This window comes from Orbicella franksi, chromosome 11 (genome assembly GCF_964199315.1).
Source record: "Orbicella franksi chromosome 11, jaOrbFran1.1, whole genome shotgun sequence".
Taxonomy (NCBI): domain Eukaryota; kingdom Metazoa; phylum Cnidaria; class Anthozoa; order Scleractinia; family Merulinidae; genus Orbicella; species Orbicella franksi.
The window spans coordinates 804810-870000 of record NC_138155.1 but is presented as its reverse complement, the minus strand read 5'-3'; the positions used below and the strand labels follow the sequence as shown (position 1 = coordinate 870000).

The 65191-nt window shown below is 45.4% G+C and overlaps 2 protein-coding genes across 2 annotated transcripts; one reads left to right on the top strand and one right to left on the bottom strand.

The window, feature by feature from the left end:
• Window positions 1-10090: 10090 nt before the first annotated feature.
• Window positions 10091-44612, top strand: LOC145503385 (uncharacterized). Its single transcript, XM_081482843.1, has 2 exons — window positions 10091-11066; window positions 44608-44612. Exons 1-2 carry the CDS (start codon window positions 10091-10093, stop codon window positions 44610-44612), a joined length of 981 nt encoding a protein of 326 aa, XP_081338969.1.
• Window positions 44613-53851: 9239 nt separating this feature from the next.
• On the bottom strand, window positions 53852-55540 carry LOC145503384 (uncharacterized). The gene has a single exon (XM_081482842.1). It carries the CDS (start codon window positions 55538-55540, stop codon window positions 53852-53854), a length of 1689 nt encoding a protein of 562 aa, XP_081338968.1.
• Window positions 55541-65191: the final 9651 nt, after the last annotated feature.

Genomic DNA, 65191 nt, shown 5'->3' with positions numbered 1-65191 from the left:
TTTCAGGGCTGAAAGAGTAGTCGAGACCGCGTTTCGCGCATCTTGATTTTGAGCCACTTTGGCTCGATTTGCCAAAACTTAGTGGATATTTTCTAGTCCTGGGGACTCTAAACTAGCCCCTGATGGCCTTAGTTTTCAGTGAAATGGACACAGCTTAAACAAGCGCACGCTCATTGTCGAGCTTCTAGGCTAAATATAGCCCCACTTCATTTTAGGACTAAAAGACTAGCCGAGACCGCCTTACGCGCATCGTGATTTTGAGCAACTTTGGCTTGATTTGCCGCAACTTGGGGGATATTTTCCAGTCCTGGGGCCTCTAAACTAACTCCTGATGGCCTTAGTTTCAGTGCAATGGAGACAGGTAAAAGAAGCGCACGCTCGTTGTCGAGCTTCTACGCCAAAACATAGCCCCGCTTTTTTTTGAGTTAAAAGGGTACCCAAGACCGCCTTACGCGCATCGTGATTTGAAGCAACTTTGGCTGAATTTGCTGGAACTTGGGGGATATTTTGCAGTCCCGGGGACTCTAAACTAACTCCTGATGGCCTTAGTTTTCAGTGAAATGGACACAGGTAAAAGGAGCGCACGCTCGGTGTCGCGCTTCTAGGCCGAAACATAGCCCAGCTTTATTTTAAGTCAAAAGAGTAGCCCAGACCGCCTTACGCGCATGGTGATTTTGAGCGACTTGGGCTCGAGTTGCCGGAACTCGGGGGATATTTTCCAGTCCCGGGACGCTAAACTAACTCCTGATGGCCTTAGTTTTCAGTCAAATTGACACAGGTAAAAGGAGCGTACGCTCGGTGACGAGCTTCTAGGCCGAAATATAGGCCCACTTTATTTTAAGACTGAAAGAGTAGCCGAGAATGCCCTACGCGCAACGTGATTTTGAACAACTGTGGCTCGAATTGCCAAAACTTGGGGAATATTTTCCAGTCCCGGGAACTCTAAAATAACTCCTGATTGCCTTAGTTTTTAGTGAAATGGACACAGGTAAAAGGAGCGGACGCTCGGTGTGGAGCTTCTAGGCCGAAATATAGCCCCACTTCACTTTAAGATTGAAAGAGTAGCCGAGACTGCCTTACGCGCATGGTGATTTTTAGCAACTCTTGGTCGTTTTGCTGAAACTTGAGGGATATTTTCCAGTCTTGGGGAATCTAGACTAACTCCTGACGGGTTTAGTTTTCAGTGAAATGGACACAGATAAAAGGAGCGCACTCTCGGTGTCGAGCTTCTAGACCGAACTATAGCCCCACTTCATTTTAAGACTGAAAGGGTAGCTGAGGCCGCCTTACCCGCATCGTGATTTTGAGCAACTATTGCTCGATTTGCAGGAACTTGGGGGATATTTTCTAGTCCCGGGGTCTCTAAACTAACTCCCGATGGCCTTAGTTTTCAGTAAAATGGACACAAGTAAAAGGAGCGCACGCTTGGTGTCGAGCTTCTAGGCAAAAATATAGCCCCACTTTATTTTAAGACTAAAAGACTAGACGAAACTGCTTTACGTGTATCGTGATTTTGAATAACTTTGGCTTGATTTGCCGGAACTTGGGGGATATATATATACTAACTCTTGATGGCCTTGGTTTGCAGTGAAATGGACACAGCAAAACTTTTTGAATGCTATCTTTCAAGCTAAAAGACTAGACGAAACTGCGTTACGTCCATCGTGATATTAAGGAACTTTGCCTCGATTTGCCGGAATTTTGGGATATTTTTTAGTCTTGGGAACTCTAAACTAACTCCTGATTGCGTTGGTTTGCAGTGAAATTGAAACAGCAAAACTTTTTGAACGCTCACTTTCGAGCTTCTGGGCCGAAATATAGCCCCACTTCACTTTAAGACTGAGAGTAGCCGAGATCGCCTTACGCACATCGTGAATTTCAGCAACTTCGGCTCGATTTCCGGGAACTTGGGGGATATTTTGCAGTCGCGGGGACTCTAAACAGACTCCTGATGGCCTTGGTTTACAGTTAAATGGACACAGGAAAACTTGTTGAACGCTCACTTTCGAGCTGCTGGGCCGAAATATAACCCCACTTCACTTTAAGACTGAAAGAGTAGGCGAGACCGCCTTACGCGCATCGTGATTTTTACCTACTTCGGCTCGGTTTCCCGGAACTTGGGGGATGTTTTCCAGTCCTGGGGACTTTAATCTAACTCCTGAAGGCCTTGGTTTCCAGTGCAATGGACACAGGAAAACGTTTTGAACGCTCACTTTGGAGCTTGTGGGCCGAAAGAGAGCCCCACTTCACTTTAAGACTGAAAGAGTAGCCGAGACCACCGAACGCGCATCGTGATTTTGACCCGCTTCGCCTTGATATCCCGAAACTTGGGAGATATTATCCAGTCCGGGGGATTGTAAACTTACTTCTGATGGCTTTGGTTTGCAGTGAAATTGAAACAGCAAGACTTTCTAAACACTTGCTGTAGAGCTTCCGGGCCGAAATATAGCCCCAATTCACTTTAAGACTGATAGAGTAGCCGAGAGCGCCTTACGCGCATTGCGATTGTGACCAACTTCGGCTCGATTTCCCTGAACTTGGGGGATATTTTCCAGTCCCGGGAAATCCAAACTAACTCTTAATGGCCACGGTTTGCAGAGAAATGGAGACAGGTAAAACGATCGCTCGCTCGGTTTCCAGCTTCTAGGTCGGAATATAGCCCCACTTCATTTTAAGACTGAAAGAGTAGGCGAGACCGCCTTGCGGGCATCGTGATTTTAAGCAAGTTTGGCTACATTTCCTTGAACTTGGGGGCTATTTTCCAGGACCGGGGACTCTAAAGTAACTCCTGTTGGCCTTGGTTTGCAGAGAAATGCACACAGGTAAAACGATCGCACGCTCAGTTTCAAGCTTCTAGGCCGAAATATAGCCACACTTCATTTTAAGACTAAAAGAGTAGCCCAAACCGCCTTGCGAGGTTCGTGATATTGACTCTTTTCGGCTCGATTCCCCGGAATTTGAGGGATATTTTCCAGTCCCGGGGACTGTAAACTAGCTCCTGATGGCCTTGGTTTGCAGCGAAATGGACACAACAAAACTTTTTGAACGCTCACTTTCGAGCTTCTGTGCCAAAATATAGCCCCATCTCACCTTAAGACTGAAAGAGTAGCCGAGACCGCCTTGCGCGCATTGTGATTTTGACCAACTTCGCCTCGATTTCTTAGACCTCAGGGGATATTTTCCAGCCCCGGTTACTGTAACCTAACTCCTGATGGCGTTGGCTTGTAGTGAAATGGACACAGCAAAACTTTTTGAACGCTCACTTTCGAGATTCTGGGCCGAAATATAGCCCCACTTCACTTTAAGACTAAAAGACTAGCCGAGACCGCCTTAAGCGCATCGTGAGTCTGACCAATTTCGCCTGGATTTCCAGGAACTTGGGGGATATTTTCCAGTCCCGAGGTCTCTAAAATAACTCCTCTTGGCCTTGGTTTGCAGTGAAATGGACACAGCAAAACTTTTTACGTGGTCAATTTCGAGCGTCTGGGCCGATATAGGCCCACTTTACTTTAAGACTGAGAGAGTAGTCGAGACCGCCTGACGTGCATCGTGATTTTGACCAACTTCGGCTCGATTTCCCGGAACTTGGGGGATATTTTCCAGTCTTGGTGACTGTAAACTAACTCCTCTTGGCCTTGGTTTGTAGTGAAATGGACACAGTAAAACTTTTTAAACGGTCACTTTCAAGGTTTTGGGCCGAAATATAGCCCCAGTTTACTTTAAGAATGAGAGAGTAGCCGAGACCGCCTACCGCGCATCGTGATTTTGACCCACTTCGGCTTGATATCCCGAAACTTGGGAAATATTATCTAGTCCCGGGGACTGTAAACTAACTCCTGATGGCCTTGGTTTGCAGTGAAATGGACACAGAAAAACTTTTTAAACACTCACTTTCGAGCTTTCGGGCCGAAATATAGCCCCATTTCACTTTAAGACTGATAGATTAGCCGAGACCGCCTTACGCGCATCGCGATTGTGACCAACTTCGGCTCGATTACCCGGAACTTGGAAGATATTTTCCAGTCCCGGGGACTCTAAACTAACTGCTGATGGCCTTGGTTTGCAATGAAATGTACACAGCAAAACTTTTTGAACGCTCACTTTCGAGCTTCTGGGCCGAAATATAGCCCCACTTTACTTTAACACTTATAGTGTAGCCGTGACCGCCTTGCGCGCATCGTGATATTGACCAACTTCGGCTCGATTTCCCGGAACCTGGGGGATATTTTCCTGCCCGGGGACTCTCAAATCTCTCCTGATGGCCTTGGTTTGCAGTGAAATGGAAACAGCAAAACTTTTAGAACGCTCACTTTCAAGCTTCTGTGCCGAAATATAGCCCCACTTTACTTTAAGACTAAAAGAGTAGCCTAGACCGTCCTAAGCGAATTGTGATTTTGAACAATCTCGGCTCGATTTCCAGGAACTTGGGGGATATTTTCCAGTCACAGGTTCATTAAACTAACTCCTGATTGCCTTGCTTTGAAGTGAAATGGACAGAGCAAAACTTTTTAAACGCTCACTTTCGAGCGTCTGGGCCGAAATTTAGGCCCACTTTCCTTTAAGATTGAGAGAGTACCCGAGACCGCCTTGCGCGAATCGTGATTTTGACCAACTTTGGCTCGATTTCCTGGAACCTGGGGGATATTTTCCTGCCCGGGGACTCTAAAATCTCTGCTGATGGCCTTGGTTTGCAGGGAAATGGACACAGCAAAAATTTTTGAACGTTCACTTTAGAGCTTCTGGGCCGAAATAGAGGCCCACTTCACTTTAAGAGCCAGTGCCCATAAATATGGACCAAACAACGGCACAAGTCGAAAAATCGATTTTGCTCATTTTTTGCTCATAGATTGGCCCTAGCTAGTAAACAAACGGACCATAGTTGGTTTCTGCTAATGCAGCTTTTTTGGGGCGAAATTTGCGAAAAACGATTTCGCGCCCCAATTGAGCTCAAAATCTACTTCCTGTTATGCTAATTTTTCTGAAAATTTGATTGCTTTACGCGTCGCACAGCAGCTACTTGAGAATCTTTCAATGGTCTTTACATTCAGATCAGGTCTTCATGGTATGACTGAGCGAAAAATAAAATAAATCGAGGTTTCTTTTGAGCCCGAAACAAGATCGAACAGAAACGCAAAATACTAGAATGTGTTGCAAACGAATTATAGCACTAAAATATCGCCATATTTTTCTATGGGCTATAACTTTAAATACCATAAAAACACTTTCTACGGGTTAACTGTACGCCCACCTGTTTGAAAATCAAAAAACATCTCTGGGCAAATGGTTTTAAGTCGCCCGCCTTGGCCTGTGCTTCTCATAATTTTTCCCTGAACCGCCGTGAGAATGTAAACAGTTGCGTGACGCGGGCAGTCACCCTGAATATATAATTCGTTTCCAACAAACCGCAGATGGCTATCTTAGAACATTTGGGTGAAAAAAGAAAAACTCAATGGACCACTTTTAACTTTAATATTTTGAAAGTCATCGCTTTGGAAATTTCGTTAATTAAAAACGCCAATTAAAAGCAATTTACTTGGAGTTCGGGTGTTATTGCTATGTTGTTTTAAGCTGTCGTTCTTTCTTTGATCATTTTAATTACAAGAACGAGTTCTAGAAAGAAAATCGTTCTAAGTTCATTTGTTAAGCGTAATGACAAGTTGATATTGTTGGTTTGTAGCCTTACGTGATCTGAAGGAACACTACAGTGATTAAAATTGTATTTGTTGATTTCGACGGATCGATTTTCGGTTAAACCTTTCTATTTGTACCAGCACACTTAGTGCCTTTTCTTCTGCTAAAAAGTCGGAAAAAGTAAAGTAAACAAATCCTAAAAGTTTAAATCATAAATAAGAGGCATCAACAGTGCGAGTGTCTCGGTAAGCTGTTAATTTGAACAATTACTGTGCTGGACAGATTGCTTTCCAGGTTACGCACATACTATACATATAGTTCATGGTGCGCGAATGTTTCTGTTTCAAACAACTGAAATGCTCAATGCTTTTTTTCTTTTTTTCTTCAGTCTTAAAACTTATTGTTAGAGTTAGGCTAAACCCTAAACTGTTTTGGCGGCCAACCTATTTTTGGCTAATTGCTTAATCAAATTATATATATATTTCATTGAAATTCGCTCTTCCGTGACCGACTTCCGCGAACAAAACAAGATGGATGTTCGCTGTTCATTTAAGACTACAATCCTGGTCAAAAGTGTTGGGACAGTTACGGCAGATGACTTCACAGGCAGCCTCTCTTAAGACCAAAACCGCGCAAGCCCGCCTACCCCCCTCCCCCCTGTTAATGTTGATAAAAGTCTTGAAGAAAAAAAAATCCTTGACAATAGCTTCAGAATAGCCACGTTTCAAGAATTGTTCGCCTCCTAGAACAGTATTCTCGAACTAAAGAGACGATAAGATAGATATTCAGGTCTTATTCCGGAACGTTTTTGTGCCGGATTGATTTTGCCGTTTACACAAAAGTGGACGAATCCGAAATAAAAACTCCCCGGTTTGGTCGTGTCTCCGGAGATTTCCGGAGATTTTAATAATAATAATAAAAGCTTTATTTAAAACTGAAAGACCGATCAGCGAAGTCCGGAATTTAAAGTGGGAACTTTGAATCCGAAAACTTTTGAATCCGGAGAGTTTTGTCGTGTAAACGATTTTCTCTCGAATCCGGATATTTTTCCGCCTGTGATCGTTTGAGTTTGCGGTGGAACGAAAATGGCGGATTACATGATCCAGCCGTAGTCGAGTCGTAGGCTTATTGATGGCCATTTGATGGCGGTCGCTGGGTGATTACCTCGTGCTGTTTCAGGTGTAGGTAATCACTTTTATAATGGGTAATGCAATATTCCTCAGAAACCCAACTCATACTTTACTGCGCAGATGACGACGATGGCACGATCGAAAACCTCGACAGTTCTAGATAATAAGTAAAGACCAGAATAAATACCTGGAGGGACCTGACATGATGGACAACAGTACCGTGGTCAGCGAGTTGAAGGAAAACTTCAGACTGTCTCAACCTACCCCTAGCCTTACTTTTGGAGCCATTTTGTTTCTCGTTGTCGAGGCAACAAACTGCTTGTTAACCATTCCATCATGAATGTTCCCGGAGTTATCGTCGTGTGTAAACGGTTAAGAATCTGAATATCCTTTCACTGTAAACCCCTAAGAATCCGAATACTCTGAAATTGATGAATCCGGGAACTTTTACGAGTCCAAAAAAACTCCTTTAGTGTAAACCGACCTAGTCCTAGATCGACCACTGTAATGTTTATTTGTCCACCAGTGTTATGATCTGCAAATTTCAGTTAATTGATCAAACAACCAAAGTAGAAGGGATGGATTTTTTTCCCAGTATCATTGAAACTTAAACGCAATTTTTTCCTCGGCTAATTCAATTCAAGAAATTCCGGGTTTTCCAGCTGAGTTTGGGCATATTGTATAGGTACAAATTTTCTACACAGCTAGAAGAGCTGAGATGCCGTCACGCAGTTAGTAGTTTATAGAATTTATGGTATTTCCACTTGACTTTATTTGTCAGTCAATGATTCAATTGCCATAAACTATAGAGGATTGGTTAAGTGTATCTTTAAAACTGCCACTGTATTGTAAGTTATCAGTGAAATCAATAAAATAAACAAGTGTTAAAATCATTTCACGGAGTACTGTAGTAACGTTCTTTATCGGGGATGTCGTGGGTGTTGCAATGGAAATGAAAATATATATATATGTATATATACTAACTTAAATAAAAAACAAAAACAAAAAAAATTCCATTATTTTATCCACACAACGTTTCAAAAATTGCTTTCATCGGATTGCTGGAAACGAATATTTAATCGAGAGTGGCTATCCGCGTCACACAATTGTTTACATTCCAATGGCGGATTTTGGGCAAAATCTATGAGAAACACAGGCCAAGGCGGGCGACTTGAAACCATTTGCCCAGAGATATTTTTTTATATCTTAACAGGTGGGTGTATATTTAACCCGTAGAAAGTGTTTTTATGGTATTTAAAGTCATAGCCCATAGAAAAATATGGCGATGTTTTTATACAATAATTTTCTTGCGACACATTGTAAAATTTTGCGTGTCAGTTTGATCTCTTTTCGGGCTCAAAACTAGCTTTGATTTATTTTATTTTTCGCTCAGTCATACCATAAAGACCTGAACTGAATATAAAATCCATTGAAAGATTCTCAACTAGCTGTTCTGCGGAGTGCGAAGCAATCAAATACTCGGAAAATTCAGCAAAACCGGAAGTAGATTTTGAGCTCAATTGGGGCGAAATCGTTTTTCGCAAATTTCTCCCCAAAAAAGCTGCATTAGCAGAAACTAACTATGGTGCGTTTCTATTTTTACTAGGACCTATCTATGGACGAAATACAACCGAAATCAATTTTCGACTTGTGCCATTGATAGGCGATTTAGGTCCATTTTTATAGGCATTCACTCTTAAGACTTAAAGATTAGCCGAGACCGCCTTACGCGCATCGTGATCTTCACCAACTTCGGCTCCATTTACCGGAACTTGGGGGATATTTTCCAGTCCCGGGGATTTTAAACTAACTCCTGATAGCCTTGGTTTGCAGTTATATGGACACAGCAAAACTTTTTGAACGCTTACTTTCGAGGTTAAGGGCCGAAATAGAGCCCCACTTCATTTTAACACTGAAAGAGTAGCCGAGACCGCCTTACGCGCATCGTGATTTTGACCAGCTTCGGCTCGATTTCCCGGAACTTGGGGGATATTTTCCAGTCCCAGGGACTCTAAACTTACTCCTGATGGCCCTGGTTGACAGTGAAATGGACACAGCAAAACTTTTCAAACGCTCACTTTCGAGCTTCTGGGCCGAAATACAACCCCACTTCACTTTAAGACTGAAAGAGTAGCCGAGACCGCCTTACGCACATCGTGATTTTGACCAACTTCGGCTCGATTTCCCGGAACTTGGGGGATATTTTCCAATCCCGGGGACTCTAAACTTATTCCTGATGGCGTTGGTTTGCAGTAAAAATGGACACAGCAAAACTTTTTGAACACTCACTTACGAGCTTCTAGGCCGAAATATAACCCCACTTCACTTTAAAACTGAATGAGTAGCCGAGACCGCCTTACGCGTATGGTGATTTTGACCAACTTTGGCTCGATTGCCGGAAACTTGGGGGATATTTTCCAGTCCCGGGGACTTTAAACGAACTCCTGATGGCCTTGACTGAGCAGAGAAGGCTGGAAAATTGCTAAGAAAGCAGGCCGGGCCTACCTACGGCTGCGCATCTCGAATTGTCACACGCAAATCAAGAAGTTCTCTCAACATTTGTCCCAAACAACACTCAAGCTACGAGAGATGATTAACAAGGAATCTTTTGACATTCTCCTCCACACAATCAAACAAAGATCACAGTGGGAAGCACAATGGAGAAGGGAGTGTCACAAGAAGAAACTCCATAACATCTTGCCACGTCCACATGGGCGCGAAATCAACCTCAAGGAGAAGTGGGTCGTGAACATCTCTAATAGACCTCTATCTACAGGTGAGCTTTCAGCATTAAGCCTCAACTTCAATTTTGCCATCACTCCTAAGGTTTTGCCAGTGCCTCAAATTGTTTCCTCAATTGAATCCGGCATAGATCAGCTCCCTGACGCCGAGAAAGACCTTATCAGAGTTTCGGTCACCTCCGCCATCAACAATTGGCGTCCTCCTCAACAAAACAACATTACCAATGAAATGGAAAAAGCTCTCAGAGACCTCGCCAAAGACACGTCGGTCACAATTTTACCAGCCGACAAGGGCCGAGCCGTAGTCGTGATGAATACCAACGATTACACCGACAAAATAAACAACCTTCTAAACGACGACAAAACCTACCACAAGATAACAGACAAAAGAAGAAACCCAACATCGAGCACTGAAAATCCCTCAATAAACTTCTCCTACAAATTAAAGATCAGCCAGCCTCGCATGACAGCAGCAAGAAACAGCTGGAACCGAGGCTCTACTACAAACTTCACAGCACCGATTCCACACCAGCGTCTTTTTATGGCCTTCCTAAAATCCATAAGGAGAACGTCCCTATCAGACCAATTATGAGTGCCATCGGATCTCCCACATATGAACTATCCAAATACCTCGCCAACATCTTGTCGCCACTTCAGAATAATGAATACACAGTTAAAAACAGTACATCTTTCGTCGAAAAGATCCCCACCTTGTCAGTAGATCCCGACGAGATTCTAGTATCTTTTGACGTCGTGTCACTTTTTACTTGCATTCCAACCCACCTAGCAATCGAAGTGGTTAAAGACAGACTGGACTTTGACCAATCACTACCGGAAAGAACCAACTTGTCTATCCAAAATATCATGACACTTCTACAGTTTGTCCTCGACAACAATTTCTTCATATTCCAAGGCAACCATTACCAACAAATGTTCGGTTGTCCGATGGGATCCCCAGTCAGTGCCATCTTGGCCAATCTCGTCATGAAACATGTTGAAGAAAAGGCTCTCTCATCGACCCCTAACCCTCCTAAATGGTGGTTTAGATACGTAGATGACAGCCACATATGTGTTAAAAGAGAGCACGTAGATGAATTCCGCTCACATCTCAATTCCATCAACCCTCACATCAAATTTACAATCGAGATAGAATCAGAAGGTTCCATTGCCTTTCCCGACACAAAAACAACCAGACAAGAAGATGGCTCGATCGCTGTGTCTGTTTACAGGAAAGCTACTAAAACCGACTGTTATCTTGATTTCAAATCACACCACCATCCTCAGCATAAACACTCGGTCGTGCGCACTCTCATGGATCGCGCAAGGAACATTCCTTCCACGGAGGAGGAAGTTTCACGGGAAACTAAACGAGTAATGAAAGCCCTTGCCACTAATAACTACCCTACAAATTCCATTCACAATGGCCGCCAACTGAGTAGACAACAAGAAACGAATGATATCGACCATCGTGGTTTTGTCATCCTCCCCTACGCCAAAGGTTTTCCCGAAAGAGTCGCAAACGTTCTTCGAGGTTTCAATATCAAGGTCGCCCATAAACCTATTCGTACCATCTCGAACATACTCAAAAAACCTAAAGACAAGATCGAGAAAGAGGCTTCCAGAGGCATTGTTTACAAGATCAAATGTAAAGATTGTGACTGTGTTTATGTTGGTCAGTCATCACGCGTGTTAAAAACACGTATGAAAGAACACGCAAAGGCTATAGCAACATTGGACAAAAACTCTTTATCGGCCAAACACCATATGCTCAACGGTCACCAAATAGATTTGGAGAACGTTGAAATTGTCGACAGATCATCAGTATGGAAACAAAGACTAATTCTTGAAGCTTGGCATTCCGTGCGAGACAGGAACGCTATAAACGAACACATAGCGCTACCGAACGTGTACAATGGCATTAAGAATTTTTACACTCATTAAGAATACTCTAGAGACTATTGCTCATTTAGTTTTATCACACATCTATTACATATTCTAGCAGGACGCCGTTTAACATTTGCATTTTCCATCTTTTGCTGAAGAAGGCAACAGTATTGGCCGAAACGTCCGATAACCATATTTTTAGCCAGTGACAACCATTTGATTCCTTTCCTTTTTACAAATTTTTAACTCCCGCTTGCCTTAGTTTTCAGCGAAATTGACACAGGTAAAAGGAGCGCACGTTCGGTGTCCAGCTTCTAAGCCGACATATAGCCCCACTTCATTTTAAGACTAAAGGAGAACCCGAGGCCGCCTTACGCGCATCGTGATTTTCACCAACTTCGGCTCGATTTCCCGGAACTTGGGGGACATTTTCCAGTCCCGGGGAGTGTAAACCAACTCCTGATGGCCTTAGTTTTAAGTGAAATAGACACAACTAAAAGGAGGGCATGCTCGGTGTCGAGCTTCTAGGCCGTAATATACCCCCACTTTATTTTAAGACTGAAAAAGTAGCCGAGACCGCCTTACGCGCATCGTGATTTTGAATAACTTTGGCTCGATTTCAGGGAACTTAGGAGATATTTTCCAGTCTCCGGGTCTCGAAACTAACCCCTGATCGCCTTAGTTTTCAGTGAAATGGGCAAGGTAAAAGGAGCGCAAGTTCGGTGTCGAGGATCTAGGCCGTAATATAGCGCCACTTTATTTTAAGACCGAAAGAGTAGCCGAGAACGCCTGACTCGCATCGTGATTTTGACCAACTTCGCCTCGATTTCCCGGAACTTGGGGGATATTTGCCAGTCCCGGGGACTCTATAGTAACTCCTGATGGCCTTGGTTTGCAGTGAAATGGACACAGCAAAACGTTTTGATCGCTCACTTTCGAGCTTCTGGGCCGAAATATAGCCCTACTTAACTTTAAGACTGAAAGAGTAGATGAGACCACCTAACGCGCATCGTGATTTTGACCAACTTCGTCTCGATTTCGCGGAGCTTGGGGGATATTTTCCAGTTCCGGGGACTCTAAACTAACTCCTGAAGGCTTTGGTTTGCAGTGAAATGGACACAGGATAACTTTTTGAACGCTCTCTTTCGAGCTTCTGGGTCGAAGCATAGCCCTACTTCACTTTAAGACTGAAAGAGTAGCTGAGATTGCCTTACGCGCATCGTGATTTTGGGTTACTTCGGCTCGATTTCCCGGAACTTGGGAAATAATTCCCAGTCCCGGGCACTCTAAACTAATTCCTGATGGCCTTGGTTTTCAGTGAAATGGACACAGCCAAACTTTTTGAACGTTCACTTTCGAGCTCTGGGCCGAAATATAGCCCCACTTCACTTTAAGACTGAAAGAGTAGCCGAGACCGCCTTACGCGCATGGTAAATTTGTCCAACTTCGGCTTGATTTCTCGGGGTTTGGGGGATATTTTCCAGTCCCGGAAGCTCTAAACTAACTCCTGATTGCCTTGGTTTTCAGTGAAATGGACACAGGTAAAAGGAGCGCACGCTAGGTTTCCAGGTTGTAGGCCGAAATGTAGCCCCACTTTATTTTAAGACTGAAAGGGTAGACGAAACCGCCTTAAGCGCATCGAAATTTTTAGCCACTATGGCTCGATCTGCCAAAACTTGGGGGATATTTTCCAGTCCCGGGCACTCTAAGCTAACTCCTGATAACCTTAGTTTTCAGTAAAATGGTCACAGGTAACAGGAGCGCACGCTCCCTGTCGAGCTTCTAGGTCGAAATAAAGCCCCACTTCATTTTAAGACTGAAAGAGTAAACGAAACTGCCGTACGCTTATCGTAATTTTAAGAAACTATGGCTCAATTTGCCGAAACTTGGAGGATAGTTTCCAGTCTCGAGGACTCTAAACTATCTCCTGATGGACTTAGTTCTTAGTGAAAAGGACACAGGCAAAAGGAGCGCACGCTCGGTGTCAAGCTTGTAGAACCGAAATATGGCCCCACTTCATTTTCAGAGTGAAAGAGTAGCCGAGACCGCCTTACTCGCATCTTGATTTTGAGCATCTTTGGCTCGATTTGCCGGAATTCGGGGAATATTTTCCAGTCCCGAGGACTCTATGCTAACTCATGATGAACTTAGTTTTCAGTGATATGTACACAGGCAAAAGGAGCGCACGCTCGCTGTCGAGCTTCTCGGCCGAAATATAGCCCCATTTCATTTTAAGACTGAAAGAGTAGCCGACACCGCCTTACGCGCATCGTGATTTTGAGCAACTTTGGCTCGATCTGCCAGAATTTGGGAAATATTTTCCAGTCCCAAGGACTCTAAACTAAAACCTGCTCGCCTAAGATGTCAGTGAAATGGACACAGGTAAAATCAGCGCACGCCCGGTCTCGAGCTTCTAGGTCGAAATATAGCCACCCTTAATTTTAAGACTGAAAGAGCAGCCGAGACCGCCTTACGCGCATCGTGATTTTGGGCCACTTTTGCTCGATTTCCCGGAAGTTGGCGAATAATTTAAAGTCCCGGGGACGCTAAACTAACTCCCGATGACCTTGGTTTCCAATTTAATGAACACAGCAAAACATTCTGAACGCTCATCTTCGAGCTTCAGGGCCGAAATATAGCCCTACTTAAATTTAAGACTGAAAGAATAGCCGAGAGCCCGTTACGCGCATGGTGATTTGGTGCATGGTGATCAACTTCGGCGCGATTTCCTGGAACTTGGAGAATATTTTCCAGTCCCGGGGACTCTAAACTAACTCCTGACGGCCTTGGTTTCCAGTGAAAGGGACAGAGCAAAACTTTTTGAACGCGCACTTTCGAGCTTCTTGGCCGAACTATAGCCCAACTTCACTTTAATACTGAAAGACCAACCGAGAGCGCCTTACACGCATCGTGACTTTGACCAACTTCGGCTCGATCTGGCGGAACTTGGGAAATATTTTCTAGTCCCAAGGGCTCTAAACTAACTCCTGATGGCCTTGATTTGCAGTGAAATGGACACAGCGAAACTTTTCGAATGCGCACTTTCGAGCCTCTGGGCCGAAATATAGCGCAACTTCACTTTAAGACTGAAAGAGTAGCCGGGACCGCCTTGCGCGCATGGTGATTTTGACCAACTTGGGCTCGATTTCCCGGAACTGGGGGGATATTTTCTACTTCCGCATACTCTAAACTAACGCCTGGTGGCCTTGGTTTGCAGTGAAATGGACACAGCAAAACTTTTTGAACGCTCACTTTCGAGCTTGTGGGCCGAAATACAGCCACACTTCACTTTAAGACTGAAACAGTAGCTGAGACCGCGTTACGCGCATCGTGATTTTGATCAACTTCTGCTCGATTTCAAGGATCTTGGGGAATATTTTCCAGTCCCGGGGACTCTAACCTAACTCCTGATTACCATGGTTTGCAGTGAAATTTACACAGCACAAGTTTTTGAACGCACACTTTCGAGGTTCTGGACCGAAATAGAGCCCCACTTCACTTGAAGACTGAAAGAGTAGCCGAGACCGACCTACGCGCATCCTGATTTTGAGCAACTTCGGCTCGATTTGCCAGAACTTAGGGGATATATTCCAGTTCTGAGGACTCTAAACTAATTCCTGATGGCCTTGGTTTGCACTAAAATGGACACAGCAAAACTTTTTGAACGCTCAATTTCGAGCTTCTGGGCCAAAATATAGCCCCACTTTACTTTAACACTAAAAGGGTAGCCGAGACCGCCTACGCGCATCGTGATTTTGACAAACTTCGGGTTGATTTCCCGGAACTTGGGGGATATTTTCCAGTCCCGGGGACTCTAAACTAACTCCTGCTTGTCTTGGTTTGGAGTGAAATGGAAACAGCAAAACTTTTTGAACGCTGACTTTCCAGCTTCTGGGCCCAAAAGTTTAGCCCCAATTCATTTTAAGATTGAAAGAGTAGCCGAGGCCGCCTTACGCGCATCGTAATTTTGACTAACTTAAGCTCGATTTTCGGAAACTTGGGGGATATTTTCCAGTCCCGGGGACTCTAAACTATCTCCTGATGGCCATGCTTTGCAGTGAAATGGACACAGGAAAACTTTTTTAACGCTCTTGTGCGAGCTTCTGGGCCAAAATATAGCCACACTTCACTTTAAGACTGAAAGAGTAGCCGAGACCGCCTTATGCGAATCGTGATTTTGACAAACTACGCCTCGATTTCCCGGAACTTGGGGGATATTTTCCAGACCCGGGAACTTTAAACTAACTCCTGATTGCCTTGGTTTGCAGTAAAATGGAAACGGCAAAACTTTTTCAACGCTCACTTTAAAGCTTCTGGGCCAACACATAGCCCCACTTCACTTTAAAACCTAAAGAGTACCCGAGACCGTCTTAAGCGCATCGTGATTTTGACCACGTTCGGCTCCATTTCCCGGAACTGGGGGGATATTTTCCAGTCCCGGGAACTCTAACCTAACTCCTGATTGCCTTGGTTGGCCGAGCAATGGACACAGGAAAACTTTTTGAACGCTCACTTTCGAGCTGCTGGGTCGAAATGTAGCCCCACTTCAATTTAAAACTGAAAGAGTAGCCGAGACCGCCTTGCGCGCATCCTGATTTTCACCAATTTCCGCTTGATTTCCCGGAACTTGGGGGATATTTTACAGTCCCGGGGACTCTAACGTATTTCCTCTTGGCCTTGGTTTGCAGTGAAATGGACACAGGAAAACGTTTTGAACGGTCACTTTCGAGCCTTTGGGCCGAAATATAGCCCATTTCATTTTAAGGCTGAAAGAGTAGACGAGACCGCCTTACGCGCATCGTGATTTTGAGCCTCTATGGCTCGATTTCCCGGAGCTTGGGGGATAGTTTCCAGCTTTGGGAGCTCTAAACTAACTCCTGATTGCCTTAGTTTTCAGTGAAATCGACACAGATTAAATTAGCGCACGCTCGGTGCCGAGCTTCTAGGTCGAAATATAGCCCCACTTCATTTTAGGACTGAAAAAAATAGACGAAACGGCCTTACGCGCATCGTGATTTTGAGCAACTTTGGCTCAATTTCCCGGAACTTGGGGGATAGTTTCCAGCTTTGGGAGCTCTAAACTAACTCCTGATTGCCTTAGTTTTCAGTGAAATCGACACAGATTAAATTAGCGCACGCTCGGTGCCGAGCTTCTAGGTCGAAATATAGCCCCACTTCATTTTAAGACTGAAAAAATAGACGAAACGGCCTTACGCGCATCGTGATTTTGAGCAACTTTGGCTCAATTGCCGGAACTTGTGGGATATTTTTCAGTCCCAGGGACTGTAAACTAACTCCCGATCGCCTTGGTTTGCATTGAAATGGACAGAGCAAAACATTTTAAACGCTCACCTTCAAGCTTCTGAGCCGAATATAGCCCCACTTCACTTTAAGCCTGAAAGAGTAGCCGAGACCGTCTTACGCGCATCGTGATTTTGACCAACCTTGGCTTGATTTTCCGGAACTTGGGGGATATTTTCCAGTCCCGGGGACTCTAAACTAACTCCTGATGGCCTTGCTTTGCAGTGAAATGGACACAGCAAAACTTTTTGAACGCTCAGTTTTGACTTTCTGGGCCGAAATATAACCCCACTTCACTTTAAGACTTAAAGAGTGTCCGAGAACGCTTTACGCGCATCGTGATTTTGACCATCTTCGGCTTGATTTCCCGGGGCTTGGGGGATATTTTCTAGTCACAGGGACTATAAACTAAGTCCTGATGACCTTGTTTTGCAGTGAAATTGAAACAGGAAAAGTTTTTGAAAGCAGAGTTTCGAGCTTCTGGGCCGAAATATAGCCCCACTTCACCTGAGGAGTGAAAGATGAGCCGAGTCCGCCTTACGCGCATCGTGATTTTGACCAACGTCGGCTCGATTGGCCGGAAATTAGGGAATATTTTCCAGTTCTGTGGACTCTAAACTAATTCCTGATGGCCTTGGTTTGCAATGAAATGGACACAGCAAAACTTTTTGAACGCTCATCTTCGAGCTTCTGCGCCAAAATATAGCCCCACTTCACTTGAAGACTGAAAGAATAGCCGAGACCGCCTTACAGACATCGTGATTTTGACCAAGTTCAGCTCGATTTCCCGGAACTTGGGGGAGATTTTCCACTCCCTGAGTCTCTATACTAACTCCTGATGGGCTTGGTTTGCAGTGAAATTGACACAGCAAAACTTTTTAAACAGTCAGTTTGGAGCTTCTGGGGTGAAATATTGCCCCATTTCACTTTAAGACTGAAAGAGTAGCCGAGACCGCGTACGTGCGTCGTGATTTTGACCAACTTCGGCTAAATTTACCGGAATTTGGGGGATATTTTCCATTCCCGGGGACTCTAAACTGGCCCCCGACGTCCTTGGTCTGCAGTAAACTGGACACAGCAAGGCTTTTTGAACGCTCATTTTCGAGCTTCTGGGACGAGATATAGCCCAACTTTACTTTAAGACTAAAAGAGTAGCCGAGCCCGCCTTACGCGCATCGTGATTTTGACCAACTTCGGCTGGGTTTCCCGGAACTTGGGGAATATTTTTTAGTCCCGCGGACTCTAAAGTAACTCCTGATGGCCTTGAAATGGACACAGCAAAACTTTTTGAACGTTCACTTTCGAGCTTCTTGGCCCAAATATAGCCCCACTTCACTTAAAGACTGAAAGAGTAAGCGAGAGCGCCTTACGCTCATCGTGATTTTGACCAACTTCGGCTCGATTTCCCGCAACTTGGGGGATATTTTTTTAGTCCCGGGGACTGTAAACTAACTCCTGATGGCCTTGGTTTGCATTGAAAGGGACATAGGAAAACATTTTGAACGCTCACCTTCGAGCTTCCGGGCCCAAATATAGCCCCACTTCACTTTCAGACTTTAAGAGTAGCCGAGACCGCCTTACACGCATCGTGATTTTGACCAGCTTAGGCTCGATTTCCCGGAACTTGGGGGAATATTTTCAAATCCGGCGGACTCTAAACTAACACCTGATTGCCTTGCTTTGCAGTGAATTGGACACAGCATAACTTTTTCAACGCTCACTTTCGACCTTCTTTGCCGAAATATAGCCACACTTCACTTTAAGACTGAAAGGGTAGCCGAGACCGCCTTACGCGCATCGTGATTTTGACCAACTACGGATCAATTTCTAGGAACTTGGGGGGTATTTTCCAGTCCCGAGGACTCTAAACTAACCACTGATCGCCTTGGTTTGTATTGAAATGGACAGAGGAAAACATTTTGAACGCTCACCTTCGAGCTACTAGGCCGAAATATAGCCCCACTCTACTTTAAGATTGAAAGAGTAGCCGAGTCCGTCTTACGCGCATCGTGAGTTTGACAAACTTTGGCTCGATTTCCCGGAACTTAGGGGATATATTCAAGTCTCGGGGACTCTAAACTATCTCCTGATTGTCTTGGTTTGCAGTGAAATGGACACAGCAATTTTTTTTGAACGCTCACTTTGGACCTTGTGGGCCGAAGTAGAGCCTCACTTCACTTTAAGACTGAACGAATAGCCGAGACGGCCTTACGCGTATCTTCATTTTGACAACCTTTGTCCCCATTTTCCCGCACTTACAGGATATTTTCCAGTCCCTGAGACTCTAACCTAACTTCTGCTTGCCTTTGTTTGCAGTGAAATTGACACAGAAAGACCTTTTGAACGGTCACTTTCGAGCTTCTGGGCAGAAATATAGCCCCACTTCACTTTAAGACTGAAAGATTAGCCGAGACCGCCTTACGCACATGGTGATTTTGACCAACTTCGGCTAAATTTCCCGGAATTTGGGGGATATTTTCCACTCCCTGGGTCTCTAAACTAATTCCTGATGGCTTTGGTTTGCAGTGAAATTGACACAGCAAAACCTTTTTAAACACTCACTTTAGAGCTTCTGGGCCGAAATATTGCCCCACTTCACTTTAAGACTGAAAGGGTAGCCGAGACCGCCTTACGGGCATGGTGATTTTAACCAACCTCGGCTCGATTGCCAGGAAGTTGGGGGATATTTTCTACTCCCGGAAACTCTAAATTAACTCCTGATGGCCTTCGTTTGCAGTGAAATAGACAGAGCAAAACTTTTTAAACGCTCACTTTCAAGCTCTTGGGCAGCAATGTAGCCCCACTTCACTTCAAGACTGAAAGAGTAGCCGAGACCGCCTTACGCGCATCGTGATTTTGATCAACTTTGGCTCGATTTTCCGGAAATTGGGGGATATTTTCCAGTGCTGGAAACTCTAAACTAAACCCTGATGTCTTTATTTTTTGCTGAAATGGACACAGGTTAAAGAAGCGCAAGCTAGGTGTCGAGCTTCTAGGCCGAAATATAGCCCCACTTCATTTTAAGACTAAAAGAGTAGCCGAGACCGCCTTACGCGAATGGTGATTTTTGAGCATCTTTGGCTGGATTTGCGGGGACTAGGGGGATATTTTTCAGTCCGGGGACTCTAAACTAACTCCTGATTGCCGTATTATTAAGTGAAAAGGACAGAGGTAAACGAAGCGGACGCTAGGTGTGGAGCTTCTAGGCCGAAATATAGCCCCACTTTAATTTAAAACGGTAAGAGTACCATAAACTCTTAGGCACATCGTGATTTTCAGCAACTTTGGTTGATTTCCCGGATTTTGGTTGATATTTTACAGTCCCGGGGACTCTAAACTAACTTCTGATGGCCTTAATTTTTACTAAAATGGACACAGATAAAAGGAGCGCTCGCTCGGTGTCGAGCGTCTAGGCCGAAATATAGCCCCACTTCACTTTAAGACGGAAAGAGTAGCAAAGAACGCGTTCCGCGCATCGTGATTTTCACCAACTTCGGCTCGATTTGCCGCAACTTCGAGGATATTTTCCAGTCCCGGGATTTCTAAACTAACTCCTCATTGTCGTGGTTTGCAGTGAAGTGGACTTAGAAGAACTTTTTAAACGCTTACTTGTGAGTTTCTGGAACAAAATATAGCCCAACTTTACTTTAAGACTGATAGAGTAGCCGAGACCGGCTTACGCGCATGGTGATTTTGACCAAATTTGGCTCGATTTCCCGGAACTTGGGGGATATATTCCAGTCCCGGGGACTCTAAACTAACTCCTGATGGCCTGGGTTTGCAGTGAAATGGACACAGGAAAACTTTTTGAACGCTTCCTTTCGAACTTCTGGGCCGAAACATAGCCCCACTTCACTTTAAGACTTAAAGAGTAGCCGAGACCGCCTTACGCGCATCGTGATTTTGACCATCTTCGGCTTGATTTCGCGGGACTTGGGGGATATTTTCTAGTCCCGGGGATTCTAAAGTAAGTCCAGATGGCCTTGTTTTGCAGTGAAATTGAAACAGCCAAACTTTTTGAAAGCAAAGCTTCGAGCTTCTAGGCCGAAATATAGCCCCACTTCACTTGAAGAGTGAAAGATGAGCCGAGTCCGCCTTACGCGCATCGTGATTTTGACCAACTTCGGCTCGATTTGCCGGAAATTGGGGAATATTTTTCAGTTCTGTGGACTCGAAACTTATTCCTGATGGCCTTGGTTTGCAGTGAAATGGACACAGCAAAACTTTTTGAACGCTTATCTTCGAGCTTCTGGCCTAAAATATAGCCCAACTTCACTTTAAGACTGAAAGAATAGCTGAGACCGCCTTGCGCGCATCGTGATTTTGACCAACTTCGGCTCGATTTCCCGGAATTTGGGGGATAGTTTCCAGTCCCGGAGACTCTAAACTAAATCCTGATCGTCTTGGTTTGCATTGAAATGGACACAGCCAAACTTTTTGAACGGTCACTTTCGAGCTTCTGACCCGAAATATAGCCCACTTTACTTTAAGACTGAAAGAGTAGCCGAAACCGTCTTGCGCGAATCGTGATTTTGAACAACTTCGGGTCGATTTCCCGGAGCTTGGCGGATATATTCGAGTCCCGCGAGCTCTCAATTAACTCCTTATGGCCTTGGTTTTCGGAGAAATGGACAGAGCAGAACTTTTTTAACACTCACCTTCTAGCTTGTGGGCTTAAATAGAAGCCCACTTCACTTTAACCCTGAAATACTAGCCGAGACCGCCTTACGCGCGTCGTGATTTTGACCAAGTTCAGCTCGATTTCCCGGAACGTGGGGGATATTTTCCAGTCCGGAGGACACTAAACTAACTCCTGATGGCCTTGGTTTGCAGTGAAATGCACAGAGCATCACTTTTTTAACGATCACTTTGCATCTTCTGGGCCGAAATATAGCCCCACTTCACTTTAAGACTGAAAGAGTAGCGGAGACCGCCTTACAGGCATCGTGATTTTGACCAACTTCAGCTCGATTTCCCGGAACTTGGCGGATATTTTCCAGTCCGGGGGACTTTAAACTAGCTCGTGATGGCCTTTGTTCGCAGTTAAATGCACAAAGCGTAACTTTTTAAACGGTCACTTTCTAGCTTCTGGGCCGAAATATAGCCCCACTTCACTTTAAGACTGAAACAATAGCCGAGATCGCGTTTCGCGCATCGTGATTTTGACCAACTTCGGATCGATATCCCGGAACTTGGGGGATATTTTCCAGTCCCGGGGACTCTAAACTAACTCCTGATCGCCTTGCCTTGCATTGAAACTGACAGAGCAAAACGTTGTGAAGACTCACCTTCGAGCTTCTGGGCCGAAATATAGCCCCACTTCTTTTTAAGAGTAAGAGTAGCCGAGTCTGTCTTACGCAAATCTTGATTTTGACTAACTTCGGCTCGATTTCCCGGAACCTGGGGGATATATTCCAGTCCCGGGAACACTAAACTAACTCCTGATGGCCTTGGTTTCCAGTGAAATGGACACAGCAAATTTTTTTGAACCCTTACTTTGGAGCTTCTGGGCCGAAATAGAACCCCACTTTATTTTAACACTAAAAGAGTAGCCGAGACGGCCTTACGCCCTTATTTATTTTGCCAAACTTTGTCTCGATTTTTCGGCACTTACGGGATATTTTCCAGTCCCTGGGACTCTAAACTAACTCTTGATGGCTTTGCTTCGAAGTGAAATTGACACAGGAAAACTTTTTGAACGCTCACTTTCGAGCTTCTGGGGCGAAATATAGCCCCACTTCACTTTAAGACTTAAAGATTAGCCAAAACTGCCTTACGCCCTGGTGATTTTGACAAACTTCGGCTAAATTTCCCGGAACTTGGGGGATATTTTCCATTCCCGGGGACTCTAAACTGGCCCCCGACGTCCTTGGTCTGCAGTAAAATGGACACAGGAAAACTTTTTGAACGCTCACTTTCGAGCTTCTGGGCCGAAATATAGCTGCACTTTACTTTAAGATTGAAAGAGTAGCCGAGACCGGCTTACGCGCATCGTAATTTTGACCAACTTTGGCTCGATTTCCCGGAACTTGGGGGATATTTTACAGTCCCGCGGACTCTAACGTAACTCTTGATGGCCTTGCTTTGGAGTGAAATGGACACAGCAAAACTTTCTGAACGCTCACTTTCAAGCTTCTGGGCGGAAATATTGCGCCACTTCACTTTAAGAATGAAAGAGTAGCCGAGACCGCCTTACGCTTATCGTGATTGTGACCAACTTTGGCTCGATTTCCCGGGAAATGGGGGATATTTTCCGGTACCGGGGACTCTAAAGTAACTCCTGATTGCCTTGGTTTGCATTGAAATGGAGAGAGCAAAACTTTTTGAACGCTCCACTTCGAGCTTCTGAGCCGAAATGTAGCCCCACTTCACTTTAAGACTGAAAGAGTAGCCGAGACCGTCTTACGCGCATGGTGGTTTTGACCAACTTCGGCTAGATTTCCCGAAACTTCGGGGATATATTCCAGTCCCAAGGACTCTAAAGTAATTCCTGATGGCCTTGGTTTCCAGTGAAATGGACACAGCCAATTTTTTTGAACGCATACTTTCGAAATTCGAAATTTGAGAAATATAGCCCCACTTCACTTTAAAACTGAAAGAGTAGCCGAGACCGCCTTAGGCGCATCGTGATTTTGACCAACTTCGGCTCGAGTTTCCGGAACTTCAGGGATATTTTTCAGTCCCGGGGACTCTAAACTAACTGAGGATGGCCTTGGTTTTCAGTGAAATTCAGAGAGCAAAACTTTTTGAACGCTCACTTTCGAGCTTCTGGACCGAAATATAGCACTACTTCACTTTAAGACTGAAAGAGTAGCCGAGACCGCCTTACGCGCATCGTGATTTTGACCAACTTCGGCTCGAGTTTCGAGAACTTAAGGGATATCTTTCAGTCCCGGGGACTCTAAACTAACTGACGATGGCCTTGGTTTTCAGTGAAATGGACACAGCCAAACTTTTTGAACGCTCACTTTCGAGCTTCTGAGCCGAAATATAGCCCCACTTCACTTTAAGACTGAAAGAGTAGCCGAGACCGCCTTACGCGCTTGGTAAATTTGTCAGACTTCGGCTTGATTTCTCGGGGTTTGGGGGATATTTTCCAGTCCCGGAAGCTCTAAACTAACTCCTGATCGCCTTGGTTTTCAGTGAAATGGACACAGGTAAAAGGAGCGCACGCTAGGTTTCCAGGTTGTAGGCCGAAATCTAGCCCCACTTTATTTTAAGACTGAAAGGGTAGACGAAACCGCCTTAAGCGCATCGAAATTTTTAGCCACTATGGCTCGATCTGCCAAAACTTGGGGGATATTTTCCAGTCCCGGGCACTCTAAGCTAACTCCTGATAACCTTAGTTTTCAGTAAAATGGTCACAGGTAACAGGAGCGCACGCTCCCTGTCGAGCTTCTAGGTCGAAATAAAGCCCCACTTCATTTTAAGACTGAAAGAGTAAACGAAACTGCCGTACGCTTATCGTAATTTTAAGAAACTATGGCTCAATTTGCCGAAACTTGGAGGATAGTTTCCAGTCTCGAGGACTCTAAACTATCTCCTGATGGACTTAGTTCTTAGTGAAAAGGACACAGGCAAAAGGAGCGCACGCCCGGTGTCAAGCTTGTAGAACCAAAATATGGTCCCACTTCATTTTCAGAGTGAAAGAGTAGCCGAGACCGCCTTACTCGCATCTTGATTTTGATCATCTTTTGCTCGATTTGCCGGAATTCGGGGAATATTTTCCAGTCCCGAGGACTCTATGTTAACTCATGATGAACTTAGTTTTCAGTGATATGTACACAGGCAAAAGGAGCGCACGCTCGGTGTCAAGCTTGTAGAACCGGAATATGGCGCCACTTCATTTTCAGAGTGAAAGAGTAGCCGAGACCGCCTTACTCGCATCTTGATTTTGAGCATCTTTGGCTCGATTTGCCGGAATTCGGGGAATATTTTCCAGTCCCGAGGACTCTATGCTAACTCATGATGAACTTAGTTTTCAGTGATATGTACACAGGCAAAAGGAGCGCACGCTCGGTGTCGAGATTCTCGGCCGAAATATAGCCCCACTTCATTTTAAGACTGAAAGAGTAGCCGACACCGCCTTACGCGCATCGTGATTTTGAGCAACTTTGGCTCGATCTGCCAGAATTTGGGGAATATTTTCCAGTCCCAAGGACTAAACTAACACCTGATCGCCTAAGATGTCAGTGAAATGGACACAGGTAAAATTAGCGCACGCCCGGTCTCGAGCTTCTAGGTTGAAATATAGCCCCCCTTAATTTTAAGACTGAAAGAGTAGCCGAGACCGCCTTACGCGCATCGTGATTTTGGGCCACTTTTGCTCGATTTCCCGGAAGTTGGCGAATAATTTAAAGTCCCGGGGACGCTAAACTAACTCCCGATGACCTTGGTTTCCAATTTAATGAACACACCGAAACATTCTGAACGCTCACCTTCGAGCTTCAGGGCCGAAATATAGCCCTACTTAAATTTAAGACTGAAAGAATAGCCGAGGGCCCGTGACGCGCATCGTGATTTTGATCAACTTCGGCGCGATTTCCTGGAACTTGGAGAATATTTTCCAGTCCCGGGGACTCTAAACTAACTCCTGACGGCCTTGGTTTCCAGTGAAAGGGACAGAGCAAAACTTTTTGAACGCGCACTTTCGAGCTTCTTGGCCGAACTATAGCCCAACTTCACTTTAAGAGTGAAAGACTAACCTGGAGCGCCTTACGCGCATCATGACTTTGACCAGCTTCGGCTCGATCTGGCGGAACTTGGGAAATATTTTCTAGTCCCAAGGGCTCTAAACTAACTCCTGATGGCCTTGCTTTGCAGTGAAATGGACACAGCAAAACTTTTCGAATGCGCACTTTCGAGTCTCTGGGCCGAAATATAGCCCAACATCACTTTAAGACTGAAAGAGTAGCCGGACCCGCGTTGCGCGCATCGTGATTTTGACACACTTGGGCTCGATTTCCCGGAACTGGGGGGATATTTTCTACTTCCGCGTACTCTAAACTAACGCCTGATGGCCTTGGTTTGCAGTGAATTGGACACAGGAAAACTTTTTGAACGCTCACTTTCGAGCTTGTGGGCCGAAATACAGCCACACTTCACTTTAAGACTGAAACAGTAGCCGAGACTGCGTTACGCGCATCGTGATTTTGATCAACTTCTGCTCGATTTCCCGGAACTTGGGGAATATTTTCACAGGAACACTTTTTGAACGCTCACTTTCGAGCTGCTGGGTCGAAATATAGCCCCACTTCACTTTAAAACTGAAAGAGTAGCCGAGACCGCCTTGCGCGCATCCTGATTTTCACCAATTTCCGCTTCATTTCCCGGAACTTGGGGGATAATTTACAGTCCCGGGGACTCTAACGTATATCCTCTTGGCCTTGGTTTGCAGTGAAATGGACACAGGAAAACTTTTTGAACGGTCACTTTCGAGCCTTTGGACCGAAATATAGCCCATTTCATTTTAAGGCTGAAAGAGTAGACGAGACCGCCTTACGCGCATCGTGATTTTGAGCTTCTATGGCTCGATTTCCCGGAGCTTGGGGGATAGTTTCCAGCTTTGGGAGCTCTAAACTAACTCCTGATTGCCTTAGTTTTCAGTGAAATCGACACAGATTAAATTAGCGCACGCTCGGTGCCGAGCTTCTAGGTCGAAATATAGCCCCACTTCATTTTAAGACTGAAAAAATAGACGAAACGGCCTTACGCGCATCGTGATTTTGAGCAACTTTGGCTCAATTTGCCGGAACTTGTGGGATATTTTTCAGTCCCAGGGACTGTAAACTAACTCCCGATCGCCTTGGTTTGCATTGAAATGGACAGAGCAAAACATTTTAAACGCTCACCTTCAAGCTTCTGAGCCGAATATAGCCCCACTTCACTTTAAGCCTGAAAGAGTAGCCGAGACCGTCTTACGCGCATCGTGATTTTGACCAACTTTGGCTTGATTTTCCGGAACTTGGGGGATATTTTCCAGTCCCGGGGACTCTAAACTAACTCCTGATGGCCTTGCGTTGCAGTGAAATGGACACAGCAAAACTTTTTGAACGCTCACTTTGGACCTTCTGGGCCGAAATATAACCCCACTTCACTTTAAGACTTAAAGAGTGTCCGAGACCGCTTTACGCGCATCGTGATTTTGACCATCTTCGGCTTGATTTCCCGGGACTTGGGGAATATTTTCTAGTCCCGGGGACGATAAACTAAGTCCTGATGACCTTGTTTTGCAGTGAAATTGAAACAGCAAAAGTTTTTGAAAGCAGAGTTTCGAGCTTCTGGGCTGAAATATAGCCCCACTTCACTTTAAGACTGCAACAATAGGCGGCCCGCGTTTCGCGAATCGTGATTTTGACCAACTTCGGATCGATATCCCGGAACTTGGGGGATATTTTCCAGTCCTGGGGACCCTGAACTAACCCCTGATCACCTTGGTTTGAAGTGAACTTGACAAGGGAAAACTTTTTGAACGCTCACTTTCGAGCTTCTGGGGCGAAATATAGCCCCACTTCACTTTAAGACTGAAAGAGTAGCCGAGACCGCCGTACGCGCGTCGTGATTTTGACCATTTTCGGCTAAATTTCCCGGAACTTGGGGGATATTTTCCATTCCCGGGGACTCTAAGCTGACCCCCGACGTCCTTGGTCTGCAGTAAACTGGACACAGCAAGGCTTTTTGAACGCTCATTTTCGAGCTTCTGTGACGAGATATAGCCCCACTTTACTTTAAGACTAAAAGAGTAGCCGAGCCCGCCTTACGCGCATCGTGAGTTTGACCAACTTCGGCTCGGTTTCCCGGAACTTGGGGAATATTTTTTAGTCCCGCGGACTCTAAAGTAACTCCTGATGGCCTTGAAATGGACACAGCAAAACTTTTTGAACGTTCACTTTCGAGCTTCTTGGCCCAAATATAGCCCCACTTCACTTAAAGACTGAAAGAGTAAGCGAGAGCGCCTTACGCTCATCGTGACTTTGACCAACTTCGGCTCGATTTCCCGCAACTTGGGGGATATTTTTTTAGTCCCGGGGACTGTAAACTAACTCCTGATGGCCTTGGTTTACGTTGAAATGGACATAGGAAAACATTTTGAACGCTCACCTTCGAGCTTCTGGGCCCAAATATAGCCCCACTTCACTTTAAGACTTTAAGAGTAGCCGAGACCGCCTTACGCGCATCGTGATTTTGACCAGCTTAGGCTCGATTTCCCGGAACTTGGGGGATATTTTCAAATCCGGTGGACTCTAAACTAACACCTGGTTACCTTGCTTTGCAGTGAATTGGACACAGCATAACTTTTTCAACGCTCACTTTCGACCTTCTTTGCCGAAATATAGCCACACTTCACTTTAAGACTGAAAGAGTAGCCGAGACCGCCTTAGGCGCATCGTGATTTTGACCAACTTCGGATCGATTTCTAGGAACTTGGGGGGTATTTTCCAGTCCCAAAGGACTCTAAACTAACCCCTTATTGCCTTGGTTTGTATTGAAATGGACAGAGGAAAACATTTTGAACGCTCACCTTCGAGCTTCTGGGCCGAAATATAGCCCCCACTCTACTTTAAGATTGAAAGAGTAACCGAGTCCGTCTTACGCGCATCGTGAGTTTGACAAACTTTGGCTCGATTTCCCGGAACTTAGGGGATATATTCAAGTCTCGGGGACTCTAAACTATCTCCTGATTGCCTTGGTTTGCAGTGAAATGGACACAGCAATTTTTTTTGAACGCTCACTTTGGACCTTGTGGGCCGAAGTAGAGCCTCACTTCACTTTAAGACTGAACGAATAGCCGAGACGGCCTTACGCGTATCTTCATTTTGACGACCTTTGTCCCCATTTTTCCGCACTTACAGGATATTTTCCAGTCCCTGAGACTCTAACCTAACTTCTGCTCGCCTTTGTTTGCAGTGAAATTGACACAGCAAGACCTTTTGAACGGTCACTTTCGAGCTTCTGGGCAGAAATATAGCCCCACTTCACTTTAAGACTGAAAGATTAGCCGAGCCCGCGTTACGCACATGGTGATTTTGACCAACTTCGGCTAAATTTCCCGGAATTTGGGGGATATTTTCCACTCCCTGGGTCTCTAAACTAATTCCTGATGGCTTTGGTTTGCAGTGAAATTGACACAGCAAAACCTTTTTAAACACTCACTTTAGAGCTTCTGGGCCGAAATATTGCCCCACTTCACTTTAAGAATGAAAGAGTAGCCGAGACCGCCTTACGGGCATGGTGATTTTAACCAACCTCGGCTCGATTGCCAGGAAGTTGGGGGATATTTTCTACTCCTGGAAACTCTAAATTAACTCCTGATGGCCTTCGTTTGCAGTGAAATAGACAGAGCAAAACTTTTTAAACGCTCACTTTCAAGCTCTTGGGCAGCAATGTAGCCCCACTTCACTTCAAGACTGAAAGAGTAGCCGAGACCGCCTTACGCGCATCGTGATTTTGATCAACTTCGGCTCGATTTTCCGGAAATTGGGGGATATTTTCCAGTGCCGGAAACTCTAAACTAAACCCTGATGTCTTTATTTTTTGCTGAAATGGACACAGGTTAAAGAAGCGCAAGCTAGGTGTCGAGCTTCTAGGCCGAAATATAGCCCCACTTCATTTTAAGACTAAAAGAGTAGCCGAGACCGCCTTACGCGAATGGTGATTTTTGAGCATCTTTGGCTGGATTTGCGGGGACTAGGGGGATATTTTTCAGTCCGGGGACTCTAAACTAACTCCTGATTGCCGTATTATTAAGTGAAAAGGACAGAGGTAAACGAAGCGGACGCTAGGTGTGGAGCTTCTAGGCCGAAATATAGCCCCACTTTAATTTAAAACGGTAAGAGTACCATAAACTCTTACGCACATCGTGATTTTCAGCAACTTTGGTTGATTTGCCGGATTTTGGTTGATATTTTACAGTCCCGGGGACTCTAAACTAACTTCTGATGGCCTTAATTTTTACTAAAATGGACACAGATAAAAGGAGCGCTCGCTCGGTGTCGAGCGTCTAGGCCGAAATATAGCCCCACTTCACTTTAAGACGGAAAGAGTAGCAAAGAACGCGTTCCGCGCATCGTGATTTTCACCAACTTCGGCTCGATTTGCCGCAACTTCGAGGATATTTTCCAGTCCCGGGATTTCTAAACTAACTCCTCATTGTCGTGGTTTGCAGTGAAGTGGACTTAGAAGAACTTTTTAAACGCTTACTTGTGAGTTTCTGGAACAAAATATAGCCCAACTTTACTTTAAGACTGATAGAGTAGCCGAGACCGGCTTACGCGCATGGTGATTTTGACCAAATTTGGCTCGATTTCCCGGAACTTGGGGGATATATTCCAGTCCCGCGGACTCTAAACTAACTCCTGATGGCCTGGGTTTGCAGTGAAATGGACACAGGAAAACTTTTTGAACGCTTCCTTTCGAACTTCTGGGCCGAAACATAGCCCCACTTCACTTTAAGACTTAAAGAGTAGCCGAGACCGCCTTACGCGCATCGTGATTTTGACCATCTTCGGCTTGATTTCGCGGGACTTGGGGGATATTTTCTAGTCCCGGGGATTCTAAAGTAAGTCCGGATGGGCTTGTTTTGCAGTGAAATTGAAACAGCCAAACTTTTTGAAAGCAAAGCTTCGAGCTTCTAGGCCGAAATATAGCCCCACTTCACTTGAAGAGTGAAAGATGAGCCGAGTCCGCCTTACGCGCATCGTGATTTTGACCAACTTCGGCTCGATTTGCCGGAAATTAGGGGATATTTTCCAGTTCTGTGGACTCTAAACTTATTCCTGATGACCTTGGTTTGCAGTGAAATGGACACAGCAAAACTTTTTGAACGCTTATCTTCGAGCTTCTGGCCTAAAATATAGCCCAACTTCCCTTTGAGACTGAAAGAATAGCTGAGACCGCCTTGCACTCATCGTGATTTTGACCAACTTCGGCTCGATTTCCCGGAATTTGGGGGATAGTTTCCAGTCCCGGAGACTCTAAACTAAATCCTGATCGTCTTGGTTTGCATTGAAATGGACACAGCCAAACTTTTTGAACGGTCACTTTCGAGCTTCTGGCCCGAAATATGGACTGAAAGAGTAGCCGAAACCGTCTTGCGCGAATCGTGATTTTGACCAACTTCGGGTCGATATCCCGGAGCTTGGCGGATATATTCGAGTCCCACGAGCTCTAAATTAACTCCTTATGGCCTTGGTTTTCGGAGAAATGGACAGAGCAGAACTTTTTTAACACTCACCTTCTAGCTTGTGGGCTTAAATAGAAGCCCACTTCACTTTAACCCTGAAATAGTAGCCGAGACCGCCTTACGCGCATCGTGATTTTGACCAAGTTCAGCTCGATTTCCCGGAACTTGGGAAATATTTTCCAGTCCGGGGGACTCTAAACTAACTCCTGATGGCCTTGGTTTGCAGTGAAATGAACAGAGAATCACTTTTTTAACGATCACTTTGCAGCTTCTGGGCCGAAATATAGCCCCACTTCACTTTAAGCCTGACAGAGTAGCAGAGACCGTCTTACAGGCATAGTGATTTTGACCAACTTCAGCTCGATTTCCCGGAACTTGGCGGATATTTTCCAGTCCAGGGGACTTTAAACTAAGTCCTGATGGCCTTTGTTTGCAGTTAAATGCACAAAACGTAACTTTTTAAACGGTCACTTTCGAGCTTCTAGGTCGAAATATAGCCCCACTTCACTTTAAGACTGAAACAATAGCCGAGATGGCGTTTCGCGCATCGTGATTTTGACCAGCCTCGGATCGATATCCCGGAACTTGGGGGATATTTTCCAGTCCCGGGGACTCTAAACTAACTCCTGATCGCCTTGCTTTGTATTGAAACTGACAGAGCAAAACGTTGTGAAGACTCACCTTCGAGCTTCTGGGGCGAAATATAGCCCCACTTCACTTTAAGACTGAAAGATTAGCCAAGACCGCCTTACGCCCTGGTGATTTTGACAAACTTAGGTTAAATTTCCCGGCATTTGGGGGATATTTTCCACTCCCTGGGTCTCTAAACTAACCCCTGATGGCCTTGGTTTGCAGTGAAATTGAGACAGCAAAACTTTTTAAACGGTCAGTTTCGAGCTTCTGGGCCGAAATATTGCCCCACTTCACTTTAAGACTGAAAGAGTAGCCGAGACCGCCGTACGCGCGTCGTGATTTTGACCAACTTTGGCTAAATTTTCCGGAACTTGGGGGATATTTTCCATTCCCGGGGACTCTAAACTGGCCCCCGACGTCCTTGGTCTGCAGTAAAATGGACACAGCAAAACTTTTTGAACGCTCACTTTCGAGCTTCTGGGCCGAAATATAGCTGCACTTTACTTTAAGATTGAAAGAGTAGCCGAGACCGGCTTACGCGCCGGAACTTGGGGGATATTTTACAGTCCCGGGGACTCTAACGTATTTCCTCTTGGCCTTGGTTTGCAGTGAAATGGACACAGGAAAACTTTTTGAACGGTCACTTTCGAGCCTTTGGGCCGAAATATAGCCCATTTCATTTTAAGGCTGAAAGAGTAGACGAGACCGCCTTACGCGCATCGTGATTTTGAGCTTCTATGGCTCGATTTCCCGGAGCTTGGGGGATAGTTTCCAGCTTTGGGAGCTCTAAACTAACTCCTGATTGCCTTAGTTTTCAGTGAAATCGACACAGATTAAATTAGCGCACGCTCGGTGCCGAGCTTCTAGGTCGAAATATAGCCCCACTTCATTTTCAGACTGAAAAAATAGACGAAACGGCCTTACGCGCATCGTGATTTTGAGCAACTTTGGCTCAATTTGCCGGAACTTGTGGGATATTTTTCAGTCCCAGGGACTGTAAACTAACTCCCGATCGGCTTGGTTTGCATTGAAATGGACAGAGCAAAACATTTTAAACGCTCACCTTCAAGCTTCTGAGCCGAATATAGCCCCACTTCTCTTTAAGCCTGAAAGAGTAGCCGAGACCGTCTTACGCGCATCGTGATTTTGACAACCTTTTGCTTGATTTTCCGGAACTTGGGGGATATTTTCCAGTCCCGGGGACTCTAAACTAACTCCTGATGGCCTTGCGTTGCAGTGAAATGGACACAGCAAAACTTTTTGAACGCTTATCTTCGAGCTTCTGGCCTAAAATATAGCCCAACTTCCCTTTAAGACTGAAAGAATAGCTGAGACCGCCTTGCGCGCATCGTGATTTTCACCAACTTCGGCTCCATTTCCCGGAATTTGGGGGATATTTTCCAGTCCCGGAGACTCTTGAAGCCTACTTCACTTTAACCCTGAAATAGTAGCCGAGACCGCCTTACGCGCATCGTGATTTTGACCAAATTTAGCTCGATTTCCCGGAACTTGGGGGATATATTCCAGTCCCGGGAACAGTAAACTAACTCCTGATGGCCTTGGTTTCCAGTGAAATGGACACAGCAAATTTTTTTGAACCCTTACTTTGGAGCTTCTGGGCCGAAATAGAGCCCCACTTTATTTTAACACTAAAAGAGTAGCCCAGACGGCCTTACGCGCTTATTTATTTTGCCAAACTTTGTCTCGATTTTTCGGCACTTACGGGATATTTTCCAGTCCCTGGGACTCTAAACTAACTCTTGATCGTTTGAAGTGAAATTGACCCAGGAAAACTTTTTGAACGCGCACTTTCGAGCCTCTGGGCCGAAATATAGCGCAACTTCACTTTAAGACTGAAAGAGTAGCCGGGACCGCCTTGCACGCATCGTGATTTTGACCAACTTGGGCTCGGTTTCCCGGAACTTGGGGAATATGTTTTTAGTCCCGCGGACTCTAAAGTAACTCCTGATGGCCTTGGTTGGCATTGAAATGGACACAGCAAAACTTTCTGAACGTTCACTTTCGAGCTTCTTGGCCCAAATATAGCCCCACTTGACTTAAAGACTGAAAGAGTAAGCGAGAGCGCCTTACGCGCATCGTCATTTTGACCAACTTCGGCTCGATTTCCCGCAACTTGGGGCATATTTTTTTAGTCCCGGGGACTCTAAACTAACTCCTGATTGCCTTGGTTTGCATTGAAATGGACATAGGAAAACATTTTGAACGCTCACCTTCGAGCTTCTGGGCCCAAATTTAGTCCCACTTCACTTTAAGACTTTAAGAGTAGCCGAGACCGCCTTACGCGCATCGTGATTTTGACCAGCTTAGGCTCGATTTCCCGGAACTTGGGGCATATTTTTTTAGTCCCGGGGACTCTAAACTAACTCCTGATTGCCTTGGTTTGCATTGAAATGGACATCGGAAAACATTTTGAACGCTCACCTTCGAGCTTCTGGGCCCAAATTTAGTCGTACTTCACTTTAAGACTTTAAGAGTAGCCGAGACCGCCTTAGGCGCATCGTGATTTTGACCAACTTCGGCTCGATTTCCCAGAACTTGGGGGATATTTTCAAATCCGGCGGACTCTAAACTGACACCTGATTGCCTTGCTTTGCAGTGAATTGGGCACAGCATAACTTTTTCAACGCTCACTTACGACCTTCTTTGCCGAAATATAGCCACACTTCACTTTAGGACTGAAAGAGTAGCCGAGACCGCCTTACGCGCATCGTGATTTTGACCAACTTCGGATCGATTTCTAGGAACTTGGGGGGTATTTTCCAGTCCCGAGGACTCTGAACTAACCCCTGATCGGCTTGGTTTGTATTGAAATGGAGAGGAAAACATTTTGAACGCTCACCTTCGAGCTTCTGGGCCGAAATATAGCCCCCACTCTACTTTAAGATTGAAAGAGTAGCCGAGTCCGTCTTACGCGCATCGTGAGTTTGACAAACTTTGGCTCGATTTCCCGGAACTTAGGGGATATATTCAAGTCTCGGGGACTCTAAACTATCTCCTGATTGCCTTGGTTTGCAGTGAAATGGACACAGCAATTTTTTTTGAACGCTCACTTTGGACCTTGTGGGCCGAAGTAGAGCCTCACTTCACTTTAAGACTGAACGAATAGCCGAGACGGCCTTACGCGTATCTTCATTTTGACGACCTTTGTCCCCATTTTTCCGCACTTACAGGATATTTTCCAGTCCCTGAGACTCTAACCTAACTTCTGCTCGCCTTTGTTTGCAGTGAAATTGACACAGCAAGACCTTTTGAACGGTCACTTTCGAGCTTCTGGGCAGAAATATAGCCCCACTTCACTTTAAGACTGAAAGATTAGCCGAGACCGCCTTACGCACATGGTGATTTTGACCAACTTCGGCTAAATTTCCCGGAATTTGGGGGATATTTTCCACTCCCTGGGTCTCTAAACTAATTCCTGATGGCTTTGGTTTGCAGTGAAATTGACACAGCAAAACCTTTTTAAACACTCACTTTAGAGCTTCTGGGCCGAAATATTGCCCCACTTCACTTTAAGAATGAAAGAGTAGCCGAGACCGCCTTACGGGCATGGTGATTTTAACCAACCTCGGCTCGATTGCCAGGAAGTTGGGGGATATTTTCTACTCCTGGAAACTCTAAATTAACTCCTGATGGCCTTCGTTTGCAGTGAAATAGACAGAGCAAAACTTTTTAAACGCTCACTTTCAAGCTCTTGGGCAGCAATGTAGCCCCACTTCACTTCAAGACTGAAAGAGTAGCCGAGACCGCCTTACGCGCATCGTGATTTTGATCAACTTCGGCTCGATTTTCCGGAAATTGGGGGATATTTTCCAGTGCCGGAAACTCTAAACTAAACCCTGATGTCTTTATTTTTTGCTGAAATGGACACAGGTTAAAGAAGCGCAAGCTAGGTGTCGAGCTTCTAGGCCGAAATATAGCCCCACTTCATTTTAAGACTAAAAGAGTAGCCGAGACCGCCTTACGCGAATGGTGATTTTTGAGCATCTTTGGCTGGATTTGCGGGGACTAGGGGGATATTTTTCAGTCCGGGGACTCTAAACTAACTCCTGATTGCCGTATTATTAAGTGAAAAGGACAGAGGTAAACGAAGCGGACGCTAGGTGTGGAGCTTCTAGGCCGAAATATAGCCCCACTTTAATTTAAAACGGTAAGAGTACCATAAACTCTTACGCACATCGTGATTTTCAGCAACTTTGGTTGATTTGCCGGATTTTGGTTGATATTTTACAGTCCCGGGGACTCTAAACTAACTTCTGATGGCCTTAATTTTTACTAAAATGGACACAGATAAAAGGAGCGCTGCTCGGTGTCGAGCTTCTAGGCCGAAATATAGCCCCACTTCACTTTAAGACGGAAAGAGTAGCAAAGAACGCGTTCCGCGCATCGTGATTTTCACCAACTTCGGCTCGATTTGCCGCAACTTCGAGGATATTTTCCAGTCCCGGGATTTCTAAACTAACTCCTTATTGTCGTGGTTTGCAGTGAAGTGGACTTAGCAGAACTTTTTAAACGCTCACTTGTGAGTTTCTGGAACAAAATATAGCCCAACTTTACTTTAAGACTGATAGAGTAGCCGAGACCGGCTTACGCGCATGGTGATTTTGACCAAATTTGGCTCGATTTCCCGGAACTTGGGGGATATATTCCAGTCCCGGGGACTCTAAACTAACTCCTGATGGCCTGGGTTTGCAGTGAAATGGACACAGGAAAACTTTTTGAACGCTTCCTTTCGAGCTTCTGGGCCGAAACATAGCCCCACTTCACTTTAAGACTTAAAGAGTAGCCGAGACCGCCTTACGCGCATCGTGATTTTGACCATCTTCGGCTTGATTTCGCGGGACTTGGGGGATATTTTCTAGTCCCGGGGATTCTAAACTAAGTCCGGATGGGCTTGTTTTGCAGTGAAATTGAAACAGCCAAACTTTTTGAAAGCAAAGCTTCGAGCTTCTAGGCCGAAATATAGGCCCAGTTCACTTGAAGAGTGAAAGATGAGCCGAGTCCGCCTCACGCCCATCGTGATTTTGACCAACTTCGGCTCGATTTCCCGGGAAATGGGGGATATTTTCCGGTACCGGGGACTCTAAAGTAACTCCTGATGGCCTTGGCTTCCAGTGAAATTGACACTGCAAAACGTTTTGACGCTCCCCTTCGAGCTTCTGAGCCGAAATATAGCCCCACTTCACTTCAAGACTGAAAGAGTAGCCGAGACCGTCTTACGCGCATCGTGGGTTTGACCAACTTCGGCTAGATTTCCCGAAACTTCGGGGATATATTCCAGTCCCAAGGACTCTAAAGTAATTCCTGATGGCCTTGGTTTGCGGTAAAATGGACACAGCCAATTTTTTTGAACGCATACTTTCGAAATTCTTTGGAGAAATATAGCCCCACTTCACTTTAAAACTGAAAGAGTAGCCGAGACCGCCTTGGGCGCATCGTGATTTTGACCAACTTCGGCTCGAGTTTCCGGAACTTCAGGGATATTTTTCAGTCCCGGGGACTCTAAACTAACTGACGATGGCCTTGGTTTTCAGTTAAATTGAGAGAGCAAGACTTTTTGAACGCTCACTTTCGAGCTTCTGGACCGAAATATAGCCCTACTTCACTTTAAGACTGAAAGAGTAGCCGAGACCTCCTTACGCGCATCGTGATTTTGACCAACTTCGTCTCGATTTCGCGGAACTTGGGGGATATTTTCCAGTTTCGGGGACTCTAAACTAACTCCTGATTGCTTTGGTTTGCAGTGAAATGGACACAGGATAACTTTTTGAAAGCTCACTTTCGAGCTTCTGGGCCGAAGCATAGCCCTACTTCACTTTAAGACTGAAAGAGTAGCTGAGATTGCCTTACGCGCATCGTGATTTTGGGTTACTTCGGCTCGATTTCGCGGAACTTGGGAAATAATTCCCTGTGCCGGGCACTCTAAACTAATTCCTGATGGCCTTGGTTTTCAGTGAAATGGACACAGCCAAACTTTTTGAACGTTCACTTTCGAGCTTCTCGGCCGAAGCATAGCCCCACTTCACTTTAAGACTGAAAGAGTAGCCGAGACCGCCTTACGCGCATGGTAAATTTGTCTAACTTCGGCTTGATTTCTCGGGGTTTGGGGGATATTTTCCAGTCCCGGAAGCTCTAAACTAACTCCTGATTGCCTTGGTTTTCAGTGAAATGGACACAGGTAAAAGGAGCGCACGCTAGGTTTCCAGGTTGTGGCCGAAATCTAGCCCCACTTTATTTTAAGACCGAAAGGGTAGACAAAACCGCCTTAAGCGCATCGAAATTTTTAGCCACTATGGCTCGATCTGCCAAAACTTGGGGGATATTTTCCAGTCCCGGGGACTCTAAGCTAACTCCTGATAACCTTAGTTTTCAGTAAAATGGTCACAGGTAACAGGAGCGCACGCTCCCTGTCGAGCTTCTAGGTCGAAATAAAGCCCCACTTCATTTTAAGACTGAAAGAGTAAACGAAACTGCCGTAGGCTTATCGTAATTTTAAGAAACTATGGCTCAATTTGCCGAAACTTGGAGGATAGTTTCCAGTCTCGAGGACTCTATGCTAACTCATGATGAACTTAGTTTTCAGTGATATGTACACAGGCAAAAGGAGCGCACGCTCGGTGTCGAGATTCTCGGCCGAAATATAGCCCCACTTCATTTTATGACTGAAAGAGTAGCCGACACCGCCTTACGCGCATCGTGATTTTGAGCAACTTTGGCTCCATCCGCCAGATTATGGGGAATATTTTCCAGTCCCAAGGACTCTAAACTAACACTTGATCGCCTAAGATGTCAGTGAAATGGACACAGGTAAAACTAGCGCACGCCCGGTCTCGAGCTTCTAGGTCGAAATATAGCCCCCCTTAATTTTAAGACTGAAAGAGTAGCCGAGACCGCCTTACGCGCATCGTGATTTTGGGCCACTTTTGCTCGATTTCCCGGAAGTTGGCGAATAATTTAAAGTCCCGGGGACGCTAAACTAACTCCCGATGACCTTGGTTTCCAATTTAATGAACACAGCAAAACATTCTGAACGCTCACCTTCGAGCTTCAAGGGCGAAATATAGCCCTACTTAAATTTAAGACTGAAAGAATAGCCGAGAGCCCGTTACGCGCATGGTGATTTTGATCAACTTCGGCGCAATTTCCTGGAACTTGGAGAATATTTTCCAGTCCCGGGGACACTAAACTAACTCCTGACGGCCTTGATTTCCAGTGAAAAGGACAGAGGAAAACTTTTTGAACGCGCACTTTCGAGCTTCTTGGCCGAACTATAGCCCAACTTCACTTTAAGACTGAAAGACTAACCGAGAGCGCCTTACGCGCATCGTGACTTTGACCAACTTCGGCTCGATCTGGCAGAACTTGGGAAATATTTTCTAGTTCCAGGGGCTCTAAACTAACTCCTGATGGCCTTGCTCAATAACAATAATAATAAATATAAAATTGTCTAATCGTCTAATCTTTGCAGTGAAATGGACACAGCAAAACTTTTCGAATGCGCACTTTCGAGCCTCTGGGCCGAAATATAGCGCAACTTCACTTTAAGACTGAAAGAGTAGCCGGGCATCGTGATTTTGACCAACTTGGGCTCGATTTCCCGGAACTGGGGGGATATTTTCTACTTCCGCGTACTCTAAACCAACGCCTGATGGCCTTGGTGTTCAGTGAAATGGACACACCAAAACTTTTTGAACGCTCACTTTCGAGCTTGTGGGCCGAAATACAGCCACACTTCACTTGAAGACTGAAAGGGTAGCCGAGACCGCCTTACAAGCATGGTGACTTTGACAAACTTCGGGTTGATTTCCCGGAACTTGGGGGATATTTTCCAGTCCCGGGGACTCTAAACTAACTCCTGCTTGTCTTGGTTTGGAGTGAAATGGAAACAGCAAAACTTTTTGAACGCTGACTTTCCAGCTTCTGGGCCCAAAAGTTTAGCCCCACTTCATTTTAAGATTGAAACAGTAGCCGAGGCCGCCTTACGCGCATCGTAATTTTGACTAACTTAAGCTCGATTTTCGGAAACTTGGGGGATATTTTCCAGTCCCGGGGACTCTAAACTATCTCCTGATGGCCATGCTTTGCAGTGAAATGGACACAGGAAAACTTTTTTAACGCTCTTGTGCGAGCTTCTGGGCCAAAATATAGCCACACTTCACTTTAAGACTGAAAGAGTAGCCGAGACCGCCTTATGCGAATCGTGATTTTGACAAACTACGCCTCGATTTCCCGGAACTTGGGGGATATTTTCCAGACCCGGGAACTTTAAACTAACTCCTGATTGCCTTGGTTTGCAGTAAAATGGAAACGGCAAAACTTTTTCAACGCTCACTTTAAAGCTTCTGGGCCAACACATAGCCCCACTTCACCTTAAGACAAAGAGTAGCCGAGACCGTCTTAAGCGCATCGTGATTTTGACCAAGTTCGGCTCCATTTCCCGGAACTGCGGGGATATTTTCCAGTCCCGGGGACTCTAAACTAACTCCTGATTGTCTTGGTTGGCCGAGCAATGGACACAGGAAAACTTTTTGAAGGCTCACTTTCGAGCTGCTGGGTCGAAATATAGCCCCACTTCACTTTAAACCTGAAAGAGTAGCCGAGACCGCCTTGCGCGCAACGTGATTTTGACCAACTTCCGCTTGATTTCCCGGAACTTGGGGGATATTTTACAGTCCCGGGGACTCTAACGTATTTCCTCTTGGCCTTGGTTTGCAGTGAAATGGACACAGGAAAACTTTTTGAACGGTCACTTTCGAGCCTTAGGGCCGAAATATAGCCCATTTCATTTTAAGGCTGAAAGAGTAGACGAGACCGCCTTACGCGCATCGTGATTTTGAGCCTCTATGGCTCGATTTCCCGGAACTTGGGGGATAGTTTCCAGCTTTGGGAGCTCTAAACTAACTCCTGATTGCCTTAGTTTTCAGTGAAATCGACACAGATTAAATTAGCGCACGCTCGGTGCCGAGCTTCTAGGTCGAAATATAGCCCCACTTCATTTTAGGACTGAAAAAAATAGACGAAACGGCCTTACGCGCATCGTGATTTTGAGCAACTTTGGCTCAATTTCCCGGAACTTGTGGGATATTTTTCAGTCCCAGGGACTGTAAACTAACTCCCGATCGCCTTGGTTTGCATTGAAATGGACAGACCAAAACATTTTAAACGCTCACCTTCAAGCTTCTGAGCCGAATATAGCCCCACTTCACTTTAAGCCTGAAAGAGTAGCCGAGACCGTCTCACGCGCATCGTGATTTTGACCAACTTTGGCTTGATTTTCCGGAACTTTGGGGATATTTTCCAGTCCCAGGGACTCTAAACTAACTCCTGATGGCCTTGCGTTGCAGTGAAATGGACACAGCAAAACTTTTTGAACGCTCACTTTGGACCTTCTGGGCCGAAATATAACCCCACTTCACTTTAAGACTTAAAGAGTTGCCGAGACCGCTTTACGCGCATCGTGATTTTGACCATCTTCGGCTTGATTTCCCGGGACTTGGGGGATATTTTCTAGTCCCGGGTATTCTAAACTACGTCCGGATGGCCTTGTTTTGGAGTGAAATTGAAACAGCCAAAGTTTTTGAAAGCAGAGTTTCGAGCTTCCTGGCCGAAATATAGCCCCACTTCACTTGAGGTGTGAAAGATGAGCCGAGTCCGCCTTACGCGCATCGTGATTTTGACCAACTTAGGCTCGATTTGCCGGAAATTAGGGAATATTTTCCAGTTCTGTGGACTCGAAACTTATTCCTGATGGCCTTGGTTTGCAGTGAAATGGACACAGGAAAACTTTTTGAACGCTTATCTTCGAGCTTCTGGCCTAAAATATAGCCCAACTTCACTTTAAGACTGAAAGAATAGCTGAGACCGCCTTGCGCGCATCGTGATTTTGACCAACTTCGGCTCGATTTCCCGGAATTTGGGGGATAGTTTCCAGTCCCGGAGACTCTAAACTAACTCCTGATCGTCTTGGTTTGCATTGAAATGGACACAGCCAAACTTTTTGAACGCTCACTTTCGAGCTTCTGGCCCGAAATATAGCCCACTTGACTTTAAGACTGAAAGAGTAGCCGAAACCGTCTTGCGCGAATCGTGATTTTGACCAACTTCGGGTCGATTTCCCGGAGCTTGGCGGATATATTCGAGTCCCGCGAGCTCTCAATTAACTCCTTATGGCCTTGGTTTTCGGAGAAATGGACAGAGCAGAACTTTTTTAACACTCACCTTCTAGCTTGTGGGCTTAAATAGAAGCCCACTTTACTTTAACCCAAAAATAGTAGCCGAGACCGCCTTACGCGCATCGTGATTTTGACCAAGTTCAGCTCGCTTTCCCGGAACTTGGGAGATATTTTCCAGTCCGGGAGACTCTAAACTAACTCCTGATGGCCTTGGTTTGCAGTGAAATGCACAGAGCATAACTTTTTTAACGATCACTTTGCAGCTTCTGGGCCGAAATATAGCCCCACTTCACTTTAAGACTGAAACAATAGCCGAGATCGCGTTACGCACATCGTGATTTTGACCAACTTCGGATCGATTTCCCGGAACTTGGGGGATATTTTCCAGTCCCGGGGACTCTTAACTAACTCCTGATCGCGTTGCTTTGCATTGAAACTGACAGAGCAAAACGTTGTGAAGACTCACCTTCGAGCTTCTGGGCCGAAATATAGCCCCACTTCTATTTAAGAGTAAGAGTAGCCGAGTCTGTCTTACGCAAATCGTGATTTTGACTAACTTCGGCTCGATTTCCCGGAACCTGGGGGATATATTCCAGTCCCGGGAACATTAAACTAACTCCTTATGCCCTTGGTTTCCAGTGAAATGGACACAGCAAATTTTTTTGAACCCTTACTTTGGAGCTTCTGGGCCGAAATAGAGCCCCCCTTTATTTTAACACTAAAAGAGTAGCCGAGACGGCCTTACGCGCTTATTTATTTTGCCAAACTTTGTCTCGATTTTTCGGTACTTACGGGATATTTTCCAGTCCCTGGGACTCTAAACTAACTCTTGATGGCTTTGCTTCGAAGTGAAATTGAGACAGGAAAACTTTTTCAACGCTCACTTTCAAGCTTCTGGGGCGAAATATAGCCCCACTTGACTTTAAGACTAAAAGATTAGCCAAGACCGCCTTACGCCCTGGTGATTTTGACAAACTTCGGCTAAATTTTGCGGAATTTGGGGGATATTTTCCACTCCCTGGGTCTCTAAACTAACTCCTGATGGCCTTGGTTTGCAGTGAAATTGACACAGCAAAACTTTTAAAACACTCAATATTGCCCCACTTCACTTGAAGACTGAAAGAGTAGCCGAGACCGCCGTACGCGCGTCGTGATTTTGACCAACTTTGGCTAAATTTCCCGGAACTTGGGGGATATTTTCCATTCCCGGGGACTCTAAACTGGCCCCCGACGTTTTTGGTCTGCAGTAAAATGGACATGGCAAAACTTTTTGAACGCTCACTTTCGAGCTTCTGGGCCGAAATATAGCTGCACTTTACTTTAAGATTGAAAGAGTAACCGAGACCGGCTTACGCGCATCGTAATTTTGAGCAACTTCGGCTCGATTAGCCGGAACTTGGGGGATATTTTACAGTCCCGCGGACTCTAAAGGAACTCCTGATGGCCTTTCTTTGGAGTGAAATGGACACAGCAAAACTTTCTGAACGCTCACTTTCGAGCTTCTGGGCCGAAATATAGCTGCACTTTACTTTAAGATTGAAAGAGTAACCGAGACCGGCTTACGCGCATCGTAATTTTGAGCAACTTCGGCTCGATTAGCCGGAACTTGGGGGATATTTTACAGTCCCGCGGACTCTAAAGGAACTCCTGATGGCCTTTCTTTGGAGTGAAATGGACACAGCAAAACTTTCTGAACGCTCACTTTCAAGCTTCTGGGCGCAAATATTGGCCCAGTTCACTTTAAGAATGAAAGAGTAGCCGACACCGCCTTACGCTTATCGTGATTGTGACCAACTTTGGCTCGATTTCCCGGGAAATGGGGGATATTTTCCGGTACCGGGGACTCTAAAGTAACTCCTGATTGCCTTGGTTTGCATTGAAATGGAGAGGGCAAAACTTTTTCAACGCTCCCCTTCGAACTTCTGAGCCGAAATATAGCCCCACTTCACTTCAAGACTGAAAGAGTAGCCGAGACCGTCTTACGCGCATCGTGGGTTTGACCAACTTCGGCTAGATTTCCCGAAACTTCGGGGATATATTCCAGTCCCAAGGACTCTAAAGTAATTCCTGATGGCCTTGGTTTGCAGTGAAATGGACACAGCCAATTTTTTTGAACGCATACTTTCGAAATTCTGGGGAGAAATATAGCCCCACTTCACTTTAAAACTGAAAGAGTAGCCGAGACCGCCTTGGGCGCATCGTGATTTTGACCAACTTCGGCTCGAGTTTCCGGAACTTCAGGGATATTTTTCAGTCCCGGGGACTCTAAACTAACTGACGATGGCCTTGGTTTTCAGTTAAATTGAGAGAGCAAAACGTTTTGAACGCTCACTTTCGAGCTTCTGGACGGAAATATAGCCCTACTTCACTTTAAGACTGAAAGAGTAGCCGAGACCTCCTTACGCGCATCGTGATTTTGACCAACTTCGTCTCGATTTCGCGGAACTTGGGGGATATTTTCCAGTTTCGTGGACTCTAAACTAACTCCTGATTGCTTTGGTTTGCAGTGAAATGGACACAGGATAACTTTTTGAAAGCTCACTTTCGAGCTTCTGGGCCGAAGCATAGCCCTACTTCACTTTAAGACTGAAAGAGTAGCTGAGATTGCCTTACGCGCATCGTGATTTTGGGTTACTTCGGCTCAATTTCCCGGAACTTGGGAAATAATTCCCAGTCCCGGGCACTCTAAACTAATTCCTGATGGCCTTGGTTTTCAGTGAAATGGACCGTACGCTTATCGTAATTTTAAGAAACTATGGCTCAATTTGCCGAAACTTGGAGGATAGTTTCCAGTCTCGAGGACTCTAAACTATCTCCTGATGGACTTAGTTCTTAGTGAAAAGGAAACAGGCAAAAGGAGCGCACGCTCGGTGTCAAGCTTGTAGAACCAAAATATGGTCCCACTTCATTTTCAGAGTGAAAGAGTAGCCGAGACCGCCTTACTCGCATCTTGATTTTGAGCATCTTTGGCTCGATTTGCCGGAATTCGGGGAATATTTTCCAGTCCCGAGGACTCTATGCTAACTCATGATGAACTTAGTTTTAAGTGATATGTACACAGGCAAAAGGAGCCCACGCTCGGTGTCGAGCTTCTCGGCCGAAATATAGCCCCACTTCATTTTAAGACAGAAAGAGTAGCCGAGACCGCCTTACGCGCATGGTGATTTTGATCAACTTCGGCGCGAGTTCCTGGAACTTGGGGAATATTTTCCAGTCCCGGGGACTCTAAACTAACTCCTGATGGCCATGCTTTGCAGTGAAATTTACACAGCACAAGTTTTTGAACGCACACTTTCGAGGTTCTGGACCGAAATAGAGCCCCACTTCACTTGAAGACTGAAAGAGTAGCCGAGACCGACTTACGCGCATCCTGATTTTGAGCAACTTCAGCTCGATTTGCCGGAACTTAGGGGATATATTCCAGTTCTGAGGACTCTAAACTAATTCCTGATGGCCTTGGTTTGAAGTAAAATGGACACAGGAAAACTTTTTGAACGCTCAATTTCGAGCTTCTGGGCCAAAATATAGCCCCATTTTACTTTAACACTAAAAGGGTAGCCGAGACCGCCTTACGCGCATGGTGATTTTGACAAACTTTTGATTTCCCGGAACTTGCGGGATATTTTCCATTCCCGGGGACTCTAAGCTGGCCCACGACGTCCTTGGTCTGCATAAAAATGGACACAGCAAAACATTTTGAACGCTCACTTTCGAGCTTCTGGGCCGAAATATAGCTCCACTTTACTTTAAGATTGAAAGAGTAGCCGAGACCGGCTTACGCGCATCGTACTTTTGAGCAACTTCGGCTCGATTAGCCGGAACTTGGGGGATATTTTACAGTCCCGCGGACTCTAAAGTAACTCCTGGTTGCCTTGGTTTGCATTGAAATGGAGAGAGCAAAACTTTTTGAACGCTCCCCTTCGAGCTTCTGAGCCGAAATATAGCCCCACTTCACTTTAAGACTGAAAGAGTAGCCGAGACCGCCTTACGCGCATCGTAGTTTTGACCAACTTCGGCTAGATTTCCTGAAACTTCGGGGATATATTCCAGTCCCAAGGACTCTAAAGTAATTCCTGATGGCCTTGGTTTGCAGTGAAATGGACACAGCCAATTTTTTTGAACGCATACTTTCGAAATTCTGGGGAGAAATATACCCCCGCTTCACTTTAAAACTGAAAGAGTAGCCGAGATCGCCTTAGGCGCATCGTGATTTTCACCAACTTCGGCTCGAGTTTAAGGAACTTAAGGGATTTTTTCAGTCCCGGGGACTCTAAACTAACTCACGATAGCCTTGGGTTTCAGTTAAATTGAGAGAGGAAAACTTTTTGAACGCTCCCTTTCGAGCTTCTGCACGGAAATATAGCCCTACTTCACTTTAAGACTGAAAGAGTAGCCGAGACCGCCTTACGCGCATCGTGATTTTGACCAACTTCGTCTCGATTTCGCGGAACTTGGGGGATATTTTCCAGTTCCGGCGACTCTAAACTAACTCCTGATGGCTTTGGTTTGCAGTTAAATGGAGACAGGATAACTTTTTGAACGCTGACTTTCGAGCTTCTGGGCCGAAGCATAGCCCCACTTCACTTTAAGACTGAAAGAGTAGCCGAGACCGCCTTACGCGCATGGTAAATTTGTCCAACTTCGGCTTGATTTCTCGGGGTTTGGGGGATATTTTCCAGTCCCGAAAGCTCTAAACTAACTCCTGATTACCTTGGTTTTCAGTGAAATGGACGCAGGTAAAAGGAGCGCAAGATAGGTTTCCAGGTTGTAGGCCGAAATCTAGCCCCACTTCATTTTAAGACTGAAAGGGTAGACGAAACCGCCTTAAGGGCATCCAAATTTTTAGCCGCTATGGCTCGATCTGCCAAAACTTGGGGGATATTTTCCAGTCCGGTGGACTCTAAGCTAACTCCTGATAACCTTAGTTTTCAGTAAAATGGTCACAGGTAACAGGAGCGCACGCTCCCTGTCGAGCTTCTAGGTCGAAATAAAGCCCCACTTCATTTTAATACTGAAAGAGTAAACGAAACTGCCGTAGGCTTATCGTAATTTTAAGAAACTATGGCTCAATTTGCCGAAACTTGGAGGATAGTTTCCAGTCTCGAGGACTCTAAACTATCTCCTGATGGACTTAGTTCTTAGTGAAAAGGACACAAGCAAAAGGAGCGCACGCTCGGTGTCAAGCTTGTAGAACCGGAATATGGCCCCACTTCATTTTCAGAGTGAAAGAGTAGCCGAGACCGCCTTACTCGCATCTTGATTTTGAGCATCTTTGGCTCGATTTGCCGGAATTCGGGGAATATTTTCCAGTCCCGAGGACTCTATGCTAACTCATGATGAACTTACTTTTCAGTGATATGTACACAGGCAAAAGGAGCGCACGCTCGGTGTCGAGCTTCTCGGCCGAAATATAGCCCCACTTCATTTTAAGACTGAAAGAGTAGCCGACACCGCCTTACGCGCATCGTGATTTTGAGCAACTTTGGCTCGATCTGCCAGAATTTGGGAAATATTTTCCAGTCCCAAGGACTCTAAACTAACACTTGATCGCCTAAGATGTCAGTGAAATGGACACAGGCAAAATTAGCGCACGCCCGGTCTCGAGCTTCTCTGCCGAAATATAGCCCCACTTCATTTTAAGACTGAAAGAGTAGCCGACACCGCCTTACGCGCATCGTGATTTTGAGCAACTTTGGCTCGATCTGCCAGAATTTGGGAAATATTTTCCAGTCCCAAGGACTCTAAACTAACACCTGATCGCCTAAGATGTCAGTGAAATGGACACAGCTAAAATCAGCGCACGCCCGGTCTCGAGCTTCTAGGTCGAAATATAGCCCCCCTTAATTTTAAGACTGAAAGAGTAGCCGAGACCGCCTTACGCGCATCGTGATTTTGGGCCACTTTTGCTCGATTTCCCGGAAGTTGGCGAATAATTTAAAGTCCCGGGGACGCTAAACTAACTTCCGATGACCTTGGTTTCCAATTTAATGAACACAGCGAAACATTCTGAACGCTCACCTTCGAGCTTCAGGGCCGAAATATAGCCCTACTTAAATTTAAGACTGAAAGAATAGCCGAGAGCCAGTTACGTGCATGGTGATTTTGATCAACTTCGGCGCGATTTCCTGGAACTTGGAAAATATTTTCCAGTCCCGGGACTCTAAACTAACTCCTGACGGCCTTGGTTTCCAGTAAAGGGGACAGAGCAAAACTTTTCGAACGCGCACTTTCGAGCTTCTTGGCCGAACTATAGCCCAACTTCACTTTAAGACTGAAAGACTAACCGAGAACGCCTGACGCGCATCGTGACTTTGACCAACTTCGGCTCGATCTGGCGGAACTTGGGAAATGTTTTCTAGTCCCAAGGGCTCTAAACTAACTCCTGATGGCCTTGCTTTGCAGTGAAATGGACACAGCAAAACTTTTCCAATGCGCACTTTCGAGCCTCTGGCCGAAATATAGCGCAACTTCACTTTAAGACTGAAAGAGTAGCCGGGACCGCCTTGCGCGCATCGTGATTTTGACCAACCTGGGCTCGATTTCCCGGAACTGGGGGGATATTTTCTACTTCCGCGTACTCTAAACTAACGCCTGATGGCCTTGGTTTCCAGTGAAATGGACACAGCAAAACTTTTTGAACGCTCACCTTCGAGCTTGTGGGCCGAAATACAGCCACACTTCACTTTAAGACTGAAAGAGTAGCCGAAACCGCCTTACGCGCATCGTGATTTTGACCAACTTCGCCTCGATTTCGCGGAACTTGGGGGATATTTTCCAGTTCCGGGGACTCTAAACTAACTCCTGATGGCTTTGGTTTCCAGTGAGATGGAGACAGGATAACGTTTTGAACGCTCACTTTCGAGCTTCTGGGCCGAAGCATAGCCCTACTTCACTTTAAGACTGAAAGAGTAGCTGAGATTTCCTTACGCGCATCGTGATTTTGGGTTTCTTCGGCTCGATTTCCCGGAACTTGGGAAATAATTCCCAGTCCCGGGCACTCTAAACTAATTCCTGATGGCCTTGGTTTGCATTAAATTAACACAGCCAAACTTTTTGAACGTTCACTTTCGAGCTTCTGGGCCGAAATATAGCCCCACTTCACTTTAAGACTGAAAGAGTAGCCGAGACCGCCTTACGCGCATGTTAAATTTGTCAGACTTCGGCTTGATTTCTCGGGGTTTGGGGGATATTTTCCAGTCTCGGAAGCTCTAAACTGACTCCTGATTGCCTTGGTGTTAAGTGAAATGGACACAGGTAAAAGGACCGCACGCTAGGTTTCCAGGTTGTAGGCCGAAATCTAGCCCCACTTTATTTTAAGACGGAAAGGGTAGACGAAACCGTCTTAAGCGCATCGAAATTTTTAGCCACTATGGCTCGATCTGCCAAAACTTGGGGGATATTTTCCAGTCCCGGGGACTCTAAGCTAACTCCTGATAACCTTAGTTTTCAGTAAAATGGTCACAGGTAACACGAGCGCACGCTTCCTGTCGAGCTTCTAGGTCGAAATAAAGCCCCACTTCATTTTAAGACTGAAAGAGTAGACGAAACTACCGTACGCTTATCGTAATTTTAAGAAACTATGGCTATATTTGCCGAAACTTGGAGGATAGTTTCCAGTCTCGAGGACTCTAAACTATCTCCTGATGGACTTAGTTCTTAGTGAAAAGGACACAAGCAAAACGAGTGCACGCTCGGTGTCAAGCTTGTAGAACCGAAATATGGCCCCACTTCATTTTCAGAGTGAAAGAGTAGCCGAGACCGCCTTACTCGCATCTTGATTTTGAGCATCTTTGGCTCGATTTGCCGGAATTCGGGGAATATTTTCCAGTCCCGAGGACTCTATGCTAACTCATGATGAACTTAGTTTTCAGTGATATGTACACAGGCAAAAGGAGCGCACGCTCGGTGTCGAGATTCTCGGCCGAAATATAGCCCCACTTCATTTTAAGACTGAAAGAGTAGCCGAGACCGCCTTACGCGCATCGTGATTTTGAGCAACTTTGGCTCGATCTGCCAGAATTTGGGAAATATTTTCCAGTCCCAAGGACTCTAAACTAACTCCTGATTGCCTAAGATGTCAGTGAAATGGACACAGGTAAAATTAGCGCACGCCCGGTCTCGAGCTTCTAGGTCGAAATATAGCTCCCCTTAATTTTAAGACTGAAAGAGTAGCCGAGACCGCCTTACGCGCATCGTGATTTTGGGCCACTTTTGCTCGATTTCCCGGAAGTTGGCGAATAATTTAAAGTCCCGGGGACGCTAAACTAACTCCCGATGACCTTGGTTTGCAGTTTAATGAACACAGCAAAACATTCTGAACGCTCACCTTCGAGCTTCAGGGCCGAAATATAGCCCTACTTAAATTTAAGACTGAAAGAATAGCCGAGAGCCCGTTACGCGCATCGTAATTTTCATCAACTTCGGCGCGATTTCCTGGAACTTGGAGAATATTTTCCAGTCCCAGGGACTCTAAACTAAGTCCTGATGGCCTTGGTTTGCAGTGAAATGGACACAGCAAAACTTTTTGAACGCTCACTTTCGAGCTTGTGGGCCTAAATATAGCCACACTTCACTTTAAGAGTGAAACAGTAGCCGAGACCGCGTTACGCGCATCGTGATTTTTGGTGAACTTCTGGTCGCTCTCTTGGAACTTCGGGAATATTTTCCAGTCCCAGGGACTCTAAACTAACTCCTGATGGCCATGGTTTGCAGTGAAATTGACACAGCACAAGTTTTTGAATGCACACTTTCGAGCTTCTAGGCCGAAATATAGTCCCACATCACTTACGACTTAAAGAGTAGCCGAGACCGGCGTGCACGCATCGTGATTTTGACCAACCTCGAGTCGATATTCCAGAACTTGAGGGAATTTTCCGGTTCCAGGGACTCTAAACTAACTCTTGATGGCCTTGGTGTGCAGTGAAATGGAGACAGCAAAACTTTGTGAACGCTCACCTTCAAGCTTCTGGGCCGAAATATAGCCCACTTTACTTTAATACTGAAAAAGTAGCCGAGACCGCCTTACGCGCATCGTGATTTTGACAAACTTCGGGTGGATTTCCCGGAACTTGGGGGATATTTTCCAGTTCCTCTGACGCTAAAGGAAGTCCTGATGGCCTTTTTTTGCAGTGAAATGGACACAGCAAAGCTTTTTGAACGCTCACTTTCGAGCTTGTGGGCCGAAATATAGCCATACTTCACTTTAAGACTGAAACAGTAGCCGAGACCACGTTTCGCGCATCGTGATTTTGATCAATTTCGGCTCGATTTCCCGGAACTTGCGAAATATTTTCCAGTCCCGGGGACTCTAAACTAACTCGTGCTGGTCTTGGTTTGCAGTGAAACGGAAACAGAAAAAGCTTTTGAACCCATACTTTCGAGCTTCTGGAGCGAAATAGAAGCCCACTTCACTTGAAGACTGAAAGAGTAGCCGAGACCGCCTTACGTGAATCGTGATTTTGAGCAACTTCGGCTCGATTTGCCGGAACTAAGGGGATATATTCCAGTTCTGAGGACTCTAAACTAATTCCTGATGGCCTTGGTTTGCAGTAAAATGGACCCAGCAAAACTTTTTGAACGCTCACTTTCGAGCTTCTGGGCCAAGATATAGCCCCCCATTACTTTAACACTGAAAGAGTAGCCGAGACCGCCTTACGCGCATCGTGATTTTGACAAACTTCGGGTTGATTTCCCGGAACTTGGGGGATATTTTCCAGTCCCGGGGACTCTCAACTAACTCCTGCTTGTCTTGGTTTGCAGTGAAATAGACACAGCGAAAGTTTTTGAAGGCTCACTCTCGAGCTTCTGGGCCGAAATAGAGCCCCATTTTACTTTAAGACTGAAAGAGTAGGCGAGACCGTCTTGAGCGAATCGTGATTTTGACCAATTTCGCGTTTATTTCCCGAAACTTGGGGGATATATTCCAGTCAAAGGGACTCTAAAGTAACTCCTGATGGCCTTGGTTTTCAGTGAAATGGACAGAGCACAACTTTGGAGCTTCTGGGCAGAAATATAGCCCCACTTTACTTTAAGACTGAAAGAGTAGATGAGAGCGCCTTACGCGCATCGTAATTTTGACGAACTTCGAATGAGTTTCCCGGAACTTGGGGGATATTTATTAGTCCCTTGGACGCTAAACTAAGTCCTGATGGCCTTGTTTTGAAGTAAAATGGACACAACAAAACTGTTTTGAACGCTCAGTTTCTAGCTTGTGGGCCGAAATATAGCCACACTTCACTTTAGGACTGACACAGTAGGCGAGACCACGTTATGCGCATCATGAATTTGATCAACTTCGGCTCGATTTCCCGGGACTTGGGGGATATTCTTCAGTCCCGGGGACTCTAAACTAACTTCTGATGGCCTTGGTTTGCACTGAAAGTGACAGAGCAAAACTTTTTAAACACTCACTTTGGAGGTTCTGGGCCGAAATATTGCCCCACTTCACTTTAAGACTGAAAGAGTAGCCGAGACCACCTTACGCACATCGTGATTTTGACCAACTTCGGCTGGATTTACCGGAACTTGGGGGATATTTTCCAGTCCCGAGGACTCTTAAGTAACCCCAGATGGCCTTGGTTTGCATTGAAATGGATACAGCAAAACTTTTTGAACTTTCACTTTTGAGCTTCTGGGCCGAAATATAGCCCCACTTCACTTTAAGACTGAAAGAGTAGCCGAGACCGTCTTAGCCGCATCGTGATTTTGACCAACGTCTTCTCGATTTTCCAGAACTTGGGAAATACATTCCACTCCCGGGGACTCTAAACTAACTCCTGATAGCCTTGGTTTGCAGTGAAATAGACACAGTAATTTTTTTTGAGCTGTGAGCTTGTGGGCCGAAATAGAGCCCCACTTCACTTTAAGACTGAAGGAGTAGCCGACACCGCCTTAAGCGCACCGTGATTTTGACCAACTTCGGCTCGATTTGCCGGAACTTGGGGGATATTTTCCAGTCCCGGGGACTCTAAAGTAACTCCTGATTGTCTTGGTTTTCAGTGAAATGGACACAGCGAAACTTTTTGAACGCTCACTTTCGAGCTTCTGGACAGAAATATAGCCCTACTTTACTTTAAGACTGAAAGAGTAGCCGAAACCGCCTTACGTATATCGTAATTTTGACGAACTTCCAATGGATTTCCCGGAACTTGGGGGATATTTTCCAGTCCCTTGGACGCTAAACTAAGTCCTGATGGCCTTGTTTTGAAGTGAAATGGACACAGCAAAACCTTTTGAACGCTCACTTTCTAGCTTTTTGGCCGAAATATAGGCACACTTGACTTTAAGACTGAAACAGTAGCCGAGACCACGTTACGCGCATCATGAATTTGATCAACTTCGGCTCCAATTCCCTGGATTTGGGGGATATTTTCCAGTCCCGGGGACTCTAAACTAACTCCTGATGGCCTTGGTTTGCATTGAAATGGACACAGCACAATTTTTTGAGCGCACACTTTCGAGATTCTGGGCCAAAATATAGCCCCACTTCACTTAAGACTGAAAGAGTAGCCGAGACGGCCTTGCTCGCATCGTGAGTTTGACAAACTTCGGGTCGATATTCCGGAACTTGGGGGATATTTTCCAGTCCCAGGAACTCTAAACTAACTCCTGATGGCCTTGGTTTGCAGTGAAATGGACACAGCAAAACTTTTTGAACGCTCACCTTCGAGCTTCCTGGCCGAAATAAAGCCCCACTTTACTTTAAGACTTAAAGAGTAACCGAGACCACCTTACGCGCATTGTGATTTTGACAACTTTGGGTGGATCTCCCGGAACTTGGGGAACATTTTTCAGTCCCTTGGACGCTAAACTAAGTCCTGATGGCCTTTTTTTTAAACAATTTTTTTAATTTTTTTAAAAAATTTTTTTAAAATAATACTAGTGAGCAGCACTTCAGCAACAGATCTTGTCAACTTGCTTTATTTTCTCCGACCGGTTTCGTCTGATCATACAGACTTCATCAGGGAGTTTGAACAAGATACATAAAGGAACTTATTTTATACCTATTCTTTAGAGTACAAATCACGTTCCGACTAGGGTGTGAACAGCAAAAAACACCTACAAAATTGCGTGCAGGATATGACTAAAATCCTGCGAATGTGCAATGTATAATTTTGGGGCTCACGGATTTAACGTTAAATCCGTGAGCCCCAAAAACGTTTACTTACATAGATGTGCTAACGTATTGGTAGATTTATAACTAACAATAGAACTAAGGTTCGGTAAATGCTTAAGAATAACTTTTTTGATTCCAACATGACTGCAGTTAAACGTGGATTTGAACACCACTGTCCTATGTCTAGATAACCGACCAGGCTTAGAGAACCATTTACTCCTGTTACTATAGTTTATCTCCCTGAAAACGGGTAGTAAAAAGCTAGCTGGATAACCCCGAAGGCGTAAGCGCTTCCAGAATAGTTGACGTGTGTCATCGAATGAGCGAAAAGTCGAGCTATTTCTGGCGTAACGCATGAGCTCGCCTTTGATAAAAGCTTTCTTGTTGCTAGCGGGGTGAAATGACTCATATGGTATATACAGATACTTGTTAAGCGGTTTCTGAAAAGTAGAGTATTGCAGTTTCTTTATGACAGAATCTTTGAAAAGTAGCAAGTCTAGAAAGGAAATCTTAGAATCGCTAATTTCGTAAGTTATCTTAATGCGTTCATCCTTAGTATTAATGGCACTGAGAAATTCAAGGAGGGTCTCCCGAGGGCCTTCCCAGATGACAAAAATATCATCGATAAAACGCGTGTAGAGGGTTAAATTTCGAGAATACAATTCAATAATATCCCTCTCGTGATAATACATAAAAGCGTTTGCGGCTGTAACCGCGAAGGGAGTACCCATGGCGATACCAAACGTTTGATGGTATATATTGCTACTAAATTCAGGTTTAAGGAAATTATTTTCAAAGATTACACGAGTTAACTGAACCAAGAGAGGTGTTTGCGCTACCTTGCCCTCTCTAAGCAAGAGGTCAAGAGCAATAATTGCTTTCTTTGTGTCAATGTTTGGATAGAGTGATGACACATCCGCCGTAACAAGAAGGCAATTTGCGGGTAGCTCAACTTTCTCTAAACATTGGATCAGTTCACCCGAGTCACGCAAAACCGTAGGCATAGTGATGTTTGGTTTGACTAATTCGTCAACAAAAATACTAATGGGCCTAGTGATATAAGAGTGAGAAGCCGCGATAGGCCTCCCAGCTATAGGTGACTTATGAATCTTAGGAATAATATAAAATTTAGCAGGATCGATACTCCTAGGACTGTCGTCTAGGCTACGGAGGAACTTGAGAGAGTTGGGTGGTAAAAATCTAGAGTAACTATTTACAAGTTTATCTCTGGTCTCAATTACCTTTTGACGTCTAAATGTCCAGTCATCTTTTGTGACTTTAGCATACGATTTAGTGTCATTGAGGTGTTTAAGAGTCTCTTTTTCTACCCAGTCTGTGGATACGAGAGCAGGTCCGAGGTTTTTGTCTGTGGCTAAGACGCGAACCGTGGGGTTTTCCTTGAGCTCGCGTAATCCTCTCCGTTCGCCAAACGTCAGATTGTTTGTCCAACGCGGCGGGGTCTGGTTAAACGTCTCCAGTAACTCTAGACGGATTTTATACAGGTTTTCTTCGAGGTCAGGATCTTCCCGAGGCGGATTCCATCCTGTTTTAACGTACAGTTTAGGATTGAAGTCCGGGTCATCAGGTTGATCAGCAAATTTGTAATGCAGACGGACGCTACGGCAGAAATCCTGTATTTGATTGTCAAAAACACAAATGGCAGGCGGTCTAAGCGTAGGTCTAAATTTAAGACCTAAGCCAAGAGTTCGTGACTGCTCTGGGGTGAGTGACATTTGAAAGATTGTGAAATTCCAAATTCCGTGGTAAAAGGTCCAAAATCGGTTTTTTTGCCATTTTGTCAAGCCATTTAGAGTAACTGTCTCTCGCATCTATTTTACGACGCCGTTTCCGCGGCCTTTCCCGTTTTTTGATTTCTGGCGACGAGAAACAGAGGGAGAGCGGCTATCAGAAAACCTGACATTGGGTTTTTTGGGCTGTCTCCGCTGTTTAGATCGACTTCGTCTCCCTTGTGCACTTTTGGCTGCGGGCGAGGGGTTACGCGGGTTACGGACATCCTGGCTCGAATCTTGACGGCGTTGTTGTTTCCGATTTCTGGAGCTTGATCTATTTTTACCACGGCTTTTGGAATTTTTTCGGGGCGGTGGAGCTGTATTTCCTGGCGGAGAAGCTGGGTTGAGCTTAGAAACTTCCTGTCGCACGGCACGTTGCACCATGTCGCGGACAGACTGTTCGTTAATGGTAAATTGGGTATCCATTTGCTCTGTTCTTTTGGCCTCTTTAGAAGCTTTTTTAATGTTCTCCGCTACCCGTTTAGAAGCTCGTGTTGCGGCACACTCGAAATAGAAGCTGTCGGCAAAACATTTTGCCGACTTGACATATTCGTCTGCTTCGGTGTTAAGAGAAGAATCACTAGATTGAAAGGAATTCCTCCAGGTCTCAATAGCAGTGAAGACGCTCTTCTTCTCTTCAGCGCACCGTACCTTTGCTTGCTGTTCTTCAGTTTTTAGGGAGTCGATAGTGGCGTCTAGAAGCTTTAATTCAGCTTCTTTGGTGATGTTGTTGAATATTTCTTGAAGAGGCTGGGTATTACGGCCTTTAGCGGTTACACAGCGAATCTTCAAACCACTGGGTACCTTCCCGTTGCTCTTGTTGGATTCAAGTCTCTGTATACGTTCCTGTAGACCATAAAGCTGATTTTCAGCCTCGATGAAGCTACGGACAAGACTTTTTAGCACGCGTTGAAACTGGTCATCGATCCATATTTCGGATTCAGGTGATTCTTCGGCTGTTGTCGCTCGATGATCTTCTACGACCTCCTCACGCGCCTGACTTTGTCTATCTGTAGATTCTTGCCGTTTTTTGAGTTTTAAAGCACTTTTGGTCATCTTGAATCCAGAGCGATCTGAAGTGTTGCTGAACATATTGTGGCTTCTGCTAGCTGTGACTTAGACAATTTTTTTAAAATAATACTAGTGAGCAGCACTTCAGCAACAGATCTTGTCAACTTGCTTTATTTTCTCCGACCGGTTTCGTCTGATCATACAGACTTCATCAGGGAGTTTGAACAAGATACATAAAGGAACTTATTTTATACCTATTCTTTAGAGTACAAATCACGTTCCGACTAGGGTGTGAACAGCAAAAAACACCTACAAAATTGCGTGCAGGATATGACTAAAATCCTGCGAATGTGCAATGTATAATTTTGGGGCTCACGGATTTAACGTTAAATCCGTGAGCCCCAAAATTATACATTGCACATTCGCAGGATTTTAGTCATATCCTGCACGCAATTTTGTAGGTGTTTTTTGCTGTTCACACCCTAGTCGGAACGTGATTTGTACTCTAAAGAATAGGTATAAAATAAGTTCCTTTATGTATCTTGTTCAAACTCCCTGATGAAGTCTGTATGATCAGACGAAACCGGTCGGAGAAAATAAAGCAAGTTGACAAGATCTGCTGCTGAAGTGCTGCTCACTAGTATTATTTTAAAAAAATTGTTTAAAAAAAAAAGTAGCCGAGACCGCATTTCGCGCATCGTGATTTTCATCAACTTCGGCTCGCTTTCCCGGAACTTGGGGAATATTTTACAGTCCCGGGGACCCTAAACTAACTTTTGATCGCTTTGGTTTGCAGTGAAATGCACACAGCAAAACTTTTTGAACGCTCACTTTCGAGCTTCTGGACAGAAATATAGCCCCACTTCACTTTAAGACTGAAAGGGTAGCCGAGACCGCTTTGGGAGCATCGTGATTTTGACCAGCTTCAGCTCGATTTACCGGAACTTGGGGAATATTTTCCAGTCCCGGGGACGCTAAACTAACTCGTGATGGCCTTGTTTTTCAGTCAAAGAACACAGCAAAACTTTTTGAACGCTCACTTTCGGGCTTCTGGGCCGAAATATAGCACCACTTCACTTTAAGACTGAAACAGTAGCCGATACCGCATTTCACGCATCGTGATTTTGATCAACTTCGGTTCGATTCCCCGGAACTTGGGCAATATTTTTCAGTCCCAGGGACTCTAAACTAACCCCTGATGGCCTTGGTTTGCAGTGAAATGGACACAGCAAAACTTTTTGAACGCTCAATCTCGGGCTTCTGGCGCGAAATATAACCCCACTTCACTTTAAGACAGAAGGAGTAGCCGAGACCACTTTAGGGGCATCGTGATTTTGACCAACCTCGGCTCAATTTCCCGGACCTTGGGGCATATTTTCTTGTCCCGGGCACGCTAAACTAACTCCTGATGGCCTTGGTTTGCAGTGAAATGAACACAGCAAAACTTTTTGAACGCTCACTTTCGGGCTTCTGGCCCGAAATATAGCCCCACTTCACTTTAAGACTGAAAGTGTAGCCGAGACTACCTTACGCAAATCGTGATTTTGACCAACTTCGGCTCGATTTCCCGGAAGTTGGGGGATATTTTCCAGTCCCGGGGACTCGAAACTAGCTCCTGATGGCTTTCGTTTACAGTGAAATAAACACAGGGAAACTTTTTGAACCCTCACTTTCAAGCTCCAGGCCAGGAATAAAGCCTCACTTCACTTTAAGACTGAAACAGTAAGCGAGACCGCCTAACGCGCACCTTGATTATGACCAACTTCAACTCGATTTCCCTGAACTTGGGGGATATTTTCCAGTCCCGAAGACTCTTAAGTAACCCCTGAGGGCCTTCGTTTGCATTGAAATGGATACAGCAAAACTTTTTGAACGCTCACTTTTGAGCTTTTGGGCCGAAATATAGCCCCACTTCACTTTAAGACTGAAAGACTAGCCAAGACCGTCTTGCGCGCATCGTGATTTTGACCAACGTCTTCTCCATTTTCCGGAACTTGGGAAATATATATCAGTCCCGGGGACTCTAAACTAACTCCTGATAGCCTTGGTTTGCAGTGAAATGGACACAGCAAATTTTTTGCAGCGCTCACTTTGGAGCTTCTGGGCCGAAATAGAGCCCCACTTCACTTTAAGACTGAAAGAGTAGCCGAGGCCGCCTTAGGCGCATCGTGATTTTGACGAACTTCGGCTTGAGTTGCCAGAACTTAACAGGTATTTTCCAGTCCCGGGGACTCTAAACTAACTCATGATGGCCTTGGTTTTCAGTGAAATTCAGAGAGGAAAACTTTTTGAACGCTGACTTTCGAGCTTCTGGACCGAAATATAGCCCTACTTCACTTTAAGACTGAAAGAGTAGCCGAGACCGCCTTACGCGAATCGTTATTTTGACCAACTTCGTCTCGATTTCGCGGAACTTGGGGGATATTTTCCAGTTCCGGGTACTGTAAACTACTTCCTGAGGGCCTTGCTTTGCAGTCAAATGGGCACAGCATAACTTTTTGAACGCTCACTTTCGAGCTTCTGAGCCGAAATATACAGCCACGTCACTTTAAGCCTCAAAGAGTAGCCGAGACTGCTTTACGCGCATCGTGATTTTGACAAATTTCGGCTCGATTTCCCGGGACTTGGGGGATATTTTGATGTCCCGGAGACTGTAAACTATCTCCTGATGTGGCTTGGTTCGCGGTGAAATGGACACAGCAAAACTTTTTGAACTTTCACTTTCGAGCTTCTGGGCCGAAATATAGCCCGAGTTCACTTTAAGAATGAAAGAATAGCCGAGACCGCCTTACGCGCATCGTGATTTTGACCAACTTTGGCTCGATTTCCCGGGAAATGGGGAATATTTTCCGGTACCAGTGACTCTAAAGTAACTCGTGATTGCCTTGGTTTGCATTGAAATGGAGAGAGCAAAGCTTTTTCAACGCTCCCCTTCGGGCAAATGAGCCGAAATATAGCCCCACTTCAGTTTAAGACTGAAAGAGTAGCCGACACCGTCTTACGCGCATGGTGATTTTGACAACCTTCGGCTCGATTTCCCGAAACTTCGGGGATATATTTAAGTCCCAAGGCCTCTAAACTAACCCCTGATGGCCTTGGTCTGCAGTGAAATGGACACAGCAAATTTTTTTGAACGCTTACTTTTGAAATTCTGGGCCAAAATATAGCCCCACTTCACTTTAAGACTGAAATAGTAGCCGAGACCGCCTTACGCGCATCGTGATTTTGACAAACTTCGGGGTGATTTCCCGGAACTTGGGGGATATTTTCCAGTCCCGGGGACTCTCAACTAACTCCTGCTTGTCTTGGTTTGCAGTGAAATGGACACAGCGAAAGTTTTTGAAGGCTCACTCTCGAGCTTCTGGGCCGAAATAGAGCCCCATTTTACTTTAAGACTGAAAGAGTAGGCGAGACCGTCTTGAGGGAATCGTGATTTTGACCAATTTCGTGTCCAATTCCCGAAACTTGGGGGATATATTCCAGTCAAAAGGGACTCTAAAGTAACTCCTGATGGCCTTGGTTTTCAGTGAAATGGACAGAGCACAACTTTGGAGTTTCTGGGCAGAAATATAGCCCCACTTTACTTTAAGACTGAAAGAGTAGATGAGACCGCCTTACGCGCATCGTAATTTTGACGAACTTCGAATGGATTTCCCGGAACTTGGGGATATTTATTAGTCCCTTGGACGCTAAACTAAGTCCTGATGGCCTTGGTTTGAAGTAAAATGGACAGAACAAAACTTTTTGAACACTCACTTCGGAGCTTCTGGGCCGAAATATTGCCCCACTTCACTTTAAGACTGAAAGAGTAGCCGAGACCACCTTACGCACATCGTGATTTTGACCAACTTCGGCTCGATTTACCGGAACTTGGGGGATATTTTCCAGTCCCGAGGACTCTTAAGTAATCCCTGATGGCCTTGGTCTGCATTGAAATGGATACAGCAAAACTTTTTGAACGCTCACTTTTGAGCTTCTGGGCCGAAATATAGCCCCACTTCACTTTAAGACTGAAAGAGTAGCCGAGACCGTCTTAGCCGCATCGTGATTTTGACCAACGTCTTCTCGATTTTCCGGAACTTGGGAAATACATTCCACTCCCGGGGACTCTAAACTAACTCCTGATAGCCTTGGTTTGCAGTGAAATAGACACAGTAATTTTTTTTGAGCTGTGAGCTTGTGGGCCGAAATAGAGCCCCACTTCACTTTGAGACTGAAGGAGTAGCCGACACCGCCTTAAGCGCACCGTGATTTTGACCAACTTCGGCTCGATTTACCCGAACTTGGGCGATATTTTCCAGTCCCGGGGACTCTAAAGTAACTCCTGATTGTCTTGGTTTTCAGTGAAATGGACACAGCGAAACTTTTTGAACGCTCACTCTCGAGCTTCTGGGCCGAAATATAGCCCCACTTTACTTTAAGACTGAAAGAGTAGCCGAGACCGTCTTGCGCAAATCGTGATTTTGAACAACTTCGGGTCGCTTTCCCTGAACTTGGGGGATATATTCCATTTCCGCGGACTCTAAACTAATTCCTGATGGCCTTGGTTCTCAGTGAAATGGACAAAGGAAAGCTTTTTGAACACTCTCTTTGTAGCTTCTGGGCCGAAATAGAATCCCACTTCACTTTCAGACTGAAATAGTAGCCGAGACCGTCTCACGCGCATCGTGAGTTAGACCAAGTTCAGCTCGATTTCACGCAACTTTTGGAATATTTTCCAGTCTGGGGGACTCTAAACTAACTCTGCATGGCCTTGGTTTGCACTGAAATGCGCACAGGATAACTTTTTGAACGCCCACTTTGGAGCTTCTGGGCCGAAATACACCGCCACTTCACTTTAAGACTGAAAGAGTAGCCGTGATCGGCTTACGCGCATCAAGATTTTGACCATTTTCGGATCGATTTCTCGGAACTTGGGGGATATTTTCCAGTCCCGGGTACTCTAAACTAACTCCTGATGGCCTTGCTTTGCATTGAAATGGACAGAGGAAAAGTTTTTGAACGCTCACTTTCGAGCTTCCTGGCCGAAATATAGCCACACTTTACTTTAAGACTGAAACAGTAGCCGAGACCGCATTTCGCGCATCGTGATTTTCATCAACTTCGGCTCGCTTTCCCGGAACTTGGGGAATATTTTCCAGTCCCGGGGACCCTAAACTAACTTTGATAGCTTTGGTTTGCAGTGAAATGCACACAGCAAAACTTTTTGAACGCTCACTTTCGAGCATCTGGACAGAAATATAGCCCGACTTCACTTTAAGACTGAAAGAGTAGCCGAAACCTCCTTACGTATATCGTAATTTTGACGAACTTCCAATGGAATTTCCGGAACTTGGGGTATATTTTCCAGTCCCTTGGACGCTAAACTAAGTCCTGATGGCCTTGTTTTGAAGTGAAATGGACACAGCAAAACATTTTGACCGTCACTTTCTAGCTCGTGGGCCGAAATACAGGCACTCTCGACTTTAAGACTAAAACAGTAGCCGAGACCACGTTACGCGCATCATGAATTTGATCAACTTCGGCTCCAATTCCCGGGAGATGGGGGATATTTTCCAGTCGCGGGGACTCTAAACTAACTCCTGATGGCCCTGGTTTGCATTGAAATGGACACAGCACAATTTTTTGAACGCACACTTTCGAGATTCTGGGCCAAAATATAGCCCCACTTCCCTTAAGACTGAAAGATTAGCCGAGACCGCCTTACTCGCATCGTGAGTTTGACAAACTTCGGGTCGATATTCCGGAATTTGGGGGATATTTTCCAGTCCCAGGAACTCTAAACTAACTCCTGATGGCCTTGGTTTGGAGTGAAACGGACAGAGCAAAACTTTTTGAACGCTCACCTTCGAGCTTCGTGACCGAAATAAAGCCCCGCTTTACTTTAAGACTGAAACAGTAGCCGAGACCGCATTTCGCGCATCGTGATTTTCATCAACTTCGGCTCGCTTTCCCGGAACTTGGGGAATTTTTTTCAGTCCCGGGGACCCTAAACCAACTTTTGATAGCTTTGGTTTGCAGTGAAATGCACACAGCAAAACTTTTTGAACGCTCACTTTCGAGCTTCTGGGCCGAAATATAGCCCCACTTCACTTTAAGACTGAAAGGGTAGCCGAGACCGCTTTGGGAGCATCGTCATTTTGACCAACTTCAGCTCGATTTACCGGAAGTTTGCGAATATTTTCAATTCCCGGGGAAGCTAAACTAACTTCCGATGGCCTTAGTTTGCAGTTAAATGGACACAGCAAAACTTTTTGAACGCTCACTTTCGAGCTTATGGGTCGAAATATAGCCCCATTTAACTTTAAGACTGAAAGAGTAGCCGAGACTGCCTTACGCGCATCGTGATTTTGGGATACTTCGGCTCGATTTCCCGGAAATAGGGGGATATTTTCCAGTTCCGGGGACTCTAATCTAACTCCTGAGGGCCTTGGTTTCCAGTGAAATGGACACAGGAACACTTTTTGAACGCGCACTTTCGAGCTTGCTGGCCGAAATATAGCCCTACTTCTTTTTAAGACTGAAAGAGTAGGCGGGAGCGCCTTACGCGCATTGTGATTTTGAGGATCTTCGGCTCGATCTGGCGAAACACTTTCAAGCTCCTGGGCAGGAATAAAGCCTCACTTCACTTTAAGACTGAAACAGTAAGCGAGACCGCCTAACGCGCACCGTGATTTTGACCAACTTCGGCTAAATTTCTCTGAACTTGGGGGATATTTTCCAGTCCCGAAGACTCTTAAGTAACCCCTGAGGGCCTTCGTTTGCATTGAAGTGGATACAGCAAAACTTTTTGAACGCTCACTTTTGAGGTTCTGGGCCGAAATATAGCCCCACTTCACTTTAAGACTGAAAGACTAGCCAAGACCGTCTTGCGCGCATCGTGATTTTGACCAACGTCTTCTCGATTTTCCGGAACTTGGGAAATATATTGCAATCCCGGGGATTCTAAACTAACTCCTGATGGCCTTGGTTTGCAGTGAAATGGACACAGCAAATTTTTTGCAGCGCTCACTTTGGAGCTTCTGGGTCGAAATAGAGCCCCACTTCACTTTAAGACTGAAAGAGTAGACGAGGCCGCCTTAGGCGCATCGTGATTTTGACGAACTTCGGCTTGAGTTGCCAGAACTTAAAAGATATTTTCCAGTCCCGGGGACTCTAAACTAACTCATGATGGCCTTGGTTTTCAGTGAAATTCAGAGAGGAAAACTTTTTGAACGCTGACTTTCGAGCTTCTGGACCGAAATATAGCCCTACTTCACTTTAAGACTGAAAGAGTAGCCGAGACCGCCTTACGCGAATCGTTATTTTGACCAACTTCGTCTCGATTTCGCGGAACTTGGGGGATATTTTCCAGTTCCGGGTACTGTAAACTACTTCCTGAGGGCCTTGCTTTGCAGTCAAATGGGCACAGCATAACTTTTTGAACGTTTACTTTCGAGCTTCTGGGCGGAAATATACAGCCACGTCACTTTAAGACTCAAAGAGTAGCCGAGACTGCTTTACCGTCATCGTGATTTTGACAAACTTCTGCTCGATTTCCCCGAACTTGGGGGATATTTTGATGTCCCGGAGACTGTAAACTATCTCCTGATGTGGCTTGGTTCGCGGTGAAATGGACACAGCAAAACTTTTTGAACTTTCACTTTCGAGCTTCTGGGCCGAAATATAGCCCGAGTTCACTTTAAGAATGAAAGAATAGCCGAGACCGCCTTACGCGCATCGTGATTTTGACCAACTTTGGCTCGATTTCCCGGGAAATGGGGAATATTTTCCGGTACCTGGGACTCTAAAGTAACTCGTGATTGCCTTGGTTTGCATTGAAATGGAGAGAGCAAAACTTTTTCAACGCTCCCCTTCGGGCTTCTGAGCCGAAATATAGCCCAACTTCAGTTTAAGACTGAAAGAGTAGGCGACACCGTCTTACGCGCATGGTGATTTTGACCAACTTGGGCTTGATTTCCCGAACCTTCGGGGATATATTCAAGTCCCAAGGACTCTAAACTAACCCCTGATGGCCTTGGTCTGCCGTGAAATAAACACAGCAAATTTTTTTTAACGCTTACTTTCGAAATTCTGGGCCGAAATATAGCCCCACTTAACTTTAAGACTGAAATAGTAGCCGAGACCACCTTAGACGCATCGTGATTTTGACCAACTTCGGCTTGAGTTGCCAGAACTTAAGGGATATTTTCCACTCCCGTGGATTCTAAAGTAACTCATGATGGCCTTGGTTTTCAGTTAAATTGAGAGAGCAAAACTTTTTGAACGCTCACTTTCGAGCTTCTGGGCCGATATATAGCCCCAGTTCACTTTAAGAATGAAAAAGTAGCCGAGACCGCCTTACGCGCATCGTGATTTTGACAAACTTCGGCTCGATTTCCCCGAACTTGGGCGATATTTTCCAGTTTCGAGGAGTCTAAACTAACTCCCGATGGCCTTGGTTTGCAGTCAAATGAACACAGCAAAACTTTTTGAACTTTCACTTTGTAGCTTCTCGGCCGAAATATAGCCCCAGTTCACTTTAGGAATGAAAGAGTAGCCGAGACCGCCCTACGCGCATCGTGATATTGACAAACTTCGGCT

What these genes read in the sequence shown, in the direction of transcription:
- LOC145503385 (XM_081482843.1), top strand. Translation starts at nt 10,091, where the DNA reads ATGAGTGCCATCGGATCTCCCACATATGAACTATCCAAATACCTCGCC.
- LOC145503384 (XM_081482842.1), bottom strand. Translation starts at nt 55,540, where the DNA reads ATGTCACTCACCCCAGAGCAGTCACGAACTCTTGGCTTAGGTCTTAAA.